The 62,963-nt window shown below is 41.3% G+C and overlaps 3 protein-coding genes across 4 annotated transcripts; 1 reads left to right on the top strand and 2 right to left on the bottom strand.

The window, feature by feature from the left end:
• Window positions 1–8,270: 8,270 nt before the first annotated feature.
• On the bottom strand, window positions 8,271–25,609 carry arf3b (ADP-ribosylation factor 3b). The gene is made up of 5 exons (XM_060918282.1): window positions 25,579–25,609; window positions 20,676–20,854; window positions 19,791–19,901; window positions 8,609–8,733; window positions 8,271–8,432 (listed from the first exon to the last, which is right to left on the bottom strand). Exons 2-5 carry the CDS (start codon window positions 20,821–20,823, stop codon window positions 8,271–8,273), a joined length of 546 nt encoding a protein of 181 aa, XP_060774265.1. The 5' UTR covers window positions 20,824–20,854; window positions 25,579–25,609.
• A 17,627-nt stretch (window positions 25,610–43,236) lies between these two features.
• Window positions 43,237–50,429, top strand: fkbp11 (FKBP prolyl isomerase 11). 2 transcript variants are annotated; one of them, XM_060918280.1, is made up of 6 exons: window positions 43,237–43,576; window positions 43,843–43,905; window positions 44,529–44,616; window positions 46,343–46,376; window positions 46,674–46,744; window positions 50,169–50,429. In XM_060918280.1, exons 1-6 carry the CDS (start codon window positions 43,466–43,468, stop codon window positions 50,375–50,377), a joined length of 576 nt encoding a protein of 191 aa, XP_060774263.1. In that variant the 5' UTR covers window positions 43,237–43,465; the 3' UTR covers window positions 50,378–50,429. The 2 variants fall into 2 exon arrangements, with proteins under 2 accessions (XP_060774263.1, XP_060774264.1); XM_060918281.1 differs by lacking the exon at window positions 43,843–43,905.
• Window positions 50,430–50,673: 244 nt separating this feature from the next.
• Window positions 50,674–56,669, bottom strand: ccdc65 (coiled-coil domain containing 65). Its single transcript, XM_060918279.1, has 8 exons — window positions 56,529–56,669; window positions 55,656–55,823; window positions 55,395–55,564; window positions 52,339–52,477; window positions 51,993–52,190; window positions 51,616–51,834; window positions 51,313–51,465; window positions 50,674–51,087 (listed from the first exon to the last, which is right to left on the bottom strand). Exons 1-8 carry the CDS (start codon window positions 56,667–56,669, stop codon window positions 50,791–50,793), a joined length of 1,485 nt encoding a protein of 494 aa, XP_060774262.1. The 3' UTR covers window positions 50,674–50,790.
• Between the last annotated feature and the right edge of the window lie 6,294 nt (window positions 56,670–62,963).

The following is a 62,963-nucleotide window of genomic DNA, read 5'->3' as shown; positions in this document are numbered from 1 at the left end:
GTCACACAAGTCCTAAAAGTAGATAAAGAGAACCCAGTTAAGCAAATGAGACAAAATTGTAATACTTGGTCATTTATTTATTGAGGAAAATTATCCAATATTACATATTTGTGAGTGGCAAAAGTATGTGAACCTCTAGGATTAGCAGTTAATTTGAAGGTGAAATTAGAGTCAGGTGTTTTCAATCAATGGGATGACAATCAGGTGTGATTGGGCACCCTGTTTTATTTAAAGAACAGGGATCTGTCAAAGTCTGATCTTCACAACACATGTTTGTGGAAGTGTATCATGGCAAGAACAAAGGAGATTTCTGAGGACCTCAAAAAAAGCATTGTTGATGTTCATCAGGCTGGAAAAGGTTACAAAACCATCTCTAAAGAGTTTGGACTCCATCAGTCCACAGTCAGACAGATTGTGTACAAATGGAGGAAATTCAAGACCATTGTTACCCTCCCTAGGAGTGGTCGACCAACAAAGATCACTCCAAGAGAAAGGCATGTAATAGTCGGCGAGGTCACAAAGGACCCCAGGGTAACTTCTAAGCAACTGAAGGCCTCTCTCACATTGGCGAATGTTAATGTTCATGAGTCCACCATCAGGAGAACACTGAACAACAATGGTGTGCATGGCAGGGTTGCAAGAAGAAAGCCACTGCTCTCCAAAAAGAATGTTGCTGCTCATCTGCAGTTTGCTAAAGATCACGTGGACAAGCCAGAAGGCTATTGGAAAAATGTTTTATGGATGAATGAGACCAAAATAGAACTTTTTGGTTTAAATGAGAAGCATTATGTTTGGAGAAAGGAAAACACTGCTTTCCAGCATAAGAACCTTATCCCATCTGTGAAACATGGTGGTGGTAGTATCATGGTTTGGGCCTGTTTTGCTGCATCTAGGCCAGGACAGCTTGCCATCATTGATGGAACAATTAATTCTGAATTATACCAGCGAATTCTAAAGGAAAATGTCAAGACATCTGTCCATGAACTGATTCCCAAGAGAAGGTGGGTCATGCAGCAAGACAATGACCCTAAGCACACAAATCGTTCTACCAAAGAATGGTTAAAGAAGAATATAGTTAATGTTTTGGAATGGCCAAGTCAAAGTCCTGACCTTAATCCAATCAAAATGTTGTGGAAGGACCTGAAGCGAGCAGTTCATGTGAGGAAGCCTACCAACATCCCAGAGTTGAAGCTGTTCTGTACAGAGGAATGGGCTAAAATTCCTTCAAGATGGTGTGTAGGACTGATCAACAGTTACTGGAAACATTTAGTTGCAGTAATTACTGTACAAGGGGGTCACACCAGATACTGAAAGCAAAGGTTCACATACTTTTGCCTCTCACAGATATATAATATTGGATAATTTTCCTCAATAAATAAATGACCAAGTATAATATTTTTGTCTCATTTCTTTAACTGGGTTCTCTTTATCTACTTTCAGGACTTGTGTGAAAATCTGATGATGTTTTAGGTCATATTTATGCAGAAATATCAAAAATATTGAGAGGAGAGAAGAGGAGAGGAGAGGAGAGGAGAGGAGAGGAGAATTCAGCCAATAGTCGAACCTTGGATCCAGGAGGAACAATGTGGTTTTCGTCCTGGTCGTGAAACACTGGACCAGCTCTATACCCTTCATAGGGTGCTCGATGGTTCATGGGAGTTTGCCCAACCAGTCCACATGTGCTTTGTGGATCTGGAGAAGGCATTCAACCGTGTCCCTCGTGGTATCCTGTGGGGGTTGCTTCGGGAGTATGGAGTTCGGGGCTCTTTGCTAAGGGCTGTCTGGTCCCTGTACGAACGGAGCAGGAGTCTGGTTCGCATTGCCGTCAGTAAGTCAGACCTGTTCCCAGTGCATGTTGGACTCCGGCAGGGCTGCCCTTTGTCACCGGTTCTGTTCATAATTTTTATGGACAGAATTTCTAGGTGCAGCCAGGGTCCGGAAGGAATCCTGTTTGGGAACCACAGGATTTCATCTCTGCTTTTTGCGGATGATGTTGTCCTGTTGGCTTCTTCAAACCAGGATCTTCAGCATGCACTGGGGCGGTTTGCAGTTGAGTGTGAAGTGGCTGGGATGAGAATCAGCACCTCCAAGTCCGAGGCCATGGTTCTCGACCGGAAAAGGGTGGCTTGCCCTCTTCAGGTTGGTGGAGAAGTCCTGCCTCAAGTGGAGGAGTTTAAGTATCTTGGGATCTTGCTCACGAGTGAGGGAAGGGTGGAGCGTGAGATTGAAAGGCGGATCGGTGCAGCCTCCGCAGTGATGCGGTCGCTTTACTGGTCTGTCGTGGTGAAGAAGGAGCTGAGCCAAAAGGCGAAGCTCTCGATTTACTGGTCGAGCCACGTTCCGACACGTTCCGACTCTCGCCTATGGTCATGAGCTTTGGGTAATGACCAAAAGAACAAGATCACGGATACAAGCGGCTGAAATGAGTTTCCTTCGCAGGGTGGCTGGGCGCTCCCTTAGAGAAAGGGTGAGAAGCACAGTCACTCGGGAGAAGCTCAGAGTAGAGCCACTGCTCCTCCACATCGAGAGGAATCAGCTGAGGTGGCTCGGGCATCTCTTTCAGATGCCTCCTGGACGCCTTCCTGGGGAGGTGTTCCAGGCATGTCCCCCAGGACACGCTGGAGGGACTATGTCTCTCTGCTGGCCTGGGAACACCTCGGTGTTCTTCCCGAGGAGCTGGCCGAGGTGTCTGGGGAGAGGGAAGCTTGGGCTTCCATACTCAGACTGCTGCCTCCGCGACCCGGCCCCAGATAAGCGGAAGAAAATGAGATGAGATGAGATGATAATATCGAAAATTCTAAAGGGTTCACAAACTTTCAAGCACCACTGTACTGTTTACAGATTTTATTTTAATAGAAAAACATTGTCCCTGGACGCTGCCATCTTACTCTCTCCGTTGTTCAAATAGCGTGCTCTGAGTACAAATTACGTGATAGAATCCGAGATTGTGATGCAACTTCCATGCCACATGACTTACCAAGGCTGAGATCTTGTGGATACATAATTTCTAAATTATTGTAAACAACCCTGAAGATGCCCAAGCTTTTGGGTGTAAAAATAAGACCTATCATTGAAGCAATGAACACACACACACACACACACACACACACACACACACACACACACACACACACACACACACACACACACACAAAGCAGACTCATACCCAGCCTTTGGGAACCTTTTACTGCTTATAAACGCTCCATCATCAGCTATTCACAGTGGGGGTTTCCCCAAAATATTAAATTTCTCCTTGTATTTTTATGTGACATGCTTTTGTTTATTTTTATTCACTGAGAATAGTAGTCTTTTTTGATGGCAAGAATCATGTTGCTATGTCAGTGGACATTGTTTACTAGTATCTGTGTCAGTACTGCGTATGCGTTATCTAGCCAAGTGAGATTTAGTCAGTCTGTTGATTCGCATATTTTTTTGCCAGTGAAAATCACATGGTTACAGAAAATTTCTGATAAGATTTTTAGAATTAGAAGCCTTTATTTGTCACATATAGATTACAGCACAGTGAAGTTCTTTCTCTGTATTCAACCCATCTAAAGCAATGAAAACACACACACACACACACACACACACACACACACACACACACACACACACACACACACACACACACACACACACAGGGACATTGTTGGGGGAGGTTAGGATGATTCTAAGGGCCCGGCATTGACAGAGGGCCCTCAGAGGACAATATTAATATCATTACCATGTGTAAGTTAATTTAATAAAAAATATTTTTGATAATTTTGTCTCTTAAAATGAGCAAAGACAACAACCTTCTGGTTTGGTTTTTCATTTTCCACAAAATTATTAGACTAGACAGTCTTTATATTTCACCCCCTCCCTATTCATTACATGGGTACAGTCTTGCATAGGCAGAGCCAGAGTGTGACACCACGTTAGGTTTGTTGCTTTCCAGTCCAGCACTAAAGTTAGCTCCGCACGGTAGAAACAGAATTGATGGTGAACTGTCAGTAGATTGACACCATCATGAAGAAGTCGGGTTACCAGAAACGTAAAGAGAGGCAGCAGAAAGTTGAGAGAGAAGAAATGTAGCCTATACATTTATTCACTGACTTTCCTTTGGTGGCTTTTAACCTAACATGCTAACGTTAATGCTACAGAAGATTATTATTGTGGCTTATAACCACTGCGTGGATGATCAAGCTAACAACTTAATTTACAATGCAGTGTCATTTTACTTAAATATTTCATAGATTACTTTGATCAACACTGAAAATGAGATGAGCAATGAGTGTAATTTTGGTCTGCAAAGAGCTCAGTGAATTTGTAGGTCCACTATACAGCTAGTGCGCCAGCTACGTTAAGATGCATGCTAATAACCAGCTTGTTCACATGCTAATAAGTAGCTTGTTCACAGGGTCTGCCCTCAACATGCACAGATGCAGCGTCAGCATTAGGAAACCCTGCCTCAACCCTTCTCCCAGTTGAAGCAGAAGGAGGTGAGCAGTATTTTGTTGATGATGTATTTATACAGCAATCTGTGAATAAAGGGCTTTGGGATTAAGGCTCATGCAGACTGATTTTTAGTATTGATGCTGCATTAACCATGTGAGCAGCTAGTTATAGCAAGCAAGTACAATTTTAGCTGATAATGTTCATATAGACATTCCAATAATAAAATGGACAAGTGGCATATGAAATGGACAAAAACTGGCTAAAAAGATTGTTAGATAGTGTGACTTAAGATGTAAAGGGGATAATGCCATTGCCACTTTTAAGATCACCCTTTTAAGATATGTGTTTTCCTTTATGATCAACTAATGTTACTCACCAAGCATGTAACTCATTCCATCCAAATGTTAGTGATACATGCACATAGTTCTCACAACACACTGTGTTCGTATGAATATGACAGATTCTGAATTATGTACCTTAAGGTTATGGATACTTTAGAGCCAGGGCCCTCTTCAAGCCACAATTTTGCTTCCAAGAAGGTGTGGCGTTTGTCTTTTGTCATTTGAATCCTTGGTGATAAACATAACAAAATCTGTAGATAAAATAACACCTTGTTGAAATTAGAATAGCTTAACAGGCATGCGAAAGAAATATCCTTTTCTGTTTTTGATCCGTCCATTTGCAGGCAGCATGCTCACCTAATGTTGCTCTTTGGAACGAAGAGGAATGAAGGTGAGCAGTAGCAAAACAAAATACATGTGCATCAATGAGAATGGGGATGAGAGTGTAGTGAAGATGCAAGGAGTAGACATAAAGAAAGTTGGTGAATTCAAGTACCTGGGGTCAACTGTGCAGGAAAATGGGGGCTGCGATAGTGAGGTGAGAAAGAGAGCGCAGGCAGGATGGAGCAGTTGGAGAAGGATTTCGGGAGTCATTTGTGATAGGAAAGTCCCAGCAAAAGTGAAAGGTAAGATGTATAAGACAGTAGTGAGACTAGCTATGATGGATGGATTGGAGACCGTACCCTTAATGAAAAGACAGGAGGCAAAGTTGGAGGTGGCAGAGTTGAGGATGTTAAGGTTTGCGATGGGAGTGACAAGGTTGGACAGGATAAGGAACGAGCACATCAGAGGGACAGCACATGTGGAGAGCTTGGGAATTAAGCTAAGAGAGATGAGACTGAGATGGTATGGGCACATCCTGAGAAGAGATGCAGAGCATGCTGGAAGGAGAATGTTGAGGATGGAGCTGCTAGGCAAACAAAAATAAGGAAGGCCAAAGAGGAGATACATGGATGTGGTGAGAGAGGACATGAAAGTGGCAGGTGTGGTAGAGAAGGATGCAGAAGACAGGGAGCAATGGAGACGAAACATCCGCTGTGGTGACCCCTAATCGGGAGCCGCCAAAAGAAGAAGAGGAAGATGGTATGACCAATTTCTTGATGTAAAATTCATTATTGTGTTAAAAAAAATGTTCCCCTCTGTTGTACAACAAAGCCCATAAGTCACTTTAAAATTGTATGTAGAGTATGTACAGTTGTTATCTAGCTTATTTGGGGCTGTTGAACATTGATATACTAAATATTTGAGGTTGAGGGATTTATTCTCTGCCATCTGGCCTCTTTGTATGTTTAGATGTTTTGCTATTGTTCACATTTATATTTGTTGTTATTGTTCAATTCTTTGTTTAATAAGTTGAGTTTTTCTCACTGGACTGCTGATTACTGTATTTATTGTGTTTTCTATTAAATTGGCACAGCCAAAAAAAAAAAAAGAAAAGAAAAAAGCACACAGTGGATTTCTTGCAGCACACCATGTAATCTTCTATCAATTAAATAGTTATTCATCAATCTAGAAATTTAACTGTATATAATGAGCCAGTACATGAAGGAGACATGAGGATGAATTTGGAAGTCTGTTTGTGACAGCAAGGCCAGCCTACACTAACCCTGTGTCCGAAATCGCTCCTTACTCACTATATAGGGCACTATATAGTGGGGAAGGCATTTTGTAGTGCTGTCCGAAACCTTAGTGAGGATTATTTACACCCTATATAGTGCACTCAAAGTATCCCACAATACATCACGAAAAATAGTGTACAATGATGGTCACTAACCAAAGCAATATATCCCATCATGCACTGCGGTTGAGCTGAAAGAAATCAAATTAAAAGTCTGAAATTTGATTTAATAAAAGGCAGCGGCAAAGAAGAAAGTATTCAGCCTTGATTTAAAAGAACTGAAAGATGCAGGTACTTTGTATTGATTAATGTGGGAAATGCGCTAAGTATAATATATGTTTATTATTTTGAAAACCCATCAGCCGACTGATCTGGCACATTTTAATTGTGCGACAGTAATGACGTAAATACCAGCGTGACGGACAAGTGTCTGAAAGCGTTTTTTCATTTTACCAATGAGCTCACTATATAGTCCTCTATATAGTAATTCCCTATATAGGGAGTAGGGAGTAGTGAATGAGTGAGCGATTTTGGACACAGAGTAAGTTTATACTTATCGACTTATATGCAGCTTACCTACTAGCTACAGCCTGGGTAGGTCTCTAACTAAATACTGACACCTAGTAGTGAAAAGTAATATCAGGGCATAAACAAAGTCTGTGTCTTCTTGGATCAATTCAATAGAGGCGTTCAGATCCAGTGGGCCATTACTGGTGTTTGACAAACTCAGACTTTTGAATTCATGTGTGTTTTTTGTTAGAAAATTACACTAATAACACTTCCTCTGGATAAACTAAGGGTCAGGTTTATTTGTTTTTGTTTTTTTTTGGGGGGGGATATTATATTCTTTCATAGGGCCCAAAATTTCTCGCGGCACCCCTGCATGCACGCACACACACACACACACACACACACACACACACACACACACACACACAGAGGGAGAACAGTGGTGCCCAGGGATTTATTATTATTATTATTATTATTATTATTATTATTATTAGAATTAGAAGCTTTTCTTTGATGGCTCTGTATAGCGAAAGTAAACGGCGTATTAGTGTGCCAGTTACATCACAAGCAGATATCCGGTTTCAGTGCAAATGGCTACACTCAGGTAAGCCTATTTTTAGCAATATCAAAACTTTTAAAAGGGATAAAGTGTTAAATTTACATGGATAAATGTTATCTTTAATTTAAACGTATTGGGGGGGCACATCAGGACACTTGCTGGGATTGGCAAACGGCATTGATTTTTGGGGCTTGTTTGGCTTTAATGTTTGTTTGTGTGTGTGTGTGTGTGTGTGTGTGTGTGTGTGTGTGTGTGTGTGTGTGTGTGTGTGTGCACGCACACGTGCATGTGATGAGACAAACTGCCTTACAATCTTATTAAACATACTCTATAGGAAATCTAATTGAAACATCAAATAAATGAAACTATAATATTTTAGAAAAAATGTTTATCTTTGTGTGAAAAATTAAAATACAGAGAAACCAAAGGGCAGAAATACAATGCATGGAGAGATAATGACTCTTCTGGGATGCTATATTATACTGTCTACTTGACTGATAGTGCGTTTTGAGGTCCATTTTACAGGGAATACAGAGAAACCACCAAAGAGCAGCGACATTAATGTGTGCTCATGTGTTTGTTCAGGTGCACACATGTACATGTGTCCCTGTGTCCATATATATTTTGATGTGCGAACATGTGTGATGTGTCCATTTACACAGATCATCTGAAGGCCCTAATAACCACACATTTGCAAAAAAAAAAATCTAAGTAAACAAACAAAACCAAACTAAATCATATGATAACCCAAAGTAACCCCTACCCCTTGCCCTAGATAAGCCCTCCACACCTGCCTGAGACCCTTCACTTCTTATTCTTCAGCTGATTGGCCAGCCAGTCAAGGCCTTCATACAAGCCATCACCACTGGTTGCACAGGTGGCCTGGATGTACCAGTTGCGGTGACGCAGCGAATGAAGGCCCAACTTATCCGTGATCTCAGCTGCATTCATTGCATTAGGCAGGTCCTGAGGTTACAAGGTGAAGAGACAGCACAGTGTTACAAAAAGAACATGCATTACTCTGATTAAATGTTTAAACAAAAGTATTTACTGTTACTTTTGGATCTTAGAAGCTTATAAGATACATTTGTCTTAAAGATAATTTATTCCAAGTAGGGCTGATGGAAAGAAAGAGGGTGAACCTGTTTGTTGGCAAAAACGAGGAGAACAGCATCACGCAACTCGTCTTCTGCCAGCATCCTCATCAGCTCCTCCCTGGCTTCATTCACTCTCTCTCGGTCATTACTGTCTACCACAAAGATCAGACCTGCAAGCAAATAATGTTGAGTGTCAGGAGAGCTATTTGTATGTCATGTTTTGTTCTCAGGTCTTGATTAGGTTAACGTGGGGCAGCCTTGGGCTGAAGTGCCCTTGAGCAAGGTACCTGACCCCTGACTGCTCCCCAGGTGCTCTGGTGTGGCTGCCCACTGCTCTGGGTGTGTGCGCGTGTGTTCACTGCTTCAGATGGGTTAAATGCAGAGGATGAATTTCACTGTGCTTGAAGTGTGCATGTGACAAATAAAGGTTTCTTCTTCTTCTTCTGATGTGCTGTTGTTATTGCTTTGGTTTTGTTTTCTCCTTCACATTTAGTTCCTTGCTTTCCATTAGTTCAGTCTTTTAGGTATGTCACCTGTGTCTTGTTATTAGTTATTATGTCAAGTTATATCTTGTAATTAGTTAATTACACAAACTGCATATTTCCAGTTTATATTCCTGGTCTTTGTGTGTTCCTGGGTTTCATGTTTTTTGCCATCCTAGTTACTTTGTGTGTATTTATCTACAACCCCAATTCCAAAAATGCTGGGACATTGTGTAAAACATAAATGTAAATAGATTGCAATGATTTACATTGCATGTGTTACAACAGTGTGACTTCGTAATAAAAGAGTGCAGGTGCTAAACTGGCCTGTCTGCCTCACATTGAAAATGTGTGGCACATTATGAAGCACAAAATACAACAGAAACTCCAGAATGTTGAGCAAATTAAGTTGTATATCAAGCAAGAATGAGAAAAATTTCACTTTCAAAACTTCAGCAATTACTGTATTCAGTTCCCAAATGGTTACTGAGTGTTGTTAAAAGAAACAGTGATGTAACACAGTGATAAACATACCCCTGTCCCAACTTTCTTGGAATGTGTTGCAGGAATCAAATTCAGAATGAGTGTATATTTACAAAAAAAAAAAAACTCAATAAAGTTTATCAGTTTGAACTTTAAATATCTTGTCTTTGCATTAAATTGTATTTTACACAGCATCCCAACATTTTTGGAATCAGGGTTGTGGTATTCATGTTCTTTGTTAAAATATGTTTATTATTAAAACATTTATGCACTTGTATCTGGGGGGGTATACCATAAAGTAAGATAATAAAAGCAAAGTTTATTTGAAATAGCCTTGCTTGATTTAGTGTAACAAGCCAATCCAGACTCAGTATGTTCCATCCACAAAATTCAAGTGCCAATTATTTGCACTAATTCAAGCCAGAATGTGCCAAAAGAGACCCATGCGCTCACATGATATACAAACAGCCCTAGCATTTGAGTGAATATATAACAATACAGCAGGCAATGAGAGAGCTGCTTTTCCACTCCATCTGAACAGTGACTTATAATTAAATTATACAGCAAATATAAAAGCATTATTGCAAAGAAAAGCAACACCTTGGCAGTTAACAAAGCTTCAGCAGCAGCTTGCCAGAAAATGTACGACAGAATAAATACATAAGTAGATACAATTTAAAGTGTAACTTCAACAGCTCTGAGTCTATTTCCACGCACTGCATAATTTTGAAAAATGCCTACCTCTGGTCAGAGAACATTAGCATTCCTTTTCATACAAACCCCATTTCCAGAAAAGTTGGAATATTTTCCAAAATGCAATAAAAACAAAATTCTGTGCTTCGTTAATTCATGTGAACCTTTATTTAACTGACAAAAGTACAAAGAAAAGATTTTCAGTGGTTTTACTGACCAATTTAATTGTATTTTGTAAATATAAACAAAGTTAGAATTTGATGCCTGCAACACACTCAAAAAGTTGGGAAAGAGGCAAAATAAGACTGAAAAGTTCATAGGATATTCAAGTAGCACCATTTAAGAAGATTCCACAATAAGCAGGTTAATTGGTGACATGATTGGGTAAAAAAGGAGCATGCACCAAATTCTCAGTCTTTGCAAGCAAGGATGGGTTGTGGCTCACTCCTTTGTACTAAAATTCATGAGAGAATTGTTAGTCAATTCAAAAATAACATTTCTCAACACAAGATTTTAGGTCTTTCAAAACCTACAATACATAATATTGTGAAAAAATTCAGGGAATTTCAAGACATCTCAGTGCGTAAAGGGCAAGGTTGGAAACCACTGTTGAATGTATGTAACCTTCAAGCCCTCAGGTGGCACTTCCTGAGAAACCATCATGCTAATGTGACAAATATAGCCACATGGGCTCAGGGGTACTTCAGAAATCCGTTGTCACTTAACACAGTCCGCCGCTGCATCCAGAAATGAAACCAGAAATTGCAAGGAGGAAAACATTCATCAGTTGTATGCAGAAACACTACAGATTTCTCTGGGCCTGAACTCATCTCCGATGGACCAAAAGACAGTGGAAACATGTGCTGTGGTCAGATGAATTCACATTTCAGTTTGTTTTCAGGAAAACTGGATGTCGAGTTCTCAGTGCTACAGGTGAACACAACCATCCAGTTTATTATCAGAGAAAGGTGCAAAAGTCTGTTGAGCAGCGAAAGTCTTGTATCAAGCAAGAATGGACAAAAATTCCAATTGCACAACTGCAACAATTAGTTTCATCAGTTCTAATACGATTAAAAAGTGTTATTAAAAGGAAAGGTAATGCAACACAATAATGATAATGCTTCTGTCCCAACTTTTTTGAGTATGCTGCAGGCATCAAATTTTAACTTCATTTATATTTACAAAATACAATTCATTTGGTCAGTAAAATGATTGAAAATCTTTTCTTTGTACTTTTGTCAGTTAAATAAGGTTTGTGGGAATTAACAAATCACAGATTTTTGTTTTTTATTGCATTTTGGAAAATATCTCAACTTTTCTGGAAATGGGGTTTGTTGTAATAAAAAAAATGAATAATAATAATAATAATAATATATTGTGATCAGGGGCGGCACGGTGGAGCAGTGGTTAGCGCTGTCGCCTCACAGCAAGAAGGTCCTGGGTTCGAGCCCCGGGGCCGGCGAGGGCCTTTCTGTGTGGAGTTTGCATGTTCTCCCCGTGTCCGCGTGGGTTTCCTCCGGGTGCTCCGGTTTCCCCCACAGTCCAAAGACATGCAGGTTAGGTTAACTGGTGACTCTAAATTGACCGTAGGTGTGAGTGTGAATGGTTGTCTGTGTCTATGTGTCGGCCCTGTGATGACCTGGCGACTTGTCCAGGGTGTACCCCGCCTTTCGCCCGTAGTCAGCTGGGATAGGCTCCAGCTTGCCTGCGACCCTGTAGAAGGATAAAGCGGCTAGAGATAATGAGATGAGATGAGATATATTGTGATCAACATTTTTTATGAGAAAAGATGTGTAATTTGACACACAGTTACAGTTTAGAGTGCACACATCAAGCACAAACTACAGTACAACTCAATATAAAGCTCATGAGGAAAGACGAGATGATGACAATAACAATGATAAGAAATAGATAGCAGTTACAATGTTACAATCACATACACATATAAAGCATTCCCCCCTCCAAAAAAAAGGGTGGGGGGTGGCTTTCCGACACCTACATTTAAGGCACAATATTTTGTTTCTCAAGGAGGTCTTGGATGGACAGTGTCATCCATAACCATGCCTGGATAGTTGTGGGTTTGGCCTTGTTGAGGCGTGCAGTTGTGCACTTAAGAGAGGATATATACTATAGGTAGTGAGCTAGTATTGTGTTAAGGGTAGAGTAGGATGGAACCAAAGTCTTAAAATGTTCCCCCCCACCCACCCCGCTGTAGTGAGCCCTGCTAGAAGCATTCTACACTAATTGAGAGTGAGAGATAGCTGTGAATCATTAAGAAGGCAGAGGCAGGGGTTGGATTGTATGTCAATATCAAGTAGTGATGACATTATAGAAAATATTTCATTCCAGAAGTATCTGTTTGGGACACACTCCCAGAACACGTGCATTGTTGTGCCAAGTGCCTGATCTGGGCAGTGAGTGCAACTAGGGCATGAGACTAATTTCATTTTAAAGCATTTCAAAGGGAGTAGCATAGGCCAGATGTATTAGCTTGAAGTGTATAAGTTGATGTGGCAGATTTTTGGAGGCACTACTCAGATTTTCCCATATGTTTTCCCATAATGGTTTGAGACCAAGTGTGTTCAAGTCCCTTCCCCACACCCTTTCTACAGCTACAGTAGGTCTCTAGAATGATGGAGAATTAAAGCATTGTAAATGATTGTTATAATCCCTCTTCAGCTCTGCTTTGGTCCAACCCATTTCTCCATGGGCTGCTCCGGAATCGGCTGACTCCAAGGGCACCCCATATGCCTTCATTGCAGATCTCAACCTTAGATAGAGGAAATATGAAGTACTGGACAGATCAAAATCAGTTTTTATGTCCAGAAATGTGCGCAGTGCAGTATTGTCAAATAAATTACCAAACACAGAGATTCTTTATGAGCCCAAGGGAGGAAATACAAATGGCTTCCCACCTGACTGAAAATTATAATTGTTCTGTAATGGAGATGTTTTACGAAATACACTTGTTACACCCAGCAGTTTTTCAGTTTTTCTCCAGACATTAAGAGAGTTAACTATGATATTTCCATAATGTAGCTGGATATTTTTGCAATCTGTGCCTGTATAGAGAGCGTGCACGTGACGTCACGAGGTCACGTGATATTCGTTATCCGCCATTTTGGACGGCAAGGCCGCGCATAGAACTTAGACGAACCCGTTCTAATTATCAAGTGTGTGGGAGTAGATCTTTCGAGAATGGTTATATCTTGTTCAGCATTTGGTGTAATCTTCTAATTCAATACTCCTCGTACATCTGTTAAGTTGATTTTCGGATTGAATGATAACTGCATACTTAAAAACTAGACAGTCTCTAACGTTTAAAATGGCTATGCCTAGCCCTACTACCCTGGCCTAGTCTATGACAATGTTTTATCTTTTTGGCTCATATATGCCTTTGAAAGGCCAATCCATAGTAGGGATGGCGAAAACTAAAAAAAATCTTGACCGACCACCGAGCCTCATTAGTCGGTTAAAGTCGGTTAACCTATGAGTTTAAACAGGGATGCAAACGGCGGATGCGCCTTTTTCACAGCTGAAATGCGCAGATCCGATTTTTTTCTTTAGGGGGGCGTTGGAGTGTCTGAATAATTTCATCAGAGTAAATTCTGTATTAAAATTACTAAATAAGCAAATGCCTTACAGTCCATGAAAAATAGGAAGTATGAGAAGAAAACTGCCCACGTTTTCGCGGAAGCTGCGCAGATTTACTGTTTTTCAGACAAAAACATACATATTTACAACACTGTCATTATCTGGAACTGAGTTTAAATTTCGAACATTCTTAAGATAAAACGTCCTGCATAGTCTCTTTATGATAAACGTCTTAATGCCACTTACCCATGAGGTTATCAAGTAGACATTCTTCTTCGGGACCTTCCAGAGGTATAGTTGGGATACCCATCCCGCAACAAAATATTTATAAGCTTCCAGGCTCTTGTAAGCTTTGAGGGCTTTGCCAGTGTAACACGATTCACGATTAACAAGAAAATTGTAAATGTCATGGTAGGCCAGATCGGGCAAATCGCCGGCACCGCAGCTCCGAATTTCCCTGAACAAGGATTGCGGCAAGTTGTACGGATCTGCAATCCCCAACCTGGAACACTTTTCCACATAACGCTGCCTCACGTCACCTTCAAGATGCTGAACAAACTTAGACAAGTAATCATGCGATGTAGATGGGGTATTTTCCGAATTTTCTCGGGGATTACTGCCTGGATCCATTACGCTCGCGCAAGGTAAACTATCCTGATGCCGTCCAATATGCCGGAGTGGGCGGAGTACACACGTGCGGGTCACGTGACTGCACATCCTCTATAAGGTAAGTCCTCTAAGTGGTGCGGTTTCACACACACGACACCTCTTTTGCCTGCCATGGGACTTGTGAATTCTGGTGTCTCCATAGCTGCAATGGTCTAATTTGTAAGGCATAGTAGTAAAAATTTAAATTTGAGACTGCCAGGTCTTCTGTAAGCTTACTTCTTTGTAAAGTTGTGAGTTTAATTCTCACATGTTTTCCTTTCCAAATGAATTGTGATATGAGAGAGAGCAACAGGAATCATAAAGAACAGAAAATTAATATGGGCCAAGACATTCATTTTGGTAGTTGAGATTATGCCTTGCATAGAAACTTGAAGACAGCCCCATCTCTTTCGATCCTGTACTGTTTTCTTTTTTACACCATAAAAGTTTTCATTAATACTTTTATGAATTTTAGGGCAAATCTCTATACCAAGGTAGGTGAAAGATGTATAGACAGGGATACTAGCTGGTAGATGGGCTTTCTTAGCTGCTGAATTCAGAGAGAGAAGAGCCAATTTAGACCAGTCTATTTTATATCCTGCCATACTATGAAAATAATTGAAAAGAGTCAAAAGGTGTGGTAAGGATTTCTGAATATTAGAAAGAAAAAGAAGGTAGTCATTGGTGTACAGTGAAAGATAGTGTCTAGAGCCACCTACAGTTAAAGGAGATAATTACATTCCTTTCTCTAATGGCCTGTGGCAGAGGTTCTAAAACTAAAGCAAACAACAGAGGTGAGCATGGGCAGCCTTGTCTTGTTCCTCTGTGTAAATTAAAGTCTGACGACTGAAAGGCACCAGTGAGGACAGAGGCTGTGGCACCACCATATAAGGCTTGTGTCATAGAGATCAACTTTGGTCCAAAATCAAATCTCTCAAGGACCATCCACAAATAACCCCAAAGTTAGCAGAGAGCGCCATTAAATCCATTATAGCAAAATGGAAAGAACATGGCACCACTACAAACCTGACAAGAGAAGGCTGCACACCAAAACTCACAGACTGGGCAAGGAGGGAATTAATCAGAGATGCAACAAAGACACCAAAGATAACACTGAAGGAGCTGCAAAGATCCACAGCAGATATGGGAGTATCTGTCCTTAGGATCACTGGGGCTTGATGGAAGAGTGGCCAGAAAAAAGCCATTGCTGAAGAAACCACATTTGGAGTTTGCCCAACAGCATGTGGCAGACTCCCCAAACACATGGAAGAGCATTCTCTGATAAAATGAGACTAAAATTGATCTTTTTGGCTATTATGGGAAGTGCCATGTGTGGCGCAAACCCAACACCCTAAGAACACCATCCCTACAGTGAAGCATGATGGTGGCAACATCATTCTGTGGGGATATTTTCATCTGCAGGGACAGGAAAGCTGGTCAGGACTAAAGGAAAGATGGATGGTACTAAATACAGGGCAATTCTGGAGGAAAACATGTTTGAGTCAGCCAGAGGTTTCAGACTGGGACGAAGGTTCACATTCCAGCAGGACAATGACCCTAAACATACTGCTAAAGCTACACTGGAGTGGTTTAAAGGGAAACATTTTAAATGTTTTGGAATGGCCTATTCAAAGCCCAGACCTCAATCCAATTGAGAATCTGTGGCATAACTTGAAGATTGCTGTACACCAACGCAACCCATCTAACTTGAAGGAGTTGGAGCAGTTTTGCCTTGAGGAATGGGCAAAAATCCCAGTGGCTAGATGTGCTAAGCTAATAGAGACATACCCCAAGAGACTTGCAGCTGTAATTGTAGCAAAAGGTGGCTCTACAAAATATTGACTTTTGGGGGTGAATACTTATGTACACTCCAGATTTCTGTTTTTTTTTTTCATCTTAATTACTGTTTGTGCCACAATAAAAAACAAGTTTCACCTTTAAAGTGGTAGGCATGTTGTGTAAATCAAATGGTGCTAACCCTCCAAAAATCCATTTTAATTCCAGCTTGTAATGCGACAAAACAGGACAAACACCAAGGGGGATGAATACTTTTGCAAGGCACTGTATGCTTTGTTCTATGTAGTATAAACTCTGCCTTTTCTAAAGATAAACTTTGATATTCCCGTCTAAGTGCAATAAGTAAATTTGTGTTGGTTCCTGAGGGTGTTGTTAGTTGCTCTTGCTCTATTCTCTCAGTCTCCCTCTCAATTTCATTCAGCCATTTGTTATGCTCAGAGTGCAATTTAGAAGAAAAGCCAATATGTGTACCTCTTATGAAGCATTTTGCTGTTTCCCACACTGTTTGAGCATTGGTGCAGCTTTCTTTGTTGTGATTGATAAATTCGCTAAGCTGTTGCTTCATATTTGATAAAAAGTCCTCATTGCTTAGGAGACAGTCATTGAATCTCCACCTGTGCTTTAGGGTGATTAACAATTGGTGTTAGAGTACAAGTTACTGGGGCATGATCAGAAATTAAAATGGGATGCATATCAATAAGGCAGCACTGTGGTGTAGCAGTTAGCACTGTCTCCTCACAGCAAGAAGGTTCTGGGTTCGAGCACAGTGGCTGACGAGGGCCTTTCCATGTGGAGTTTGCATGTTCTCCCCGTGTCCGTGTGGGTTTCCTCCGGGTGCTCCGGTCCCCCCCCCAGTCCAAAGACATGCAGGTTAGGCTAATTGGTGGCTCTAAATTGACCGTAGGTGTGAATGTGAGTGTGAATAGTTGTTTGTCTCTGTGTGTCAGCCTTGCGATGATCTGGCAACTTGTCCAGGGTGTACCCCGCCTCTCGCCTATAGTCAGCTGGGATAGGCTCCAGCTTGCCCGCGACCCTGCACAGGATAAGTGGTTATGGATAATGGATGGATGGAGCATATTACAGTAATATCACTAATGTTATTTATGATAGATGGACTAACAAATATATAGTCAATTCTGGAGGAGGAGCCATGGTGGCCTGAGCGAAATGAGTAAGCCTTGACTTTATCATTGCAGAAACGCCAGAGAGCCATTATGTTTAGGTCGGTCAGGAAAGATCTTAGAGACAGTGATGTCGGGTGGCATTGACTTAGGTGAGTCACTGGATCTATCCCATTCTGGACACACCGATGCATTATAGTCACCTGCTATAACACTACGGGAGTCACGGTATCTCAACAAGGGATCACTGATGGAGGGTAGAAGACTATCATCAAATATGTTTGGTGCATAAATGCTGGCTAATAAAATCTTTGCATAATTAATAGCAAGCAAAACATAAACAAATCTACCATTATTATCATTGCCACTCTCTACCACTATTGCAGTTTTCTTTCTGCAAGAATTAACACACCTCTGGTTTTGGAGGAAGTAGTCTGAAACAAAATTAACACACAACCAGTACTGGCACTCCCCACAGAGTTAGCACAAATTAGATTACTGAAAGAGCATGTTTCCAGCACAATTATTATAAAACAATAACAATGATTGAAAGAAAAAATACCATAAAGTACAATCTTACACAGCACTAGGCTAGATTAGAGGCTACAGCTCATTGCAGAGAGGATGCATCCATCTCATCTGGATCCTGTAGAGGTGCAGCACTGTTGCACTGTGGGATGGAAGACCTCTGAAAAGTGTTTTGAAGAAAGTTCTCTGCATCAGATGGGGTATCAAAGTGGAGGAATCATCCCTGGTAAGTAACCTTAAGCTGGGCAGGGTATCTTTGCTGTAGTCAGGAAAGAACAGCGGGTTTTGGTCAGCATGCTTAACTGGTTGGGCTCTGGCTCCCTTCAGAATCACCTGGTGATCGGTATAGTCCAGCTTGAAGATCAGCATGCGTGGATGGTTGTTATTAGCATCTTTCTCTGCACTGTAAAGTCTATGGACTCACTCTATGCGGATAGCTCGGCCTTACAAAGATGGTATCCACTTTGGTAGGTTTATGGTCAGAAAACTGGCGGCATCCGATCCTTCCTCACCCTCCTTCAGCCCAACCAGTCTAAGGTTAGACATTCAGCTATGGTCTTCCATCTGGATTAGCTTAGAGGTGAGATTGCTTACTTGTTAGTGGAGAGCATTAGCCCGGCGCTTGCTAGCTCTCAATGCAGCCTGTAGTGTATCAACTTTAGCTATGTTCTTTTGAATAGCTTTTTGTCAATGTCAATGTCTTTGGCTAAAGCACCCCAAATATTCTCCACATGCTGTATGTGTATTTTATTTCAGTTCTGATAATTGTGGGATTAGGATGCTATTGATTGTTTCTTTCACTGCTGTCTGTATCATGAAGTTGACATCACTCTGTTGTTCTAGTAAAGCCATTTTCACTGCTGTGGCAATTGTGTCATCCAGGTCCTCTTTTGGCACGGTTACCATTGTTTTTTTTCTTCAGTAGTGACATGCTATCACCCTCTCATTTTCCTCTCATCTTTCCTTGTGCCATAATACCATGACTTTTAACTAGGCTTGGTTGATTTATCAAGATAAGATTTAAATTTAAGGGATTGTTGAGGAAGAGCTAGCAAGCTACACATTCGTCACAGACCAGTGTCACCCCGGAAGTAATAATAATAATAATAATAATAATAATAATCTCATCTCATTATCTCTAGCCGCTTTATCCTTCTACAGGGTCACAGGCAAGCTGGAACCTATCCCAGCTGACTACGGGCGAAAGGCGGGGTACACCCTGGACAAGTCGCCAGGTCATCACAGGGCTGACACATAGACACAGACAACCATTCACACTCACATTCACACCTACGGTCAATTTAGAGTCACCAGTTAACCTAACCTGCATGTCTTTGGACTGTGGGGGAAACCGGAGCACCCGGAGGAAACCCATGCGGACACGGGGAGAACATGCAAACTCCACACAGAAAGGCCCTCGCCGGCCCCGGGGCTCGAACCCAGGACCTTCTTGCTGTGAGGCGACAGCGCTAACCACTACACCACCGTGCCGCCCACAATGTACATTAATTCATTAATCTTGATTGATTGATTGATTACTTTTTGATCAATATTAATGTTTAATCTTTACTTATGGTTAATATTTGCCTTTTATACTGCATTTTTCTGTACCATGGCAGAACAATTATTTTTTAGTATAGTTTCTGCCTGACTATGAATGCATATGGCTTGGTCAATAGAGTTCATCAAGCTCAACTAAGCTTCAAAACTAATCTGACACAGAGCAGGTTTGTCCAAAAGCATATATTGCCATAGTAACTCAGTAGGGCTTACTATTAGCTTCATGCTTGGAATTGAAAATGACAGAAATTAGCTGGGCTTGTTGAAATATCTGCTTTCCAACAGAGTGTGTGTATAAAGAAGACTGGTTGGTGGATTTACCCTGTGTGTTTTGGAAGTAGTGTCTCCAGAGAGGTCGGATCTTATCCTGGCCACCAACATCCCACACAGTGAAACTGATGTTTTTATACTCCACTGTTTCCACATTAAAGCCTGGAAAAAACACAAAATGTAACATTTTTGGGCCTATAACCACATTTGAGCTTTTGAATACTTGAATATTATAGAATAATTAGTCAGCTATATTGTATTACTATACAAGCTGCAATACTGTTCCTAGGTTCTTAAATCAATTACAGTATCCTTCATATGAAAAACATCATATTAACATCTTAGAATGGTCCACTGGGCTATATATTGCTGAGTTAAGATGGCAATGCTGAAAAACACAAATTGTCTAAAAAGATTGACTTTGCACAAATCCTCCTGTAGGCACAACTACTTCAGTTTTCATCTATGTCTTTTTATGTTCAGTGTCAACTTTCAGCTGTTTTAGTGCTGCATTATAGGGTATATTATTGTTTATTAATTTGCTGTCTTATGGAAAAGAAGGTGGAGAGAGGGAAAGGGTGAAGTGAACTGGTAACCTGTTATTAATGATAAGTAGTGAAGGTGAGAAGATGGAGCAGAAATGGAAACTATTTTTTTTTCAAATCATGGAAACTATAGAAAGAATGCTGTATGAAGCTCAATTACAGGCATTTATTGAGTTATGCACTTGTTTTGGTTGTTAGAGAATAAAATCTTCTTTTTAAATTTTTTTTGTCATATTTTTGTTCTTAGAAAATAAATGTGTTTAATTACATTCAGCCAACTCCTGTTGTATCAGATACAGTAAGAGCTTAAAAACATAAAACTGCCACAACAGCTGGTTTACTGACTAGCACGAAATTGTAATGAATGAATACAGTAAGGCTATGCTCTTACCAATGGTTGGGATGGTAGTAACAATCTCCCCTAGCTTGAGTTTGTACAGGATGGTTGTTTTACCAGCAGCATCCAATCCAACCATCAGAATCCTCATCTCCTTCTTTCCTATGAGGCTCTTCAGCAGATTACCAAAAATATTCCCCATGATTCAGCAGTAAGCTTTTCAGACCAGTAATCTGAAATACATGTGTGGGTGTGCAGTGAGGTAAAACACTGAAAGATTATTATCTATAATCACTGAAAAAGAAAACAAAGAATGCTTTACAGACCAAAAACTACCTTGAACTGAATTACCATGAACACAGCACATACAATTTTGATGAAAACATTAAACTGTGATTCTGCCATTCCTTCAGGCTGTTTTCCAATCTGTTCAATCTTCTCTTCATCTACATTGTTCATCCATATCTCTTGAAAAGACTGAATCCCTCACAGGTCATAAGATTTAAGATTCAAGAACTTAATTTCTTATGTGCACTAGGCCCAGATATTGAGTTTGTACTAATCGTCTTTGTGTACTCATAACCTCGTGATCATGTTAATAGCTGAACAACCATCAAACATACATTAATTCATTGTCAGTAACTGCTTTATCCTGGTGGATCTGGAGTCCACTGTGGGGCATCACACATACTTTTACGGATTCAGTCACAACTAGAGGTAATTTAATGCAGTCAACATGATTTTGGGAGGTGAAAGGAACCATAGAACCTGGTCACAACTCACACAGACATAGTAAGAAAGAGAGTAACCCAAACTCATGAACCAGGACTAAACACAGGATTGAAAGCTACTCCCTGTTATTAAGCATGTTATTCCACTAATGTACTGAAAACAGTGTATTTCATGATACACTTTTAAAAAGGGTTCCATTGATTACCATAAAAGGTTTTTTAGTTTGTCTTTCAAGGAAAAATTGACCCTTAAAGGAAAAGGAAAATTACACAAGGTTCAAACCCATAACCTGTTTGCGGTGAGGTGACAATGCTAACCAAAGCACCACTGTGTTGCCCTACAAGGGTTCCCCTTTCAGGAAATGTTACAAGTAGAACTTCTCAGAAAGTTAGAATTGATAACCATCCAAAGAACCACTGAAAATCTATTTTTTTCTAAGAGTGTGTTTACAGACATCCAGTCTGAATTCATGGCTAGTCAGAGACACTACTGGTTACAACTATACTGTGCACATTATTGAATTAATTTCTAGACTGGATGTAAGGTGTCAAAGTGCATGATTTATGTCATCCATAGATAGTAATTCAGTATATAACATTGACTCTCTGCTGTGTAAAACGTGTCAATTTTTTTTTTAAATAAGCAAATAATAAAACTCCTCCTGGCTAGTAACCTCTAAGATATAAGACTAATATCACAAAGTGAATCACACAGACAGTGAAGCAAGCATCCAACTTGTGAATATTGCCCTGTAGTCTAACCGCTCTACTGATTAACAAATGTGACTCATATATGGGACATTCCACCGAATGGGTGCCATTTGCTTGTTTTACCACTCCCAAATTAAACTTAATTTGTTATATCTTTTCAACACTGATTATAATAACACACATATTTAACTATTCAAAATGTGTATTGGTCAACCTCAGACTACGTTATTTATTTTTTTACAAGGTTTGGAAGTCAAAGATGGCTGCATACGCTTTATATGAGTAACAGGACTGAAAGTAACAGGACTGAGTTTTTAGCCCAGGATTAGCTAATACATGGAATTAAGCCACATGGCGTCATCGCTAATAGCATGACCACATTTAGCACATTCTAGTGATTTACCAAAAATCTGTATTTTTAAAATAAACAAATATCATCTAAGAAATAATTTAAGTAACAGGACAGTATGTTGATATTGACCTTATCAGTCAAAGTTAAAAAAATCATCAAATACAGTGCCTTGCAAAAGTATTCATACCCCTTGAACTTTTTCACATTTTTCCACCTTACAACCACGAACTTAAAAGTTTTTTTATTGAGATTTTATGTGATAGACCAACACAGAGTAGCACATAATTGTGAAGTGAAACGAAAATGATAAATGGTCTTTAAAATTTTAAACAAATAAAAATCTGAAAAATATGGTGTGCATTAGTGTTCCGCCCCCTGTACTCTGATACCTCTAAATACAATCCAGTGAAATCAATTGCCTTCAGAAGTCATCTAATTAGTTAATAGAGTCCTACTGTGTGTAATTTACTCTCAGCATAAATACACTTGTTCTGTGAAGGCCTCAGTGGTTTGTTAGAGAACACTGAAGAACAAACAGCATCATAAAGACCAAAGAACTCACCAGACAGGTCAGGGATAAAGTTCTGGAGAAGTTTAAAGCAGGGTTAGGTTATAAAAAAAAATATCCCAAGCTCTGAACATCTCAAGAAGCACTGTTCAATCCATCATTCAAAAATGGAAAAAGTATGGCACAACTGCAGACCTACCAAGACATGTCCATCCACCTAAACTGACAGAGCAAGCAAGGAGAGCACTGGTCAGAGAAGCAGCCAAGAGGCCCATGATCACTCTGGAGGAGCTGCAGAAATCCACAGCTCAGGTGGGAGAATCTGTGCACAGGACAACTATAAGTCGTACACTCCACAAATCTGGCCTTTTTGGAAGAGTGGCAAGAAGAAAGCCATTGTTGAAAGACAGGCATAAGAAGCCATGTAGGGGACACAGCAAACATGTTGAAGAAGGTGCTTTGGTCAGGTGAGACCAAAGTTGAACTTTCTGGCCTAAATACAAAGCGCTATGTGTGGCGGAAAACTAACACTGCTCATCACCCTGCACACACCATCCCCACTGTGAAACATGGTAGTGGCAGCATCATGCTATGGGGATGCTTTTCTTCAGCAGGGACAGGGAAGCTGGTCAGAGTTGATGGGAAGATGGATGGAGCTAAATACAGGGCAATCCTGGAAGAAAACCTGTTGGAGGCAAGACTTGAGACTGGGAAGGAGATTCACCTTCCAGCAAGACAATGACCCTAAACATACAGTCAGAGATACAATGGAATGGTTTAGATCAAAGAATATTCATGTGTCAGAATGGCCCAAAGTCCAGACCTAAATCCCATTGAGCATCTGTGGCAAGACTTGAAAATTGCTGTTCACAGACGCTCTCCATCCAATCTGGCTGAGCTTGAGCTATTTTGCAAAGAAGAATGGGCAAAAATTTCAGTGTCTAGATGTGCAAAGCTGGTAGAGACATACCACAAAAGACTTGCAGCTGTAATTGCAGCAAAAGGTGGCTCTACAAAGTACTGATGCAGGGGGGCTGAATACTAATGCACATCACATTTTTCAGATTTTTATTTGTTTAAAATTTTGAAGACCATTTATAATTTTCGTTTCACTTCGCAATTATGTGCTACTCTGTGTTGGTCTATCACATAAAATCTCAATAAAAAACTTTTAAGTTCGTGGTTGTAAGGTGGAAAAATGTGAAAAAGTTCAAGGGGTATGAATACTTTTGCAAGGCACTGTATACAGAAAAGTAAATGAGAGAACTAACTTTTGGTCTTCCCATGGCCTTCAGAAGACACAACTGATGTAAATTCCTGTTGAGCATGTAATTTATGGAATGTTCCAAATTTGTCAGATGGGGTAATATGTTCGGGTAACAGGGACACGACTAAAATGTGTATTTTAACTAAGATATTGTGGATTTCTTATGAAAAAAATATATTTAAACCATGGATAGGATATGGAGTCACACAACAGTGCAAAATAAATACTGTTTCTGAAGGATTTTAATCATAATATTTCATAGGTAAGTATAAAGTTAGAGTGCGGGGACAGGTAACACATGCTATTTTTCAGTGTTTTAGGTAGTTTTCATTAATCCTTACAATTATATATCTTAAATTTGAAATCAGATCAATGTGCAGGACATTCTGCGTAATAAGGAAATGTATTTTAAAGTACATTTTTATGTGCATTTATACATATCATTTTCTAGGGACGGAAATGGCACCGATTCGGTGGAATGGCTCGCATACTTCGCGTCGTGATTAATATCAGTGATTAATATTTGATAGTGATTAATTAATATGGCCGATATACAGCGCAGTAGCCATAAACGGCAGGCTGTGGTGCTGAGCTACACCTCTGCCTTCACCTACTTTCCACCAGGCCCCCAAAAAGCTTTTCCACACATTTAAGGCAATAAGATATGATATGATCAACAATAAACAGCATCTTCGGCTATAGCTAGGCTCCAAGATGATGTTCCATTGCCGAGCTGGATTAATTAAACCGTCACTTGAGTCCTAGGCGCTTTGAATAGCCCACAAATGCTATGGCAAACAAGCAAATAGCAATATAGCATCAATATTATTTCAATTTAAAGCCTACACAACACAACACAACATAACTGAGTGACGCATATGGTCTATATTTAGGCAGTAATTCCTGCTTTCCCAAATGACCAAAATGCAAACACCGGGCTAATGAGGCATCATGCCATGTCGGTGTGGGCTTGTAGGTTTATCATAGGCTTCAGAGAAAAGCCTGCGATCAGGTTTTACGTCAACAGCATGAAAATATCTTCATGCTTCACTTGACGCAACATTATCTGGCCAAAACGAATAGAAACAAACCCAACGGCAACGTTAAGCCACCATGATACAAAACGATGCTTTGAAAAAGATAGGAAAGGAAGCCGCAATAGCGCTGAGGTCGGCGTATTCATTCATTCATTCATTCATTCATTCGCCGACATTGAGGCGCTATCCAGAGCTCTAGGTGCTGAAACGCCCCTCGCGCGGCTTCTCTTTCTGTACAGCCCTAAAAAAAAAAGCTCAGGAACAGCTTTTCCCAGGACACAACCTCTACGGTCAACACCTCGAAATGTGTTCATTAGCAGCGAATGTAAATATTCTCATATGTACCCTTACCTGTCTTCGGGATGACACCAGCCGATTTCGCATACGGAGAGGTAGGAGGAAATCTCGCTGTAGGCCTGCTGAGAATTCGGGTTTTCTCGCGATAAGTCGAGCAACGCCGTTTCACAGGAAATCTCCACATGGCTTTCTACTCTTGAATTCAGATTCAGAGGATGCTTTGCTTGTCTTATCCTTTCACATACAGTACCAGTCAAAAGTTTGGAAACACCTTCTAATTCAATGTTTTTATTTTTTCCCTACATTGTGGAACAATACTGAACTCATCAAAACTATGAAATAACATATGGAACATATGGAATTATATGGTAAACAAAAAAGTGTTTAAAAAAACAACATGTTTCATCTTTTAGATTCTTCAAAGTCGTCACTATTTACCTTGATAACAGATTTGCACACTATTGGCATTATCTGAACCAGCTTCATGAGGTAGTCACCTGGAATGCTTCTCAATTAACAGGTGTGTCTTGTCAAAAATGGAATTTCTTGCCTTTAATGCATTTGACACCATCAACCAGTAAAGAGTAAATAATAAAATAAACATACAGTAAATAGCCCTGTTCGACAACTGTAGTAATCCATATTATGTCAAGAACCACTCAACTAAGTAAAGAGGAATAACAGTCAGTCATTACTTTAAGACACAAAGTGTCTTTTAGTTAATTAAAATAAAGAAAAAACATTGAATTTGAAGGTGTTTCCAAACTTTTGACTGGTACTGTAATTGTTTACTTTGGTGTCTTTTTTTGAAACCTTGAAAGACTGCATTAAGTTGGCCTAGATTATTACTGTACTTTGATACATATTCACCAGGCTTTATACTTACCTTGTATTGACAGCATACATTTATTTTTACCACGTTTATATAGCTAGTAATGCTGTGCAAATATAATAATACCATATTCAAGAATGTGTTTATTTATGTTCATGAACAGATTAATGTGTAAAGCATAGTGGTTAAGATTATGTACTAGTAAACAAGATGTTTGTTTGTTTTATCTATAACTGCTTATCGTGTGTGGGATCGTGGGGGGCAAGCTGGAGCCGATCCCAGCTGACCATGGGCGAGAGGCAGGGTACACCCTGGACAAGTCCACAACTCATCGCAGGGCTGACACATAGAGACGCAAACAACCATTCACACTCATGGTCAATTTAGAGCCACTAATTAACCTAACCTGCATATCCTTGGACTGTGGAAGGAAACCCATGCAGACACGGGGAGAACATGCAAACTCCACACAGAAAGGCCCTCGTCAGCCACTAGGTTTGAACCCAGAACCTTCTTGCTGTGAAGGCAACAGTGCTAACCACTACACCACTGTGCCACCCGTAAACAAGACGTTGTCAGTTTAAACTTCTATCCCATACTAGCAATGTTAGGAGGGAGAGTCTTTACATTGTCACTGTTTACCAGTGGTGGAATGTAATTAAGTACATTTCCTCAAGTACAAATTTGAGGTACTTTTACTTTACTTGAGTGTTTCAATTTTATGCAACTTTATACTTCTACTCTGCTTTATCACAGAGGCAAGTGTTGTACTTTTTACTCCACTACATTTGTCTGACAGCTTTAGCGACTAGTTACTTATCAGATTACAATTGTGCATACCCTTCCTTTCCAGTGGAAACTGTGTATATACAACTGTGGTGATTTTGAAAGTTTGTGATAAATTGAAGGATTAAGTGTACCTTTATGGGCTGAGAAAATGGTCTGACTTCTTAAGCTAAATAACTATTTTTAAAACCCTCTTGGATTAGCTGGAAAATGCACTGTCACAAAGATGAAAACTGGGCTGCTTTTCTGACATTAAAAGCTGACTTTTTTAGAAATACATGGTTCCCATAGGACAGCAATGTTACACACATATTTGCATATATGCATTACTGTAGATTAAAATTCCCAATAGTATACAACCCCGATTCCAAAAAAGTTGGGACAAAGTACAAATTGTAAATAAAAACGGAATGCAATGATGTGGAAGTTTAAAAATTCCATATTTTATTCAGAATAGAACATAGATGACATATCAAATGTTTAAACTGAGAAAATTTATCATTTAAAGAGAAAAATTAGGTGATTTTATATTTCATGACAACAACACATCTCAAAAAAGTTGGGACAAGGCCATGTTTACCACTGTGAGACATCCCCTTTTCTCTTTACAGCAGTCTGTAAACGTCTGGGGACTGAGGAGACAAGTTGCTCAAGTTTAGGGATAGGAATGTTAACCCATTCTTGTCTAATGTAGGATTCTAGTTGCTCAACTGTCTTAGGTCTTTTTTGTCGTATCTTCCGTTTTATGATGCGCCAAATGTTTTCTATGGGTGAAAGATCTGGACTGCAGGCTGGCCAGTTCAGTACCCGGACCCTTCTTCTACGCAGCCATGATGCTGTAATTGATGCAGTATGTGGTTTGGCATTGTCATGTTGGAAAATGCAAGGTCTTCCCTGAAAGAGACGTCGTCTGGATGGGAGCATATGTTGCTCTAGAACCTGGATATACCTTTCAGCATTGATGGTGTCTTTCCAGATGTGTAAGCTGCCCATGCCACACGCACTAATGCAACCCCATACCATCAGAGATGCAGGCTTCTGAACTGAGTGCTGATAACAACTTGGGTCATCCTTCTCCTCTTTAGTCCGAATGACACAGCGTCCCTGAGTTCCATAAAGAACTTCAAATTTTGATTCGTCTGACCACAGAACAGTTTTCCACTTTGCTACAGTCCATTTTAAATGAGCCTTGGCCCAGAGAAGACATCTGCGCTTCTGGATCATGTTTAGATACGGCTTCTTCTTTGAACTATCGAGATTTAGCTGGCAATGGTGGATGGCACGGTGAATTGTGTTCACAGATAATGTTCTCTGGGAATATTCCTGAGCCCATTTTGTGATTTCCAATACAGAAGCATGCCTGTATGTGATGCAGTGTCGTCTAAGGGCCTGAAGATCACGGGCACCCAGTATGGTTTTCCGGCCTTGACCCTTACGCACAGAGATTCTTCCAGATTCTCTGAATCTTTTGATGATATTATGCACTGTAGATGATGATATGTTCAAACTCTTTGCAATTTTACACTGTCAAACTCCTTTCTGATATTGCTCCATTATTTGTCGGTCCAGAATTAGGGGGATTGGTAATCCTCTTCCCATCTTTACTTCTGAGAGCCGCTGCCACTCCAAGATGCTCTTTTTATACCCAGTCATGTTAATGACCTATTGCCAATTGACCTAATGAGTTGCAATTTGGTCCTCCAGCTGTTCCTTTTTTGTACCTTTAACTTTTCCAGCCTCTTATTGCCCCGTCCCAACTTTTTTGAGATGTGTTGCTGTCATGAAATTTCAAATGAGCCAATATATGGCATGACATTTCAAAATGTCTCACTTTTGACATTTGATATGTTGTCTATGTTCTATTTTGAATACAATATCAGTTTTTGAGATTTGTAAATTTTTGCATTCTGTTTTTATTTACAATTTGTACTTTGTCCCAACTTTTTTGGAATCAGGGTTGTATAAAGTAATTAAAATGAGTAAAATGCAACATGGACATTAATGCAGCAGGAATATTAATTAAAAAACACCATATATAATAGTAAAACACTGACAGGGACCATTTTACTACACAATGAGTACTTTTAGTTTAGATACTTTGAGTACACTTTGCTAATAATACATACATACATCTACTTAAGTAAGGTTTAGAATGCAGGACTTTTACTTGTAGTGCAGTATTTTCATAGTGTTGTATTAGTACTTTTACTTAAGTAAAGGATCTGAATACTTCTTCCACAACTGCTGTTTACACTGACTAGTTGTCCTGGGGAGTCCATGCACTGTACATTTTAGGGGTTTCTTTGTCCTTTGTCCATTATAAACTTTCATTTGACAGATAAACTCACAAGTGAGACAGAATATCTCTCTCTCTCTCTCTCTCTCTGTGTGTGTGTGCGCGTGCGTGTGTGCGCGCGCGCGCACAGGGTTACTTAGTTTATGTATGTAGGCTTATAGGTATCATAACTGGCACTGAAACACATTCTTGATACTTCAAGAAAAACACAATTTCACAAGTATGCTTCCATTTTAACAAGCATTTCAATCCACCTCAGATATGTTAATGGTACTAGAGATCTGTAAAATGTGAGATTGACTGTCTGTTTTTACATGCATATAAGTGAAGCATAAACTCTACAGAAATGAATTCACACAGTCACACATTGTACATTGTGTAGCAAAGTGCCTGCATGGTACTAATATGCATTAATAAGCAGAAAAGACATACGTGCAGTTGATTCACTGCCCAGGTAACTTAATGTTCACTGTAAATCTAATTATGAAAGTCTTAAATAGAATCTTTAAAATATTTACAATCTACAAAATACTAATTTGTCTTAGGCTATTTATTACAAGGGTTCAACTTCAGTCATATTTTCACCTCAAATAATGTTAGCTAATGTACTTTTTGATAGCAGGCTATATCTATGTATATTTCAAAAGAAATACAGGTGTATTTAAAAATATTAGAAGATCGTGAAAAAGTAATTTTTTTCATAATTTAATTCAAAAAGGTAAACTTTCATATATTCTATATTCATTACATGTAAAGTGAAATATTTCAAGCCTTTTTTGTTTTTATTTTGATGATTATGGCTTATAGCTCATGAAAATCAGAAATCCAGTGTCTCAAATTTAATTACTGCATCAATGTGGCATGGCATGGAGACGATTAGCCTGTGGCACTGCTGAGGTGTTACTGAAGCCCAGGTTGCTTTGATAGTGGCCTTCAGCTCGTCTGTATTTTTGGGTTGGGTGTTTCTCATCTTTCTCTTAACAAAACCCCACAGATTCTCCATGGGATTCAGGTCGGGTGAGTTGGCTGGACAATCAAGCACAGTAATATCATGGTTGTTACGTTTGAAAACGTGTAGTGAATAAAATGAAGCACATGGAACACAGCGGGTGAAGTTTAACTCCTCGTGTTTACTTACTAGAACCCCGAACCCCGGGCAAGACCCAAGCAACAGAACACAACATACTCAGACATAACACAGTGCTTTAAGCATAATCGAACTGGCCTGAACTGGACATAACATTTCCCCCCCTCCTACTGAATTTCAAGCATGAAATGTAGATTCAAAGTTCAAAGTCCTCCAAGTATGCAGGACGGGCTCGAGTGCGGACGGGCCACGGGGAGGCACAAAACTGTGAGTAGGTGGTCTCAGATGGGCTAGTACTAGTACCCATTGTCGGTGGCAGGTTGATAGGTGTATCTGTGATTTCCTCAGGGGCTATCTGAGGTGCCTGCTCAGGGGCTGAAGTATAGTGGCTAGCTGGGGGAATGACATGTGGTGTCACAGGTGGTGTGAGCTTTGGAGGTGCCACTCTGCGGAGACGACTTGCATGCCAGCGGCTGCCATCACTGAGCAGGAAAGTGGCTGGGCCTAGCTGGCGAGTAACTTGGAGAGGGGCTGACCAATATGAGGCCAGTTTGTTGCCCCTGTGGGGCCTGCAGACCCTAACCCACTCCATGGGCTTGATGTCAGGGGCCTTGGCACGTGCTGAGTGGCCAAATGCCTGCTTCATGCGCCTCTGCTGGTGAGTGACAGAGGCCTTGACCCTGGGTGGCGGCCTCTGGGGCGATTCAGGGCTCAGTCTGTCCAGGGGGAGGCGAAGCTCACGGCCGAGCATGAGGAGTGCTGGGGAGACCCCTGTTGTAGAGTGTTGGGTGGCCCTGTAATGGAGTAGTGTGTGACGTAGGGCCTGTGGAAAGGCCCAGCCCTGGACCAGGTGTGCCCTGATGCTGTTCTTCAGTGATTGGTGAAAGCGTTCAACCCCCCCGTTAGCTTGGGGGTGGTAGTACGCTGTGCGGATGTGGCGGATACCCTTAGCTTTGAGGTATGTGGTGAACTCGGATGAGGTCAACTGTGGGCCATTGTCGGTTGTAATAGTGTTTGGTAGACCCCAGTGGGCAAAGAGAGAGTCCAGGAAGTCGATTATAACTTGCGAGGTCACTGAGCCAGTGGTGATGAGCTCGGGCCATTTTGAGTGAAGGTCATATGCAACGACCAGGAAGCGTTGGTGGTGGGGTACACCCTGTATTTCTCCACAAATGTCCAGCTGTAGATGGTCCCAGGGCTGAGTTGGCCACACTGTAAAAAATGTCCGTAGAATTAACGGTGAATTTATGTAAAATCATGACATAAAAAAACTGTAAATACAAAAGCAATGAAGCAGTGTGTAATTTACATCAATATACTGTAAAACTCCTCACCAAATACCACTGTTAATTTAACAGTAAGAATATGTTGAATTGATCATATTTTTTTGTAGAATTTACAAATTGTTGTAGTTTAAACAAACTGTAATACTAAAACAGAATGTGATAGTTAAAATTACATAATTGCCCTGTTAAAAAAATACAAAAACAGCCACTGTCGTGGCTCAGTTGACTAAGGCACCATACCATGAATCTGGGGACACGGGTTCGATTCTGACCCAAGGTCATTTCCCAGTCTCTCTCCAGCTCGTTTCCTGTCTCTACACTGTCCTATCCAATAAAGGTGAAAAAAGCCCCCCCAAAAAAATATCTGTCTAGTAGAACATTGAAACCACACTGTAAAAAAAATCCCGTTGTTTTTACGGAAAAAAACTGGCAGCTGGTATCACCAGAAAAAATCCGTAAAATATACAGCAAAACGGTAATTGCTTTTACGGTACAGCTTGTACATTTTACAGTTAAATCCAGCATATAAAACACTGGACTTCTGTTATATTTGCTACTTTAAACTGTAAAATGTACATGCTGTGCTGTAAAAGCAATTACCGTTTTGCTGTATATTTTACGGATTTTTTCTGGTGACTCCAGCTGCCAGTTTTTTTCCGTAAAAACAACGGGATTTTTTTTACAGTGCAGGCTAGTGGTTGCAGGGGTGGGGGCGGCTGGTGACCTGTCTTGCCACTTAGAAGGCAGGCTGAGCAGTCCTTTACTAGGGCCTCGATTTCTTTGTCTATCCCAGGCCACCAGACCAGATCTCTGCAGCGCTGCTTCAGCTTTACAATGCCCAGGTGGCCCTCATGAGCCATGGTTAGAACACGTGCACGCAGGGCAGTAGGGATGATGGTGCAGAGGCCACGTGCCACACAAGTCTCATTCCAACAGGACAGCTCCTGCTTTACCCTGGAGAATGGAGCCAGCTCGTCGGGCACCTTGTGAGGCCAGCCATTCTGGATGTAGTCGTGAAGCTGGGAGAGGACAGGGTCAAGCTCGGATGCCTCTTTTAGCTCTTGCAGCAATACTGTGGTCTGTAATGGGGTGTGTAACATCTGGACCATGTCCTGTTCAGCATGCTCTGAGTCAGTATGCGTGTGTGTGACAGGGTGTGGTGAGACGGAGCGCGACAGCAGGTCAGCCACCACATTATCTCGGCCAGGAGTGAACTTCAGGTCGAAGTTATATTGGTGCAGGCGGTCGGCCCAGCGGTGTAGCCTTAGTGGTCTGTGGCCTGTCCCAGACGTCGAGAGTAAAGCAGTTAAAGCTTGATGGTCCGTTCTCAGGGTGAAAGCACGGCCGTAGAGGTACAGGTGCCACCTCTCGCAGGCCCAGATGCAGGCTAATGCTTCGCGCTCACCTACGGAGTACCGCTGCTCAGTAGGGCTAAGTGCCCGTGAGGCAAAGGCGATCGGCTTCTCCACACCTGCTTGCACCTGTGACAGTACTGCTCCGATGGCTGTAGCCGACGCATCACATGTGACAAAGGTTGGGCTGGCAATGTCGAAGTGGGCTAGCACTGGAGTTGTTGTGAGCTGAGTTTTGAGTGTGTGCACGGCATCAGAGCACTCCAGTGACCACACCCACGGCTCCTCCCTATGCAACAGTTGTTGCAGTGGAGCAGTAATAGCAGAGTAGTGAGGGAGAAACTTCAAGTAGTAGCCCGTCATCCCCAAAAAGGAGGCAAGCTGCACAGCTGAGGTGGGCTCTGGGATGGCCAGAATCGCTTCCACGTTCGAGTGAAGTGGGGAGATGCCTTTTGCTGACACCTGAAAACCCACATACTCAATAACTGGTGCAGAGAAGATGCACTTTTCAGTGTTGAGGGTAAGTGTGTGTTTGCTGAGGGCTGCAAAGACTCAGTGGAGGCGGTCGTCATGGCTCTCAGGGGTGGCCCCATGAACCACAACATCATCTAGGTTAATGGCCACGCCTGGTATGCCAGCCAAGACAGTTGGCATGATCTTTTGGAAACAGCTGGGGGCAGAGCTCATCCCGAAGGGCATGCAGGTGTAGCGGAACACCCCAACATGAGACACAAAGGTTGTCAGGTTCCTGCTGCTGGGGTGGAGGGGCACCTGCAGGTAGCTTTGCTTGAGGTCAAGTTTGGAGAAAACTGTTGAGCCATGAAACTGAGCAGTGAGCTCTTCTGCAGTTGGAAGGGGAAACTTATCTGGGATAATTGCCTTGTTCACTGCACGCAGATCGACACACACACGTAGGCCCCCAGACTTCTTTTTTGCCACCGCCAGGTTTGAGATCCAGGGCGATGCATTCACAGCTTCGATGATGCCATCGTCCAGCATCTGCTTGAGCTCAGTGGTGACATCATCACGGAGAGCCAGAGGGACGCAGCGGAGGGGTTGTATGACTGGTTTGATGTCGGGGTTCAACAGAGGCTGGTGGGCAAACGTGGTGAGGCAGCCCAAGCCCTCGAACAGTAGTGGCCACTTTTGCTGCCATGAAGTGGTGACAGCCAGAATTGCAGTTCCCTTTGTGTCCACCAGGGAGAATCCCAGCGCTGAGAAGAGGTCCAGACCCATCAGGTTGGCTCCACGACGGGAAACTTGGAAGAGGAAACTGGATACGACCTTATTGCCATACCCCACAGTCAGTTTAATGGACCCCACTAGATCGATTTTTGCATCCCCATAAGCTGACAGGGAGGTAGTTGGTGCAGACAGGGGCAGTGCACTAAAGAAAGAGTTGTATGTGTGCATGTTCAGGAGAGACACGCTTGCACCAGTGTCCACGAGCAGTGGGATACACACATCATTTAACTGCACAGAGCATGTTTTGAATGAAGTTGGCTGTGAGTTGACATTGTGAATGACAGTGGGGGCATGTGACGTGGCTTGGTCTGACACTGGAGCAGAGCGGCACACAGTGGCAAAGTGATTACGTTTACCACAATTTCAGCAGCGGCACGGTGGTGTAGTGGTTAGCGCTGTCGCCTCACAGCAAGAAGGTCCTGGGTTCGAGCCCCGGGGCCGGCGAGGGCCTTTCTGTGCGGAGTTTGCATGTTCTCCCTGTGTCCGCGTGGGTTTCCTCCGGGTGCTCTGGTTTCCCCCACAGTCCAAAGACATGCAGGTTAACTGGTGACTCTAAATTGACCGTAGGTGTGAATGTGAGTGTGAATGGTTGTCTGTGTCTATGTGTCAGCCCTGTGATGACCTGGCGAATTGTCCAGGGTACCCCGCCTTTCGCCCGTAGTCAGCTGGGATAGGCTCCAGCTCGCCTGCGACCCTGTAGAAGGATAAAGCGGCTAGAGATAATGAATGAGATGAGATGAGACAATTTCGGCAGATTTGGCCACGAGCGGGACAATTTTGGGCTCTAGACTGGTGAGAGGACGAGCCACAGTTATTACACGGCTGTGGAGGAGGAGGCTGTGGAGGCGGCTGTGGGCGTGGCCGCGGGCGAGATTGACGTCAAAGCATTTGGATTGCAGGAGAGTCGGCTGCCTCCTGGCTAGCCTCCGGTGACGGAACGGGCATGGGTGAAGGGGCGGGGGCATCTGCGATTGCTTGTGGGTTTGACAAAGCTGATGTGTATGCGGCTGCACTCTCTATTTGTAAGGCAATAGTCATGGCTTTTGTAAGTGTTAAATCATCAGCTTCCAGCAGGAGAGTTTCACGCACTTTTGCATTGTTTGTATGCTCAATTAGCTGATCGCGGATCATCTCATCCTGCAGTGCACCGAATTTGCATGAGCTGGCCAATGCACGCAAGTTTGCTACATACTGATGCACAGGCTCACCAGACAACTGATGTCTTTGATGAAACAGAAATCGATGCAAAAGGGCGCTCTGTGGGGTAGCATAGTGGGCATTCAGAAGTTCCAGTGCTTTTTTGTAATCACTAACGGTACCTGACTCGAGTGCTCCAAGCACACGCTGACCTTCGGCTCCCAGGCAATGCTGCAGCAGCGCTTTCTTACGTGCGGCAGGCACATCGGTCAGTCCCACTGCTAGGAGGAAGGTTTCAAATGACTGAATCCAGCGGGTCCAAGGAATCGGTGGCTCACCCGGCAGTGCGAGGAACGGTGCGGGTGGTGGTAGGTTTATGTCAGCCATCCTCGTCGCCAATGTTACGTTTGAAAACGTGTAGTGAATAAAATGAAGCACACGGAACACAGCGGGTGAAGTTTAACTCCTCGTGTTTACTTACTAGAACCCCGAACCCCGGGCAAGACCCAAGCAACAGAACACAACATACTCAGACATAACACAATGCTTTAAGCATAATCGAACTGGCCTGAACTGGACATAACAATGGTCAGCAAACCATCTGGTAGTAGTTTAAGGCTGTGGTCATCCCTGTTGCTTCCAGCCAGCCTTTTCAGCAATGACCTTCTGTGGCTGACCCTCATTGTGGAGGGTGTCGATGATTGTCTTCTGGACAACTGTCAAGTCAGCAGTCTTCCCCATGATTGTGGTTGCATGTACTGAACTAGACAGAGAGATACACAGTATTTGTACTGTTTTACTCAAACTGTAAATGAAATATTCTAATATTTTGAGATATGTTTTTACATTTTTTGCACTGTAGGTCACAATTATCAAAATTAAAATAGAAAAAATGCTTGAAACATTTTAATTTATGTGTAATGAGTCTAAAATATATTAAACTTTCACTTTCTTAAATAACTGATGGAAAATATTGAACTTTTTCATGATATTTGATGCACCTGTATAATTTGAATTACAGTTAAGCTAAACGTACATTTCTTGTAGTTGCAGCTTGTTCAGATTCTGTTTCTGATTGTCTCTCTGTCTGAATAAAAAAGAAACTTAATTCAAAGTGCCAATTCTCTTCAGGTCCATGTTGCCAAACCACAGTACTGGCATAACCATTATCAACCCAGTGGGCTTACTGCACAACCACTTCTGTATTCTTCTTGTGCTCCATTGTTTCCAGTTTATTCACTACAGTCACCATATTGTTATTTTACAGTTGGCATCTGCAAAAGCTCCCAAAGATGAACATCAATAATATTCATCAGATATGTAATAATACTTGCAAAGCCGCTTCTAGCAAGTTAAAGAAAAAAAGCTTGAAACTGTGTGCTTTGTCATACATACACAACTAAGGTAAGAACATTCCTATTTTATATAAAACTCATAATTAAGTAATACTGCACGAACAAGAGTGTGGTTATACTGAATATTGGCACAGCTAGGCTTAGGGTGTAAGTAATTACAGCTACAGTTAGGTCCATATATATTTGGACACTGACACAAATTTTGTTTTTTTACCTGTTTACTGAAACATATTCAAGTTATAGTTATATAATGGACATGGACATAAAGTCCAGACTTTCAGCTTTCATTTGAGGGTATCCACATTAAAATTGGATGAAGGGTTTAGGAGTTTCAGCTCCTTAACATGTGCCACCCTGTTTTTAAAGGGACCAAAAGTAATTGGACAATTGACTCAAAGGCTATTTCATGGGCAGGTGTGGGAAATTCCTTCGTTATGTCATTCTCAATTAAGCAGATAAAAGGCCTGGAGTTGATTTGAGGTGTGGTGCTTGCATTTGGAAGATTTTGCTGTGAAGAAAACATGCGGTCAAAGGAGCTCTCCATGCAGGTGAAACAAGCCATCCTTAAGCTGCGAAAACAGAAAAAACCCATCCGAGAAATTGCTACAATATTAGGAGTGGCAAAATCTACAGTTTGGTACATCCTGAGAAAGAAAGAAAGCACTGGTGAACTCATCAATTCAAAAAGACCTGGACACTCACAGAAGACAACAGTAGTGATTGATCACAGAATAATTTCCATGGTGAAGAGAAACCCCTTCACAACAGCCAACCAAGTGAACAACACTCTCCAGGAGGTAGGCCTATCAATATCCAAATCTACCATAAAGAGAAGACTGCATGAAAGTAAATACAGAGGGTTCACTGCACAGTGCAAGCCACTCATAAGCCTCAAGAATAAAAAGGCTAGCTTGGACTTTGCTGAAAAACATCTAAAAAAGCCAGCACAGTTCTGGAAGAATATTCTTTGGACAGATGAAACCAAGATCAACCTCTACCAGAATGATGGAAAGAAAAAAGTATGGCGAAGGAGTGGTACAGGTCATGATCCAAAGCATACCACATCATCTGTAAAACACGGTGGAGGCAGTGTGATGGCTTGGGCATGCATGGCTGCCAGTGGCACTGGGTCACTAGTGTTTATTGATGATGTGACACAGAAGCAGCCGGATGAATCCTGAGGTATTCAGAGACATACTGTGTGCTCAAATCCAGCCAAACTGATTGGTCGGCGTTTCATAATACAGATGGACAATGACCCAAAACATAAAGCCAAAGCAACCCAGGAGTTTATTAAAGCAAAGAAGTGGAATATTCTTGAATGGCCAAGTCAGTCACCTGATCTCAACCCAATTGAGCATGCATTTCACTTGTTAAAGACTAAACTTCAGACAGAAAGGCCCACAAACAAACAGTAACTGAAAACCGCTGCAGTAAAGGCCTGGCAGAGCATTAAAAAGGAGGAAACACAGCGTCTGGTGATGTCCATGAGTTCAAGACTTCAGGCAGTCATTCCCAACAAAGGGTTTTCAACCAAGTATTAGAAATGAACATTTTATTTACAATTATTTAATTTGTCCAATTACTTTTGAGCCCCTGAAATGAAGGGATTGTGTTTTTAAAAATGCTTTAGTTCCTCACATTTTTATGCAATCATTTTGTTCAACCCACTGAATTAAAGCTGAAAGTCTGAACTTCAACTGCATCTGAATTGTTTTGTTCACAATTCATTGTGGTAATGTACAGAACCAAAATTAGAAAAATGTTGCCTCTGTCCAAATATTTATGGACCTAGCTGTTTGTCTATATTCAGTATAACCACATTATTATGAGTGCAAGACTACTTTTATATAAGAATTCTATAAACAAGAAATGAATATTGAGTAAGTGACATTTCAGACAAAATATGACCAAATATTCTGCTTACACACTCAATTTATAGCATGTTTGCTAGCTAGCAGTGATTTGTACATTCCTATTAAACATGCTTCCAGTAACATTGGTGTGCCTTCTTCCTTTTCATCTTCATCTGACTTTAGTTGACAGTTTTATTCATGAAAAATATCATTTGCCACATCTACTGATTATGTAATAATAATACATCATATTTTAATAAAGATTTCAAACTAGGAAGTGGAAATTGGTGAACACAAGCAACCGGAGTTATACACATAGTGAAATGTCCCAGTGTGGTAATAGGAAATATAATCTATCAAATTAATGGACTAACTAATTTATACAACTAACTGTTGTATAAATACTAACCCCATTTTCAGAAAAGTTGGACTATGCAATAGTCCATGCAAATGGACTATGCAAATATGTGATTTGTTAATTTATGTGAACCTTCATTTAACTGACAAAAGTACAAAGAAAAGAGTTTTAATAGTTTTACTGACCAACTTAATTGTATTTTGTAAATATAAACAAAGTTAAAATTTGATGCCTGCAACACACTCAAAAAAAAAAAGTTGGGACAGAGGCATTATTACCATTGTATTACATCACCTTTCCTTTTAATAACACTTTTTAATTGTATGGGAACTGAGGATACTAGTTGTTTCATTTTTTCAATTGGAATTTTTGCCCATTTTTGCTTGATACAAGACTTCAGCTGCTCAAAAGTCCGTGGTCGCCGTTGTCTGATTCTCCTCTTCATGATGCACCATACATTCTCAGTAGGGGACAGATCTGGATTGGCAGCAGGCCAGTCAAGCACATGCACTCTGTGTCTGTGAAGCCACACTGTTGTAGACTGTGCATAATGAGGCCTGATACTGTCCTGCTGAAATAAGCATGGACCTCCTGGGAAAAGACGTTGCCTTGATGAAGAGTCTGTGGTCACCGTTGTCTGACTCTCCAAATGTTAAGTGACAACAGTTTTCCGAAGTACTCCCAAGCCCTTGTGGTTATATTTATCACATTAGCATGATGATTTCTCAGGCATGAGGGCTCAAAGGTCACACACATTCAACAGTGTTTTCTGACCTTGCCTTTTACACACTGAAATGTTTCCAAATCCCCTTAATTTTTTCACAATTTTATGTCCTGTCAATTTTGAAAGACCTAAAATCTTGTATGGAGAAATGTTCTTTTTGAATTGATTAACAATTCTCTCACAAATTTTGGCACAAAGGAGTGAGCCACAATGCATCCTTCCTTGCAAAGACTGAGACTTTGGTGCATGCTCCTTTTATAACCAGTCATGGTAGCAGTTAACCTGCTTATTGTGGAATCTTCCAAAATGGTGTTACTTGAATATCCTATAAACTTTTCAGTCTTATTTTGCTTCTGTCCCAACTTTTTTGAGTGTGTTGCAGGCATCAAATTCTAAGTTCATTTACATTTAAAAATACAATTAAGTTGATCAGTAAAACGATTGAAAATCTTTTCTTTGTACTTTTGTCAGTTAAATGAAGGTTCACATGAATTAATAAATCACAGATTTTTGTTTTTATTGTATTCTGGAAAAATATCCCAACTTTTCTAGAAATAGGCTTAGTACTTCATATAAATATAAGAATAATAATTAGACAAACCTGAAGGGCAAGTTGCTGTCTTACTCTACTAATAAATGCAAACAGTGTTGCCAGAAATACAAGAGACTATTTGAACACTATTTAAAACAAAAATGCATCATAGCACTGAATGCAAATAGCCTATTTGGGTCACATCGACCCAGCTACCCCTGACCTCATGAGCTATATCCAGCAAATGAGTTGCAAAAATAACCCAGCATTTTTAGAGTGTATTGAAATATTACAAAATGTGTTCTGACTTAAAAATAGTGTCCAGAATATGGCAGAAGAACAAAATCACAACTTAAACACGTAAATAAGCAATCAAGTGTATTGAAGCTAAACGGCCTTGAGTTCATAAAATTGGTGAAATTTAGTTCCCTCTGAAATTTGGTCATTGTGATATATGTTTATTTCTGTAATATCTCACAAAATATCAGGCCATACTGTGGCTGGGAAGTTATTTAGTTTGAGGGGATTCCCGAGCAAATAACGCGCATGAAATTAGGTGCTTCGCACAGTCAAGCAGATGGAGGAAGTCCGTGTGCGCATGCACAGGTTTACCTTCTTCTTCATCTTCTTCTTTTGGGTTTTACAGCAGCTGGTATCCACAGTGTTACATTACTGCCAAGGATTACCTTGACTGTGCACTGACAGTTACATCATTCTGTTGCCAAACGAACAGCTGATCACACCGAGGTGCTCACTGACTGTCAATATTTATTAGTTTGGTCCTGCATTTCTTTTTCTTCGCAACATAACATCTTTTCTTCTCGCTTTCTGTTACTGTAGTTGGTCTTTCATGTTTCATTCGCACACTCACATCCTCCATTTTTCTCTCCTGTTTCAAATTTGTATCCCACAATGCCTTGTGCGAACAGGGAAAGCCCACCACATGATGCATGACGTAGTATCTTGAATTGGGTTATGGTGAAGCAGGAAAAAAATAGCAGAGAATTTAGGGTCACGTGGCCCTAAATTCATTAGTTCTATTTAAATTGGATGGATGGCCGACATCCGGGTATCTATTTTGCTTTGACATCACTTCCAAGGCAAGGATACTTATGGTGGCTTTACTTTTGAGTTATGATGCGCTATTCAATTTTATACAGTAGATGACATCCATCCATCCATTATCTGTAGCCACTTATCCTGTTCTACAGGGTCGCCAGCAAGCTGGAACCTATCCCAGCTGACTATGGGCAAGAGACGGGGTACACCCTGGACAATTTGCCAGGTTATCGCAGGGCTGACACAGAGACAAACAACCATTCACACTCACATTCACACCTACGGTCAATTTAGAGCCACCAATTAACCCAACCTGCATGTCTTTGGACTGTGGGGGAAACCGGAGCACCCGAAGAAAACCCACACAGACACGGGAAGAACATGCAAACTCCACACAGAAAGGCCTCACTGGCTGCTGGGCTCGAACCCAGGACCATCTTGCTGTGAGGTGACAGTGCTAACCACTACACCACCGTGCCGCCCCAGTCGATGACATCCATCTATCCATTATCTGTAGCCTGTTCTACAAGGTTGCAGGCAAGCTGGAGCCTATCCCAGCTGACTACGACCAAGAGACGGGGTACACCCTGGACAAGTCGCCAGGTTATCGCAGGGCTGACACAAAGACAAACAACCATTCACACTCACATTCACACCTACGTTCAATTTAGAGCCACCAGTTAACCTAACCTGCATGTCTTTGGACTGTGGGGGAAACCGGAGCACCCAGAGGAAACCCACGCAGACACGGGGAAAACATGCAAACTCCACACAGAAAGGCCTCACTGGCTGCTGGGCTCGAACCCAGGACCATCTTGCTGTGAGGTGACAGTGCTAACCACTACACCACTGTGCCGCCCCAGTCAATGACATCCATCCATTATCTGTAGCCTGTTCTACAGGGTCGCAGGCAAGCTGGAGCCTATCCCAGCAGACTATGGCCAAGAGACAGGGTACACCCTGGACAAGTCACCAGGTTATCGCAGGGCTGACACAAAGACAAATTTAGAGTCACCAGTTAACCTAACCTGCATGTCTTTGGACTGTGGGGGAAACCCGGAGCACCTGAAGAAAACCCACACAGACACGGGAAGAACATGCAAACTCCACACAGAAAGGCCTCACTGGCTGCTGGGCTCGAACCCAGAACCATCTTGCCGTGAGGTGACAGTGCTAATCACTACACCACCGTGCCACCCTAGCAGATGACATATTTCAAAAACAATAAGAAAAAGAAAGCTTTTCCAAGGGCGGCATGGTGGTGTAGTGGTTAGCGCTGTCGCCTCACAGCAAGAAGGTCCGGGTTCGAGCCCCGTGGCCGGCGAGGGCCTTTCTGTGTGGAGTTTGCATGTTCTCCCCGTGTCCGCGTGGGTTTCCTCCGGGTGCTCCGGTTTCCCCCACAGTCCAAAGACATGCAGGTTAGGTTAACTGGTGACTCTAAATTGACCGTAGGTGTGAATGTGAGTGTGAATGGTTATTTGTGTCTGTGTCAGCCCTGTGATGAACTGGCGACTTGTCCAGGGTGTACCCCGCCTCTCACCCGTAGTCAGCTGGGATAGGCTCCAGCTTGCCTGCGACCCTGTAGAACAGGATAAAGCGGCTAGAGATAATGAGATGAGATGAGATGAGATGAGATGAGATGAGATGAAGCTTTTCTACGGCATGTCCCCTTTAAGGACTGGAACTTGAGCTGGTACGCTTCTCTACCGCCACCTGGTGTGAGCATGAGGGACTGCACTGTCAGTCACCACGGCGTGCAGAGGCTTCTGGGATGCTGGAGGAATGCTTGGAGGCGTGGCTCTGGCTAGCCAGGTGTTAGGAAAGAGATCGCGTCTGTGCTGTGCTTTTATCATTCCGCTATAATAACACATCAGCCTTAACTGGCATCGAGCCGCACGCTATTTATTTCATCGTCGGTGCAAATCCGTCGTCTTTTAAGCTTTTCACCACACATCCTTCAGAGAGGAACATTTCCCACGGAAGTTAAACAGCTTTACTTGTGTTATTAGAAGATTTCTTTGATCTAAAGAGATACAATGATATTGAGATGGGCTCTTTCTGTTGTATTGCTCGCCGGCTTGGTGTTCACTGCAGCTGATGACAGCGAGACGGAGAGAAATGTGGCGGAGTTAGAGGTGGAAACACTGGTGAGTTCTGATAAGTTCCCCCCCCCCCCCCCCCCCCCCCCCCCCCCCCAACACCCTTCAATTACTCGTGTGTTATTTCTTCAAGAGCCTGTTCTGTTCATACACCATCAAGAACCGTTGTTTAAGCATGCAGTGCAGCCTATAATGCACCAAAACCGTGCAGTTCTGTACTGCTTGACTGGTTTCCAGTAGCACGTGCACTGAAACGCATTTCCCAGTTACACGTATGCACATAAACATAACTATTATGCACCTTCTGTTTTAAGGCAAAACCGGAAACATGCACAGTAACATCAGTGATGGGGGACACGCTTCGTATACATTACACGGTAAGACGGCATGCTGTTTTGGAAAGAAAAGGAAATATTATTTTCGTAATTGTGTTTTTTTTTTTAAATAATAAAAGGCACCGCCCAGTGGACTTTAGTCTTCTGTAAAAGCAGAAACTGCATTGCACAGTGTGTTTAAAGGCATAGACGTGGAACATCGTGGAATCCAGATGTTGAAGTCATTCTGTCTAAAAGCCACTGTGGTTATTTTAGCATTAGCTCTAGTCTGGAGGATGTGGCTGGGATTCGAACGTAGCCTGTGGATTATGAATGAAAGAGTAGCCTAGTAGCTGAGCCCTTGCCATACTGAGCTGTAAAACGGTGACGTGTGCTTGCAGAAGCTCAGAGACAAATCCATAGAATAGCCGGAAATGGTGATGTGTCAGCATGAAAACGTGATCTGGCCTAAAAATCCCTTTTTTTCTGGGGGGGAGAAGCACTGTGCTGGAGATTCTTGTTCAAGAAGAGCAACAACACGTCAGCACTCCAGTTCAGACTGGCAGCTGTCCAAACACACCACAGCTGTACAAAACTACTTACACCCAGTGCTCTGGATTACATCATTTAATCCTGATGTGATTTATCTTTTATAGAAATGTAATTAAAAACTGCACTGTGTACAGGGGCGGCTTTTGGACGGGAAGGTCATAGACTCCTCTCTGTCCCGTGATCCACTGGTGGTCGAACTGGGGAAGCGAACCGTCATCTCAGGTATGTCCAAAGAGCAATCCTGTTGGAAGGAAAAGAGCGCAGAAACCTTAGGAGTTCTGTGCTGAGTGCACACTACTTTTTTTTTTTTTTTAAGATTCAATAACTTCATTGTCAAATGCACACCTTTCTTGCAGTACAGGAAAATTCTTCGTTTGTGCATTCTTTTCAAATGCAAGATAAATAACAAAATAAAATATTATCAAAACACCAATGTTGTGTTGCTGTCTCACAACTCCAGGGTCTCTGCTTCAATTCTAAGCTTGGGGTATGGTCCAGAGCATTTTTTTAACATAGTTACTGGGAGACCAAACACACCACTGGTCTCCCAGTGGCCAGATTTGGTCTCCTAGTCAATGCCAAACCAGCTTCACTGGGAGACCAAATTTTAAACCAAGTTATGTCTTATCATTTGGTTCAATCAGTTACAATTAATTAACCAAGTACCATGTAAGTATACATTTAACAAGGAAAACGTAGATCTATGCTATAAGATATACACACAAGATCATGTTGGTTAAGAAAAACAAAACTAAAATTTGGTTACTGAGATGGCTGATTTGACATAACATTTGTGCTTGGTAATTGCTCTTGATAGCTGTGTAGTCACTGTAGTGTGTTTGTCTGTATGGTGATTGGTGAACCATTTTGCATCACAGAATATGCTGCAGCGGTGCAGCCACATGGACTCTGGAGCCTGTGATTGTATTGCCCAGACCAGTTGGTCTCCTAGTGGAAAATCCTTAAAAAATGCTCTGGTATGGTCTGTGTGGAGTTTCTGTGTATGTTCTGTTCCTCTACCCCGGAAACCTTCTCTGGCTAAATTTCACAAAGAAAAAAGTGCAATGAGTATGCAGTACTACTCAACTTTGGAACAATTAACAAATCCACACATCTTGCAGAATGTAGTCTATACAAAACAAAAGAATGCTGCATGGCGGCAACAACCAGAAACTTCTTCAATTTTCTTAAATTGATGGCACCATTCCACAAACATACTGTATATACTCAAAATCTACTAAAAATACTCAATTTTTAAGCTAATATATGACATTGCATGTTTATTTATAAATTATAATTACTACATTACAAGCATTTAGCAGAAGCTGTTATCCAGAGCGACGTACAACATACCCAGAGTAGCCTGGGGAGCAGTCGGGTTTAAGTGCCTTGCTCAAGGACACTTCAGCCATTCCTACTGGTTCAGGGAATCAAACTGGCAACTGTTTGATCCCAAAGCTGCTTCTCTAACTATTAGGCCATGGCTTCCCCCTATTATTCCCACATTATTATTATTATTACAGTATTTGTAAGTTAAGAAATCCTGAAAGTCAGGAGTGCTGCAACACTCTCAGCACCCCCACTTCCCATGTCATTGTTTCCACCTCCCAAAAACATGCTAATTGATGGGTTGGCTACACTGACATTGCCCCAAGCTCTGAATGAGTGTGTGAATGTGTGTGTGGTGCCCTGCAATGGACTGGTGCCACATTCAAGGTGTGTCCCTGATTCATGCCCAAATTTTCAGGACATTGTTCCAGCATTCCGACCCTGGCCAGGATAAAGCTAATACTGAATGAATGAATGAATGAATGAATGAATATAAGGGTTTTGATTGTGAGGGTTCTAATGCTAATTTCTCTTAAATTTTTTGCAGTATTCAATAATGAGAAACAATCCCTTAAGATTAGTTTTGGGGCAACATTAACATGTCTTATATATCCCACAGGTCTAGAACAAGCCCTGGTTGGTGTCTGTGAAGGGTACGTGTCAAGTTCTTTAATGTAGAATGTCTAAAGCTATTTTTAGACTTTGCATGCCAACACAAGATCTTGTGATTACTTCAAAGCATTGACTGATTAAGTGAAAGCTTCTTTCAAGCATTTGAGCAAAGAGATTGAATTTCAAAAGCTCCTATCATTCATACCTCTCTGACATCGCATATGAAAACATATTAAAATGTACTTGTAAGTCTATGCTAAATCTGACACAAGGTGATTTAATGATGCATTTCTTAGCTCACCTCGAACTCATTCATTGGGTCCTTTCTTTCTCCTTAGACAAAAAATCAAGGCCACCATTCCTGCACATCTAGCATATGGAAAAAGAGGATACCCTCCAACTATCCCAGGTAACATGGCAGCGCTTGGTTTCCTAGACTGATGTCATTACATAACAAGTCGTTACAAGATGATTTTTTTTTCCTGACAATAATTTTCCAATAATTCTGTCAGATTTTCTATCTAGTTTACTGGCTTTTAAAACACATGAACAAATACCTAAAGCTCCACAAAGGTATACACTCTTTAGGATGCAGGTTAGGCATGATTGTTTTACATCCAGTGCTGACATGTGTACACATATTGTTCTAAAATTATCATTTCACTGTTCATTTATTATTAAGTCTCACATGTTTTTTTTTTTTTAAAGCTTGCTCATTACTGGTGTTGTATAAAGTTTAAACAATGGCTGTAGAGAAAGTGACCATTGCTATGTCTCTAAAGATTTCTAAAAACGTCCAAGCAAGACGTTGTCTACTGTGTTCAAGACCACTGTTAAATTGAATTATATTTTAGAGCCCTTTTATTTATATAGTTTGTTTATAAGACTCAAGATCACCTTATAATATCATTCAATCAGCAGAACAAATAGCACAAATGAGCAAGATTACACAAAAACAAGCATAGTACACTGTCAGAAACAGCGCTACAGTAGGAGTCCATTTCTGTCCCCCAAGGTACAGTCTACACTAATGTACCCCCTTGGGCTCATTACTGGACCTCAAGGTAACTATGTATACCTTTTTAGGGCCAAAAAGGTACATATATGTTCCCAAGAAGTATATAAAGGGTACTGGGAGGGTACCTAGAGGGTACGGCCCCAGTGACAAGCTGTTGTACCCCTAAAGGTACAGTAATGTACTTTATTTTCTGAGAGTGTAATGACTATGTTACAGGAAAAACAACATCATATAAATGCATTAAACATAACAATCAAAATAATATGATGAGAGTCAGAATAATTTTTAAAAAAGGCTTGGACAAGCAGTTTAGCTGTCTGCTCAGTCAATAATAGATTACATAGCAACAGGTAGCTAGGACTTTGACTTAGAGACCAATAACAAGGCTAGTACACTAAGTAAAAGCAAACTACCTTACTGATAAATGACACATAAAAATTAAGGAAACACAATAAAACTATTCACGTAGATGTATTAAAATAACTGATATTATTTTTTTCGCGGTCTGGTTTCCATCAAATCCTGCGCTCTGATTGGCTGGCAAGCGGGTCTGTATCCTACGATATGGACCTCAGTTACAGACCCCGGTTATGGACCTCTGGCGAATCGCTTGTTCAAAACAACAACAAACATAGTAGCATTTTTTGTCAACATTTATCTTTTTTTTAATAAGATTTATTTATAAGATTATCAAAAGTCTTATAAATTTTTGCCAGCATTTCTCAGGAGAATAGGATTAATTTTACAGCATGGATAGCGATAACGACAGTCTTCACAGCGAAAGCGAGTTTTACTACCCTGAGGAAGAAGAAATAAAAGAAAACATTTCAGGAGAAAGCTAAAAACCTCTAACTGTTGCTAACGCCGAGCAAAAACATGGGTGAATCCTCATCTCATCTCATTATCTCTAGCCGCTTTATCCTGTTCTACAGGGTCGCAGGCAAGCTGGAGCCTATCCCAACTGACTACGGGCGAAAGGCGGGGTACACCCTGGACAAGTCGCCAGGTCATCGCAGGGCTGACACATAGACACAGACAACCATTCACACTCACATTCACACCTACGGTCAATTTAGAGTCACCAGTTAATCTAACCTGCATGTCTTTGGACTGTGGGGGAAACCGGAGCACCCGGAGGAAACCCATGCGGACACGGGGAGAACATGCAAACTCCACACAGAAAGGCCCTCGCCGGCCACGGGGCTCGAACCCAGGACCTTCTTGCTGTGAGGCGACAGTGCTAACCACTACACCACCGTGCCGCCTGGCTGAATCCTGAATGACTTGATTTTGTATAAATGGGGGACTACATAGGCGGCAAAATGTAGTTTTTTTCCTGCCATAGAAGTGCACTTGTATACCGAGGAGGAAGCCATTTGCATTACAGCCGTGAATGAGGATTCAAAATAGCATTAATTTTACAGCATCGATAGCGATAACGACAGTGTTCACAGTGAAAGTGAGTTTTACTACCCTGAGGAAGAAGAAATAAAGGAAAACATTTCAGGAGAAAGCTAAAAACCTCTAGCTGTTGCTAACGCCGAACAAAAACATGGCTGAATCCTGAATGACTCAATTTTGTATAAATAGGGGACTACATAGGCGGCAAAATGTAGTTTTTTTCCTGCCATGGAAGTGCACTTGTATACCGAGGAGGAAGCAATTTGCATTACAGCCGTGAATGAGGATTCAAAATGGCGGCTCAGCTTGATTTTCCCTTTCGGGCGCTCTCGTTTTCTGTTAGAATTTGGTAAAGAAAAAAATAAATACATTATTTACCAGCTTAAGGTTGGTCCGTATGGTGAAATACCGTGCCCTCTGCCTTAAATACTGACCTCGGCCCAGAGGGCCTCAGTCAGTACTTTCAAGACCTCAGTCATGGTATTTCACGATACGGACCTCCCAGCTGGTAAATAACATATATTTATTTAACAGTTATTCGCGGAAGGTGAGGTGAATAACGGTGAATAATAACAGAGATGAAGGTTATTATTAACTGAGCCTGAGGCGGATAATTGTTTTCATATAAATACACCAGTGATTATTTAAAAAAAAAAATAAATTTATTTCAATCTTCAAAAGTGGCATGCAAAAGTAATGCGTGCAGACTTGTCACTTATCTATGCCGACTCACATAAAATACTTTGTTTTGAAATAGATCAAATAAATCAAAATTCCACCTTCCCTTTGAATAGTTTTAGACCAAACTTCATAGCATCTTTAGTGCTTTTAGGAACAGCATTTTCTTTCATAATTTGTAATTCTTCCTCACTTATGGTGACGAAGCGATTGGCCGCCATTTTGCAGAGTCGCTTGAATTGATTATCGAGAAATAGTTCAAATCTCTCGACCAATCAGCGTACGCGATTTCTTATAATCACCTCTATATTTATATTAAATATCCTTAACAATATAATTCAATCTTAAATATCATTAATAATTAAAAACACAACTGATCATACCATAAACACACACACGCGCACACACAGAGTGTGCATGTGTATATACAATGCCCTCCACAATTATTAGCGTCACTCGTAAAGGTTAGTAAAACGGGTTCTAAAAAAGTCCACCTTTTGTTGAAGTAACTTCATCTCACTGAAAAAATGAGAAAAATCCAACCTTTAACTGAAACAAGTTTATTCAGAGAAAAACAAATCCCTCATCAAGAAATAATTGGAAAAGAGGATACCTGCACTAATATAACAATGTTAATCAAGATAATTAGCATTTTTCACATTGCAATACTTTAAATATTGTTTTCATGATTAAGAAATGGTTCATCATCTAGATTCTTTCACTTCCCTCTCTGCAGGTGACTCTGCTCTGGAGTTTGAGGTGGAGGTGATCTCCTTGGTGCAGCAGACGCCTTGGCAGAAGCTGGTGAATGACGTCTTTCCTCTTGTGTGCCTGGCACTGGTTCCCACTTTACTGGGACTGGTGGGTCTCTACCTTTACAAGAAGGCCAGTGCACAACCTCAAGGCAAGAAGAAGAGCAAGGACAAGAAGAGCAAGAAGAAATAAAAAGGATATGGAAGGAACAATAAACTATTTAAATAAAAAAAATTAGAAAAAAGCTGGAAAAAAGTTGTCTGGAGTGGCATCTTTCTAGTTGTGTTGGTGTTTGTTGTTTTTCTTGTGTATTTTATATCACAGTTTTATCAAAAGATGAATCAGGTATAAGGGTTGGAAAATGAAGTTTACATCCTGAGTATTTTTTTATAAAGTCAAGTATGAAATATAATTATGTTGATGTCAGAAAAATACAGATATATAAATATATATTCTTTCAAAATGTGTTAAAACATATACGTGTGTTACTTGCTTGAATTGTGCCTGTCTTCTTTTTAAACTGATGTACATGTCTGGCATCTATGATGCATGTCATTGGAACAATATTTGCATTTAGGCATGTGTGCTGCTTACATGTGTATTCTCTACAGCATGTGCTGCACCACATGAGCCGCCTCTATGACTGTCCTGCGTGTGTTTGTTTGGGTTTCTGAAGCTGGAGAGGCTTGGACTGATGGGCAGGACAACATGAGCAGCGAGTTCCGCTGCTGTAGGATCTCGTCACTAACAGAGATTCCATCCAGGTACTGTTTGAGAAGAATCCTTAGCTGCCGGTTCTCCCATTCTAGGACCTTCTTCTCCCGTTCTAAACACAAACGTTCTAGTAGAACCTTGTTGTAACGTTGCCAGAACTTTTCTAGATCTGTATAGTCCATCATTGTCTAACAGCAGAGGAGAGGTTAAGGGACAAATATATATTTAAAAAGAACACATCAAGACAGAGCTGGAGTCTATTTTAGAATTGTTATGCGTTAATGTTTCAAATATTCCAATGTTTAAACTGATAAGTTTGCTGTGTTTTGGACATCAGTCACTGTGTGATGGAATGGGTGTGTGAAGTATAACACTACAATAACACAGGTGGTTTGTGAAAATGTGTATTTTACCCGTGCTAACTCTTCACACATCGCCTCCATAGCATGTGCTTTCTCCTGACTCAGTTCCTCAGCATTTAAAGATGATGTGTAAAAGGGAAGCACCTTCTCTTGCTCAGTTTCAAGTTTGCGACACACATCAGCCAGACGTAACAACATCTCTCCCTGAGCAACAGAAACGAAAGGGTTCAGCATGTAAAAAACAGCCAAATATCCAGATTATTATATTTTTTAAATGGCTCTGTTTTTTTAATGTGACTGCTTTACTTCATGAAACTGTCCAGCAATGTATGAGTGTGTAATAAACATGTGTACCTCTTCTATAATGCCCTGTAGTTTTTTAATTGTGTTATCGCTGTACATAGTGTGATTAGCTAGCCGTGCTCTTTCAGCTGTCTGAGCAGAGCAGAGCTTAGCTCTGAGCTGTTGAACTTCCTGAGTAACTTCCTCACATTCTGCTTGAAGTCTGCGTCCAGATGCCTCATTCTCTCTCTGATTGGAGCTCAGATGAGAACGCAGAGCACTGATGGTGCCCTGTATGGACACAAAAGATATAAGCAGCAGCTACACAAACTAATTATGTAGCCTAATCTTCATAAAGACTCAGTTAAATGCATTGGATGGAGATATTCATTGCATTACACAAACTAACTGTATGATGTTTTGCAGAAAGGTATTTTTCATTCTCTGACCTGTAATTTCTGCATGTGCCTCATATGCAGGTCTGCTTCCTGAGCATTGCGTTGGTCTGTGGCACGGAGCGAATCAAAAGCAATTTGTCGATCTTCAGTGGCTTCAGTGTACTTCTCTTGTTCATGCTGAAACTGCTGCCACAACCCTTCCACTGTGCTTTCCATCTGGATACGCAATGCATGCTTCTCCTCAATGTTCTGCACAAACACAGACCAAACTTAGATCAAGATAAACAATTCTAAACATGTTTTAAATGTAATTAGACTGTGATCTGTTGTCATATTTTGTAGTGTCACAAGAACATTTCGTAGTTTTGCAAGAATTAAGCCACTGGCAATATAATACCTGGTTTTTGATGTCGTCACGTACACCCTGATAGTCCTGTCTGGCCTCACTGTCTATTCCAGCATAGTGCTGTTCTAAGGCAAAGGTGGCTGCTTCTAGGTACTCGGTCTCCTGCTGATGCAGCTTCAAAATTTGTTCCCTGAAAAACATAATTCACTCAAAGCATTGGATGGATGGATGAAGGATGCTTGCTATTTCTGTTGCACTTTATTTATGTCCTGCCAGCACTATGTATGTCATAGATTTACCTTGTACCTTGGGAAAATCCTTATTTCATTTCATTCAGTACTGTACACTGGACATGGCTGTGATGACAATAAAGTTCTACTTGATTTGAAAAGCCACTGAAGATCAATGAATGAATGAATGTCAATCTTGTACTCTTGTAAATAATAATTTAAAAAAACTATCTGCACACTGGAGTTATAGTTGAGCCACTTGAGTATTCTGAGAAGGTATTAACTTTGAAATGTATGAACTTTTCTCAGTGAAATGTAGTAGTAAGGCAGCACGGTGATGTAGTGGTTAGCACTGTTGCCTCACAGCAAGAAGGTCCTGGGTTTGAGCTCAGTGGCCGGCGAGAGCCTTTCTGTGTGGAGTTTGTATGTTCTCCCCGTGTCTGTGTGGGTTTCCTCCGGGTGCTCCGGTTTCCCCCACAGTCCAAAGACATGCAGGTTAGGCTAATTGGTGGCTCTAAATTGACCGTAGGTGTGAATGTGAGTGTGAATGGTTGTTTGTCTCTGTGTCAGCCCTGCGATGACCTGGCGACTTGTCCAGAGTGTACCCTGCCTCTCGCCCATAGTCAGCTGGGATAGGCTCCAGCTTGCCTGCAACCCTGTAGAACAGGATAAGCGGCTACAGATAATGGATGGATGGATGTAGTAGTACACTTTGTGTACAGTTATTTAATGCTGAAGAAATAATTACTTTCACAAAACCTGTTATGCACATTCAAACGTACAAAATTCAGTCCAAGTCAAAGTCTGAGTACCCTAAGTTCAAATCCAATATGAGTATGAAGTCATGGATTAGTGTGTCCAAGGTACAAGTCATGAAAATTTTTTGTAAACTTTGTACAAACCCCATTTCCAGAAAAGTTGGGATATTTTCCAAAATGCAATAAAAACAAAAATATATGATTTGCTAATGCAAGTGAATATTTAACTGACACACTGTACACACTATACAAAGAAAAGATTTTCAGTTGTTTTACTGACCAACTTAATTGTATTTTGTACATATAAATGAAATTAGAATTTGATGCCTGCAACACATTCAACAAAAGTCATCAGGAGATGACATATCCCCCTGGCCCCCACATGAAACCCCACTCCAAATTTTCCTATGTTGAATTGGTTGCCATGGAAATATGGAAAAAATAAAGATCACAGAAATCCCAACATGTCAAAAGGCACAACTCCTCTAGTCACTTAACATAACTGTCAGGTTTTGTGAAAATTTTCCTAATAGTTTTTGAGTTATGCTCTGGAAACTAAAATGTTTACAGACAGACAGTGATAGCTATATCCTCCCGCATTATACTGTATGCTGGGGGGATAAAAAGTTGGGACAGAGGCATTATTACCATTGTATTACATCATCTTTCCTTTTAATAACACTTTTTAATCATACGGGAACTGAGGATACTAATTGTTACTGTTTTGCAATTGGAATTTTTGCCCATTTTTGCCTGATACAAGACTTCATCTGCTCAACAGTCCGTGGTCGCTGTTGTCTGATTCTCCTCTTAATGAAGCACCATACATTCTCAGGAGACAGATCTGGATTGGCAGCAGGTCAGTCAAGCACACACACTCTGTGTCTACAAAGCCATGCTGCTGCAGCTCGTGCAGAATGAGGCCTGCTATAGTCCTGCTCAAATAAGCATGGACTTCCTGGGAAGAGACATCATCTTGATGGCAACATATGTCTCTCTAAAATCCCAATATATGCCTCTGCGTTAATGGTACCTTCACACACATGCAACTCACCCATGCCGTGGACGCTGATGCACTTCCATACCATCACAGATGCTGACTTTTGTACGTTTCTCTGATAACAAACTGGATGGTCGTGTTCACCTTTGGTACTGAGAACTCGCCATACGGTTTTCCCGAAAACAAGCTGAAATGTGGACTCATCTGACCACAGCACACGTTTCCACTGTCTTTGGTCCATCTGAGATGAGTTTGGGTCCAGAGAAATCAGCAGTGTTTCTGCATAGAATTCATGAATGGCTTCCTCCCTGCGTAATACAGTTTCAGGTTGTATTTCTGGATGCAGCGGCAGACTGTGTTAAGTGACAATGGTTTTCTGAAGTACTCATGAGCCTATGTTGCTATATTTGTCACATTAGTATGACGGTTTCTCAGGGAGTGCTGCTGAGGACTTGAAGGTCACACACATTCAATGGTGGTTTCCAACCTTGCCCTTCACGCACTGAGATGTCTCCAAATTTCCTGAATCATTCACAATATTACGTATTGTAGATTTTGAAATCCCTAAATTCTCGCAATCTTGCACTGAGAAATGTCCTTTTTGAAGTGACTAATAATTCTCTCACGAATTTCGGCATAAAGGAGTGAGCCATGACCCATCCTTGCTTGCAACGATTAAGCTTTTGGTGCATGCTCCTTTTATACTCAATCATGATACCCTCACCTGTTACCCATTAACCTGCTTATTGTGGAATTTTCCAAAATGGTGTTACTTGAATATCCTTAAACTTTTCAGTCTTACTGTCCCAACTTTTTTGAGTGTGTTGAAGGCATCAAATTCTAACTTCGTTTATATTGACAAAAGACAATGAAGTTGGTCTGTAAAACTACTGAAAATCTTTTATTTGTACTTTTGTCAGTTAAACGAAGGTTCACATGAATTAACAAATCACATAATTTTGTTTTTATTGCATTTTGGAAAATATCCCAACTTTTCTAGAAATGGAGTTTGTACTTAAGTCAGAGGTTAGTACTCCAGTTTTATATCAGTGATTATACCAACTTACACATAAGACCAAGTGAAAAGCATGTGTGTGAATGGAAAAAGTGTCAGTATACCGCTTTGCGCTGTACTCAGTACTGAGTTCCTTAAGACTGGTGCTCCAGTGTGACTCTAGCACTGTCAGTCGGCTTTTCTGTACCTCCAGCAAATGATCCATACACTGACGATGAGCCCTGTGAGCCAGTGCTGACTGCTGCTCTGCTTCGCTCAGATCACACACCAATAACTGCAACATTTACACACCTGTTAGACATGATGTTGCTTGGATTGTCATGCTTCAAACACATATGCTACTTTATCTCCAACATCTGGACCACCTTAATGACATTGTCCTTGCAGTCCACAACCCTCTCAAATGTTTGGCTGAGTATTGTGAAATCTTCACGTAGCTCTGCTGCTCTAGTCTGACGCAGGTTCGAACGCCACTGCTGGTTCAACTTGTGCAGGTTAACTTTGCTGTTCTGCTCCTCCTTCTGCAGTTTATCCTACCAAAACACAATGAATCAGCATCAGGACTGATCCGACATTAAACACACAGGACCAGCCAGGGGCGCCATAACAGGAGAGGCAACGCATTCAACTGCCCCCTTAAATAGAATTTAAAGGGGTTTTCATGAAATTGTTATTGCTGGGGACTAATGAGTGGGAATAAATCCTGTAATCATCCATGTACAACAGAGTACAGTGACATGTCTGGAAACCCCCTTAGGGTTCCCATGCCAGTAGCTTGCTGCCAAAAGCTTTGCAATTAAAGAGCATCAACCTAGTGCATTCAGGCAATCTAAAAAAAAGTGCAGGCAACAGGAAGAGGAAAAGAAAAAACAAAACAGTGGTAAGTGAGCATGTGTTATGTAATTTGTTCTAGCAGATGAATGAGTTTGTTGTCAATTCAGTTCTAACAACAACTGGGTGGTAGGGGATTGTGTGTGACCTATTTTGCCTGAGGCCCCCAGAGTCCCTAGAAATGCCCCTGGCACCAGCTATAGATAATTGTTATGTCAGTCATCCTAAAAATATTTATTTTTACAAATAACCTAATTTAAAGTTCTCATCTCATCTCATTATCTCTAGCTGCTTTATCCTGTTAATATATAAATTTTGAATTTATGAATTAATCATGAATGTCTATAAATATTGAAGTTGTCCAAATAAGTACACACACACACACACACACACACACACACACACACCTTAAGGAACTGTGTAAGCACATCTTCTTTTCTTTTGGCACTTTCTTCTTCAGCCCGAGCCTTCTTTTGCAGGAACACCAGTCTTTCCTCCTCAGTCATCTGCTTTCCCCCTCCACCCTTCTTCCCTCCTTTCTTCGGCATGGCTGCTCTGTTCCTCTCGAAATAGGTATGTGAGCAATATTTTCAATAAGGTTAGATGGTAAAACCAGTAGTACAAATAGAAAGAACTTGCAAAAAAACTTTAAACTGATAAATGAAAAAAATTCTCAGGGTTATAGGTTGAGTAATAGCAAAACACTGGCAATTTGAAAGCTGCATTAATTATCCTTATTTTGCCCTTGTTTTCCATTTAAATGAAACCAAAACTGGCACCTGAAACATAAAAATAAAAATCTTTTTTGTTATAACTTTTTACATTTTTGAGATACTAACTTGAAAATTTTAGGACAAGCTTTTTGCCCCATCATCTACATCCATCCATTATCTGTAGCCGCTTATCCTGTTCTACAGGGTCGTAGGCAAGCTGGAGCCTATCCCAGATGACTACGGGCAAAAGGCGGGGTACATCCTGGACAAGTCGCCAGGTCATCACAGGGCTGACACATAGACACAGACAACCATTCACACTCACATTCACACCTACGGTCAATTTAGAGCCACCAATTAGCTTAACCTGCATGCCTTTGGACTGTGGGGGAAACCGGAGCACCCGGAGGAAACCCACACGGACACGGTCATGTGAGCAAATAAGATTTTCTTTGTCGTAACTTGGGCGGCACAGTGGTGCAGTGGTTAGCACTGTTGCCTCACAGCAAGAAGGTCCTGGGTTCAAGCCCAGCAGCCGACGAGGGCCTTTCTGTGTGGCGTTTGCATGTTCTCCCTGTGTCTGTGTGGGTTTCCTCCAGGTGCTCCGGTTTCCCCCACAGTCCAAAGACATGCAGGTTAGGTTAATTGGTGGCTCTAAATTGACCGTAGGTGTGAATGTGAGTGTGAATGGTTGTTTGTGTCTATGTGTCGGCCCTGCGATGACCTGGCGACTTGTCCAGGGTGTACCCCGCCTTTCGCCCGTAGTCAGCTGGGATAGGCTCCAGCTTGCCTGCGACCCTGTAGAACAGGATAAAGCGGCTAGAGATGATGGATTGTCGTAACTTTTTTTTTGAGATACTGATTAGCCTCATAAACTGCCTTATGTAAGAAAGTAAAGTTTCTTGATAGGTTTTGGTGTGAAACATTCAGGAATCATATTTCCTTGTAATCTCTGTCATGATTATTTATATTCTCGGGCCATGGAACCAAGCTTTGAGGGCAATAAAACTCATGTGGTCTTAATTCAAATTCATTGAAAATAAGCTAAAAGTCTATTATAGTTTAAAGACTGTTTTCAGTCACCTTCAGCAAAAACGATGACGATTTTTTTTGCCACAAAAAAACAACAAGCTCACAATCACAGCCGTTGAAACTGGAACTGAACAATTTGAGACAGTGGTGATGTTGTTTCCGGTGGTGTCATCAGTCACAATCCTAGGAATTCTGCAAACTAAGCCAGTCCATCTGACTTTTCTGGGAACCAGGGTGGAATCCGCAACTCGCTGAGATCGTCCTGTACCTAATAGAAACACGGAAGTCCTGCTAATTAAGAATATAATATATGAATAGGATACATCAATTCAATAAATATACCGACATGAATTTAAATGCACACACTGATTAGTGAATGAAAGATTAATGAATGAATCAATTACAATAGAAACATGTCTATATTAAACAAACAAACATTTAATTCCTAATTTGATGACTAAATTAAATTCACCACGCAGAGAAATCCTTACCCAATGTTTCTGTTGTACAGTTGTTGCATGTTGCTAGGCAACTGTAGGCCCAGAGTGGAGTGGCGTTGTTTGTGCTGGGTCCTAAAACCTGGCGAATTTGTGGTATCATTTGAAATACACAAAATTATCCATCCATCCATTATCTGTAGCCGCTTTATCTTGTCCTACAGGGTCGCAGGCAAGCTGGAGCCTATCCCAGCTGACTACGGGCGAAAGGCGGGGTACACCCTGGACAAGTCGCCAGGTCATCACAGGGCTGACACATAGACACAGACAACCATTCACACTCACATTCACACCTACGGTCAATTTAGAGCCACCAGTTAACCTAACCTGCATGTCTTTGGACTGTGGGGGAAACCGGAGCACCCGGAGGAAACCCACGCAGACACAGGGAGAACATGCAAACTCCGCACAGAAAGGCCCTCGCCGGCAGCTGGGCTCGAACCCAGGACCTTCTTGCTGTGAGACGACAGTGCTAACCACAACACCACTGTGCCACCCCATTCAAAATTATAACACTTCAAAATTCAAATCATCCAACTTACAAGCATCTACGGAGCCCCTAATGTCCTAAAAGGTGCTTGTCTGTCTGTTTGTTTGTTAATTATTTAATATACAGACACGAGTGTTTTACTGGGGCGGCACGGTAGTGTAGTGGTTAGCGCTGTTGCCTCACAGCAAGAAGGTCCGGGTTCGAGCCCCGTGGCCGGCGAGGGCCTTTCTGTACGGAGTTTGCATGCTGTCCGTGTGGGTTTCCTCCGGGTGCTCCAGTTTCCCCCACAGTCCAAAGACATGCAGGTTAGGTTAACTGGTGACTCTAAATTGACCGTAGGTGTGAATGTGAGTGTGAATGGTTGTCTGTGTCTATGTGTCAGCCCTGTGATGACCTGGCGACTTGTCCAGGGTGTACCCCGCCTTTCGCCTGTAGTCAGCTGGGATAGGCTCCAGCTTGCCTGCGACCCTGTAGAACAGGATAAAGCAGCTAGAGATAATGAGATGAGATGAGATGAGTGTTTTACTGAGAAATACACCATTTGTATTTTTCATTTTTCATACAAACTACATCCAGGACGTTGAGTAACATATTTTTCCAATATCTTCATTCTTGAGGATATCGATGAATTGTTTTGAGAATAAATTTGGGTCTTTTTTGTTTGTGAATGTGTCAATATAATAAAAAGAAAATTACATGATGGCTTGAAGGTTTCTCATGTTGAAAAACTTTATACACACACACACACACACACACACACACACACACACACACACACACACACACACACAAAGAGTGCCCTCCATGATTATTGCCCCCCACCTCCTTGTAAAGATTAGTTAAAAGAGTTAGAAAAAAAATCCATCTTTTGTTGAAGCAGCTTCATCTCAAAGTGAATAAATGAGAAAAATCCAACCTTTAAATGAAGTAAATTTCTTCAGAGAAAAACAAGTCCCTCATCAAGAAATAATTATTTTCAACAAAAACACATGTGCCACAACTATTAGCAACCCTGGAAATTATATTGAACACAATGTAACTGAAGCATGCTTCCCATTTAAATTGTACAGTATTTTTGAGTTGGTTGGAGTGTGTAGGAACTTTCAAGCTGTAATCCATGACTTCCTGATTAACTGGGGGACAAATATGAGGTGACACAGAGGCCAAATTCCCTTACTGATCTATCAGCATAGGAAAGATAGGAGAACACAAACTAAATAAGGGACTAGTGTGTTGACTTTCATAGGTCAGGGAATGGTTATAAAAAAATAGCTACTCACCTGAAAATGTCTATTTCTACTGTTAGGGCAAGAATAAAATAGTGGACACCAACTGGAACTGTTGCAAACTTGCATGGAAGAGGATCCAAGTTTATTTTGCCCCCATGTAAGAGAGGGAAAAAAAGAGAGATCATTGCTGGTTAATTACAAGAAAAAGTAAACTCTTGGGGTTTCCAAATCTCCAAATTCACCATTAGATGCCACCTCCATGCCAACAGATTATTTGGAAGGTTTGCCTGAAAAAAGCCTTTTCTGTCAGTTAACCACACACGTAAGTGCCTGAAGTTTGTGAAATGCTACTACAACTTTGACTGGAATCGTGTTCTATGATCAGATGTAACAAAAATTGAGCATTTTTTTGCAATAAGCACACAAGGTGGGTTTGATGTAAATAGAAGGATGACTATAATGAAAAGAACCAGGGACGGATACAGACCGATGCAACCGATGCACGTGCATTGGTCAGAAATATATGTGCGCCACTTGGCATTGGTCATGGGGCATTTGTTTACTTTACCGCTAGCCGGCTACATGAGCTATAGCCACACTCAACTAACAGACCAATAGCTCAGGATCCGACCAGCGGTAGTAAGTGGTGATGCTTGCCTGACCTAATTACCTCTATTCTCATGATGCTTTGTATAGTGTGACCTGAGACAAAGAATCTAGGTCAAACCAATAAAATGCTCCAGAAAGAGGTCGAAATTCGAAATTCGCCATGAATAATGGGCCAAGCCGTGGTCATAGTGGGCCATACCTGGGCTGTTTCAAAAGGGACGTGCCTGTAAAGTTTGGTGGGGCAAGGACTTTCGTTGGCCAAGTTATAAATGTTTTAATCCCCGTGCATGCAATTGGCTGGAGCCAGGGCTCATATTAAAGTTTTTGGTGAGTCGTGCTTGCACGGGGGGTTCGGAAGCAAATAGCGGGCCGAGGCATGGTCATAGTGGGCTATTGATGCCCTCTTTGGAAAGGGCTTGGTTTGCTCTACATCCCTGTGAAAATCCATAGCAATCTGGTAAAATTAGTGAAAATATTTCTGCAAATGTGCATCTGTCAGAATCTTGGGCTGGATCCGTCCCTGAAGAACCCTCTTCCAGCTGTAAAATATGGTGGAATTTTTGTGGTGTTTTGGGGCTGTTTTTCCTCCAAAGGCACTGGAAACCAGCCCTGCGATGACCTGGTGACTTGTCCAGGGTGTACCCCGCCTCTCGCCTATAGTCAGTTGGGATAGGCTCCAGCTTGCCTGCGACCCTGTATAGGATAAGCAGCTGCAGATAATGGATGGATGGATGAATGGATGGATGGGCTCTGGAAACCTTGTCAGGGTACATGGCATCATGGACTCCATGAAATACCAGGACATTTTAAATCAGAATCTGTCTGCCTCTGCCAGGAAACTAAAACTGGGTTGTCATTGGATCTTCCAGCAGCACATGTCCAAATCAACACAAAAATGGTTAACTGACCACAGAATCAAGCTTCTGCCATGGCCATCTCAGTCTCCTGACCTGAACCCCAGTGAAAACCTGTGGGGTGAACTGAAGAGGACAGCACACAAGAGAGGGCCGAAGACCCTGGATGATATGGAGAGATTATGTAAAGAGGACTGGTTTCAGAATCACTGCTCTGTATTCTCCAACCTTATAAAATGTTATTATGAAGGGCACTGTAGCTTTGAATGGAATAATATTTAAATTCTGGAATTGACAAACGACTTATGACCATTGTAATATAAGTTTGATGCACTGGTACAGAAGTGTGTGTGTACAATAATGTCACAGTAATGACATAATGATTCCACAATGACATCATCTCTGGTCTGGTAAAATTGTAACGACAAATGTAAATGTATGGTCAGACAGAAAGGGTAATAAACTATGCCTCCCTATCTTGAGCAAGTAATTTAATGCTATTAACACTTTAACAATATTCATTCATCTTCAGTCTCTGCTTTCTGGGAATACTGGGTGTGAGGAATCCATCACAGAGTACTATATGTGCACACACACGGGCAATTTAGTGTAGCCAATCTATCTACCTGCATGTTTTTTATTCAGTGGGAGGAAACTGGAGAACCTGGAGTAAACCCAAATCCATGCAAACATGAGGATTGAACATGGGACTCTAGAGCTCAGAGGAGGTAACACTACCTGCTTTGTCACTATGCCACCTCTTCTTCTTTTGGCTGCTCCCATAAATTCAGGGATCTGTTTTAAATTCAGGGATTTAGTGGATCTGTTCCACATATTTGATTTGGCATTGGTTTTACACCGGATGCCCTTCCTGACGCAACCCTCCGGGCTTTGGACCGGCACTAAGTATGCATTGTCTTGTGCAACCCCAGTAGCTGGGTATTTAACCTAATCGGCATGTCTTTGAACTGTGAGGGGAAAACCAGAGCATCCGGAGGAAACCCACACAGACATGGGGAGAACATACAAACTCCACACAGAAAGGCCCCCATCAGCTGTGAGGTTTGAACCTGGAACCTTCTTGCTGTGAGGCGACAGTGCTAACCACTATGCCACCATGCTGCCCTGTCACTAGCATCCTTGCAATTTCGACTTCAAGATCTTTATACTTTCCAACTTTTTCATATTCTTTAATGGAGATATTAACATCAATTGGTACAGCTACATCAATAATAAGGCATGTCCTAGCATTATGGTCTCAGTGTGGATTGGAAAATCCCAGAGTAATGTTGTTATTAGTAGTGTTATTAGCATTATTAGCAGGTTGGTGTTTGTACCACTAATCCGAGACTTTTATGTTATGTTTGCATACATTCCAGTGTATGTACTGGCCTATACGATCATGACATATTTTGTAT

Source organism: Neoarius graeffei, chromosome 4 (genome assembly GCF_027579695.1).
Source record: "Neoarius graeffei isolate fNeoGra1 chromosome 4, fNeoGra1.pri, whole genome shotgun sequence".
Taxonomy (NCBI): Eukaryota; Metazoa; Chordata; class Actinopteri; order Siluriformes; family Ariidae; genus Neoarius; species Neoarius graeffei.
Note: the sequence above shows the minus strand (reverse complement) of the source record. Positions and strands in the feature narration are given on the sequence as shown.

Coding starts and splice junctions, on each gene's coding strand:
- fkbp11 (XM_060918280.1), top strand. CDS start 43,466: ATGATATTGAGATGGGCTCTTTCTGTTGTATTGCTCGCCGGCTTGGTG. Junction 43,577..43,842: donor AGTTAGAGGTGGAAACACTG/GTGAGTTCTGAT, acceptor TTCTGTTTTAAG/GCAAAACCGGAAACATGCAC. Junction 46,377..46,673: donor CTGGTTGGTGTCTGTGAAGG/GTACGTGTCAAG, acceptor CTTTCTCCTTAG/ACAAAAAATCAAGGCCACCA.
- ccdc65 (XM_060918279.1), bottom strand. CDS start 56,669: ATGCCGAAGAAAGGAGGGAAGAAGGGTGGAGGGGGAAAGCAGATGACT. Junction 52,478..55,394: donor ACTGAGTACAGCGCAAAGCG/GTATACTGACAC, acceptor TATGTTTTTCAG/GGAACAAATTTTGAAGCTGC. Junction 52,191..52,338: donor GTGACGACATCAAAAACCAG/GTATTATATTGC, acceptor GTGTTTGTGCAG/AACATTGAGGAGAAGCATGC.
- arf3b (XM_060918282.1), bottom strand. CDS start 20,823: ATGGGGAATATTTTTGGTAATCTGCTGAAGAGCCTCATAGGAAAGAAG. Junction 8,734..19,790: donor CTACTTCCAAAACACACAGG/GTAAATCCACCA, acceptor ATTTGCTTGCAG/GTCTGATCTTTGTGGTAGAC. Junction 8,433..8,608: donor TCGTTTTTGCCAACAAACAG/GTTCACCCTCTT, acceptor TTGTAACCTCAG/GACCTGCCTAATGCAATGAA.